The following is a 60436-nucleotide window of genomic DNA, read 5'->3' on the forward strand; positions in this document are numbered from 1 at the left end:
TCAAAATAAACATAATAGTTATATATGATAAATATCACACTAGATAGCCATATTCATAAAAGTAAATTACCATATTTATTACATTAAAAGTCAATATTATAGTGTCATATGATGAATCCCCCGAAATGACAAATTTAACAATTAATAATGAAAGATAAAATATAAAATTCAATTAATTAATACATACACTTACCTAATAAATTAGCAGATAATCAATCAAAACACGTATAAGATTACAAAACTAATAGTTTGGATGGAAAATTAAATTTTATGTATAATTCTTTTGGCAAGTATGGAAGATCTAGGTTTGAAATTTTGAATGAGCGGAAAAAGAGTTTATGTTAAACTTTAAACTGATAACTGCTTAATAAGGTGGATTTTTATCTTTATCTTTTTATTTGTTTTATTTTTTAAATTATGGGAGTATGAACTATTCTACATCTGAGGTTAGGTATAAGAATTGGTTATTCTCATGCTTACTCAAAGTAACATGATACTTTTATGGTACATCTTCCCACTTCTCTGGTTCTAGTTCTGTCATTTCTGGCAAAAACAACAATATAAAAGACTATTAGCTATTATAGTCCAACTACAAAGATCAGGTAATTTAATTATATATAAACAGTAGGAAAAAGTAACCATCATATTTCAATAAAAAATAATGAATCATTAGATACTACTGTTTGCATACTACATTGCCCAATCATGGTAATAATAAAATTTTATTTGTGTTTCACACTTATAGTACGGACTACTGTAATCAAAATCAAACAATCAAACCAATTTCACAAAAAAATGTCAAAACCCAGAGCACCAAAATTTCCCAAATCAACAATATCAAAGCTATTAAACCAAACCCTAGTTAACAAATAAACAAATAAATGAATGAAATAAGAGAAGGGAATGAGATTTACATTAGAGTGTGTCGATGGCGGTGAGGTGATTACTGGAGACAACGACAACTGGAGAAAACATAAAATAAATAGATGAAGGAAAAGGGAAAAAAAAGGAGATAACTAAGAGAAAAAAAGATGATGTTTTTGCTAATAAGTCTTCATCATGGCTTCTTTATTGTTTAATCTATCTTAAGGTTAACACGATTATATTCAATGAAGATTATAAAATAAAATTATTAACATTGTGATTAAAAAATTCAATAAAATACTCATTTTATAACATAATAATCAAATAAAATACCACGCATTCATTGTATATTTTTGGGAGATCAATACTAGTCATTCATTAAGTCACGTGTATTATTTATACCCGAAACACCATTTAATTAAATCAGTTTTTCTAAGACACATGTTAAGAAAACCAAAATGGAAAGATTTAAATAATATTTTTATGGGAAATTGGAATATACAATTACTTTTCCTATTTTTTAAAACAAAAATATTTAATTCTTTCCATTCTGTTTTTCTTAACATGTGCCTAATGGGCATACGTTAGAAAAATCGTTGATCATAATAAAGGTTTTTTTTTTTGCCATATATATTATTTGATCATCGTTGTGTCCAATAGGCTTGTTTCTCTTAACTTGAATATAACATCCATTAAACTTGTTAACTTTAGTACTCATTTTATAAGTTTTATTTGAACGATACTTGTTGTAGTAGTTAGCGACTCGAAGCATGCGTAGTTTATCTTTTTTTTTTTTTTTATTATTATTTCCAATAATTTATCAGTCAAAATGTTCATCCCAAGCATGCAAGTTAGTGGATCTTGATTAGTCTCGATGCCCCTATACTTTCCGTTCTTGAAATTTCAGGAACTACTTCTTTATCATGAAGATTTGGAGAGACAAAATAAGCACTTGACATGAAAGGATGAACATTTAATCCTAGACAGGAAGTATGGTGGATATTGATAATTTTGCATTTTGCATCTCATGATTAGGATAATAATTTATATCGTTAGAACAATAGCTCATAATAACAATAAGAATTTATTATTTAGGAGAAAACTGAGAAGGAAAGTTTGAAATTGTGTAAAAAAATATGAGGATAAAAATGTTATTTATAGCTTATTTCAGCAAAATATGTCGCTTTTTTTACTACTCCGATATTCAGTAAATTGTCAGATCAAATTGAAATATAACCATCGGATTAATTTTACTAAAATTGAGTCTTATAAGAAAAAAAAAATTAACATAAAAACTATAATATTTTCAACAAAATGGTGTGATAAATGAAGAGGGCCCACATCTCATGCAGCTTATGTAGATGACTCGTCTAAGACCATTTGAATTCGTCTTCTTTCTGAAAAAGTTAATGGTAAAATAACAAGAGTGATAGTGCTTTTCTCTGCATTGGTCATCCATTTGGAAAAACGAAGAGAAGATGAAATCTTCACTGATGGATAATTTGATGGAAGATCGTTAATATTTACCTAAAAAGACTTGACACAAGTTGTGCATGAAGAAAAAAAAAATCAAATCCAATGGTTATGTTGAATTAAATTTGTTTCCACTTGAAATGCAAGATAATTAGCAAACACCTATAATTAGCAAACAACTACTTTTTTTTACAGATCACTTTTTTTCCAATGTCCATTTCTATAAATAGTGTTTAAATTTTCTTACAATTTCTCATTCTATTCTTCTTACTAATCTTTAGTATTTTTTTTAATTTACATATTACTTATTATTCTCTCATATGAATCCTTTTTATAGATCCCAATAATTCAAGGCCACCTTATGTTTCCCTATATCTAAAATTATGATTATTAATTATGATAATTAATTAACTATGATTATTAATTAACTTACACAATTACAAGTTTATGTGAGTTTTTTGTTAAATAAAAAAGGGTAATGATAAATACAACCCAATAAAACCAAAAGAGGAAATAAATTCTTGATATATGCATTAATTATATTGGTTAATGTGTAATTTAGTTATTAATTCTTAAATTAATACCCAAATTAGAAGGTATTTAATGCTTAAATACAACCCATTGAGTTGTATTTAGTATTACCCATAAAAAAAGGTGTGGGGTAGGATGAAGTAAGAAAGGGAAGAACTTGATGGTTAATTGATGTGGGGAAAAATGAATAAAATTTGGTCATGAATGGAAAGTTGAGGTGTATAAGCGATTAGGAGAGAGAGATGAAAAAGAGTAAAATGATGGGAAAAAAAATATGATGATGGATGCGGATGGTCTAAGCTTCACCTTCTTTCATTAGTGATGAGGTGTAGCACACTTGTTCATTAGACAAATGATTTTGATTTGTCAACTTTCTCTAGAAACCAATGGCTTCACCAAGCCAACATTTCAAGCCAAATTAACCTTTTATTTTCTCTTCAACGCTAAACTATTTGCTTTGAAACTCAAGCTACACTCATTTTTCTAGCGTTGAAGTTGCTCTAAGAGGATTAAGTGTCGGACTACATCATCCTTCCGAGAGAAAATACAACAAAGTTAAGCTGATAGCTGGTTGATTTTCTGATTAAAAGAAAGTTAGACTACTACATTATTATATTTGAGCTTTCATGTACTAGAAATGACGTATATACACACACATTTGAATCTCTTACATTAAAATTCAAAACCCACATAACTTATGGTTCATAGTCTAATATGTACTTGTATAAACATTTCATAGTTTATGAGTTTTCCATAAAAAAGAAATTGTTTAAAACCTACATTAAACGTTTGCATAAATTTATGTTATAATATAAGTTTTTGGATGTCAAATTTACCGCAAATACAAAAAAATTGGGAGCAAACACTTAAAAGTAGGTATGAGCATAACACAAGTCAAATAGACGATGGAAACCAGCTAGGTGTAGTTAATACCATACATCTTCAGTGCCTTGATTAATTGTTGCTTTGGAATTAAAATTGAATTGGGGCTTTACTTTCTCTTTTATTCATTATACGTCGTTCTAGGAAAAATACAACTATTAAGAAAATGAATTAAGTGTGATAATGACATTAATTAAGCATTTAAATAGAGCTTTGAAATTCGAAAAATGCTTGAAATTTTAAAACTCATAATGAATTCTTTTGTTGTAAGGGATGTAATTTATAACCCATATTTAATTTACAATTATATTGAGAGAGAGAGAGAGAGAGAGAGCCCATATGAAATGTAAAACAATATATACAAAGAAAAAAATTTAATCACCTAAAACGACATATAAAGAATGATGGAGGGATTAATATATACTTATTCGTGTTGAAGTAATTCATTAACAACCATTGTTACTGAGAAATTTAGATTAATTGGACGGTTTAGATGTTGAAAGTGTTCACCGAAATAATAAAGATGGCCCAACAAAGTGAGTGGTCTTATGATATAAGACCGTCTCATATAACAATTTGTCTATATATTTTGCTGTCAAAAATATGTTTAGAGTCTTTGGACAGTTAGACAATACAGGTTGGGCTTTAAAGTGAGTGGTCTTATGATATAGGACCGTTTCATATAACAATTTGTCTTACACATTATAGAATGACATGATTTAAAGTGGCCCATTTTCTGATAATGCATTCGAGCGGAAAAAAAAATAAGGGGGCGTTTGTTTCGCACATGAGTATAAGTTTGGAATCAGGAATCATACCTTGCTGGTATGAGGTTGGAACTCTATTTCTCATACCTTGTGTTTGTTTCAATTCTAAGCGGTATGAGTTTGAAACTCGGTTAAAATTGAAATATGTAAAATAAAATATTTTAAATAATAATTTTTGATATTATAAAATCATGAAAATAATTTTTATCTAAAATAAGTATATAAAAAATTGATTTACAATATGCCATAATTTTTGTTTTCACATGTTTTACTCATTCTAATTTGATACCCATGGCCATGGCCCATGAGTATCAATCTCATACACACCCTTTCCTTGGGTATGAGAAACCTATATCTCATGGGTTTGAGCTTGAGTTATATAAAACCTCTACAAATCTCAAACAATCACTTGGTATTAGTTTGACTCATTTCAAACCCATACCTCATACTTTTTTTATTTGAACCAAACACTAACCTGGCAAAACGTGTCAACGGGCCAGGTTCTGGTTGGGTCAATTCGGGTCGGATCAGTTCGGATTTGGGTTAAGGCTTAAGGCTTAATGACCCATTTATGTAAGTAGGTCGACACGAATCCGACACGATATTTAACTGGGTCGGGGTTGACCACTTTAAATACGAACCCGACACAAATGACCTATTTACTAAATTAATCCTAATTTTTCTTGATCAACCATCACGTAAATATATTTACACTTTTCAAATATAGACCTGACCCGAAAATCTGACACGAAATTAACGGGTTTGGGTTGAAACTTGATCACCTATTTATATAAATAGATCGACACAAACACGATACAAAATTTAATTGGGCTGGATTTAGATTAAAGAATTTGTTACCCGTTTATATGTGACCCAAACCCAATCTCTTTGCCTAAACACCCCCAATCCGCCATTGAAGCTCTAAAGCTACAATTTACTGCGCGGAAAACCCGACGGTTTTCCCATCCGCCATTGAAGCACCCAATTTTTCCAATTTATATGTACGTCTTTGTTCTTTATTTCGTTTTTCGCTCTATTATTTTTTTTTTTTTTGCTGAATCGTTATTTTTCTTTATTATTTATACTAAATTAAATTAGTACCTTTGGAGGTCAATTTCTGAATTTCATCAAGAAATTGAAATCAGCGTAATTAGTTTATTAACGCTAAAAATTAGGGATCAGATTGTGAAATGTCCCAAATTTATTATCCCCAATTCAATTTCTCCCAATATGAGCACAGATACGTTGTGAAAATTCTATCTTGTTTCATCGGTCAAATAAATATTTTATATTACTAGAAAATATTGCGCAAAAGTGGTGATTAACCCCCTTAACTCTAGCCAATTGTGAAATTAAGCCCCATGAGTCGATATACTGTTGGGTGCAAATGTGCAATGCTGTGAAATATACTACTGTCACTCATTTTTCGGATTTGCGACCTTTTTAAATATGCGAGGAGAATTTTGAAAAATGTTGATTATTCACACTTCACAGAATGAAAGAGCAACACTGGCGTTTGCGTTTCTACTGTAAAATGTGTAGCATGATTGGGTAGTTTGTTGCTGATCAGACACCAGTATTTGCTCATTGTACTCGCACACATGGCACAAATCATATGTTTCACCGTGTATCAGTTGTTCAGATTTCGGAAATATTGCTGATTGAATGTAGTTTTTGGACTGCTGAATTTACGCAATGGCAACCACATATAATTCCTCTGAATTATGGGGGAGCTGTATTTTGTCGGGAGTGGTTGTTCTAGAAGTGTATGATAGCCGCTGTGTTACTTGTGGGAGTCCGACTGTTTGATTAAGCTCCTCTGAGAAAAGTCGTAAACTTTCTGTGTTGGGATTCTTGTTGTTGGGATTCTTGGGAGTGTTTCGCTGTCCTAATTCCTACACATGTCGATATGTGCATGAAGGGAAATGGAGAGTCAAGAGTAGTAACTTGACTGCTTCATTCTTGTTTGGCAGTATAGCAGATTAAATGTAATATCTCGAATGCTGATTTTTCCCATTGTACTCTGGGAGATGCTTAATTTCACTGTCATTGTTGTGGTGTTATAATCCCCTATCATTGCGTCTAAATATATGTCCTGTTTTGTTGTCTCTTTGTGTTGGGCTAGACAGCTCTTAGAAAAGTTGTCATTTTTTTTCTTAAAGTTAAATTCTCGGAATCCTAGTTTCATGCCAGTGTTGTGAGTGCGTCAATTTCTTACATGTGTGCATCAGGGATAACGAAGAGTTGGAATAACAAATTGTTTCATAATTTCTTCTTAAAGATCCGATTGATTCTATTTATGTTTTGATTCCTAAAGATGCAATAGTTATGAGCTATCTTCCTAAACTTACATTCACCATCTACTCTGCAGTTTTGTATTGTGGAACCTGCTTCCGAGTCCTGAGTATGACTCTGCACCCTCAGTCCACATTTGAAACATACTATGAGATTCTTAATGTTAAGGAGGAAGCGAATACTGAAGATATTCGCCAAAGTTACAGATCAGCCCTCCTTCAAACTCACCCTGATAAACTACATAGATCAACAAACTTGGCAAATTCTGGCAATGACTTGGAAGATAGATTTGTGAAGGTGCAAAAGGCTTGGGAAACCCTAGGTGATTCAAGGTTACGTGCACTTTATGATCATAAGATTCGAAGTTTGCGATGTGATATGTTAGTTGCGGACGATGTTGCCTTAGAGGACATGTTAGTTGAAGATACCGAGGAAGGTTTGGAGATCTATCATCAATGTCGATGTGGGGACTACTTCGTGATTAGTTGGTCTGAGTTGGAAGAAATGGGGTATGAGTTGTGTAAGCATGAGAACAGGATTTGTGTGCGGAACCCTAAAGCTGTACCGGGTTGTGTGATTCTTTCTTGTGGTTCATGCTCTCTTAAAATACGGTTGTTGGTTAACTTGGATAACAGAGCTGCAGATGATGGTAAGAATGTATAGGCATGTCTTCATAAGCTTATAATGTCATGAGGCATGAACTTCCCATTGCTTTTGGTGAGATATCTGGATCCATCTTACAATCAATCAACCGTTGCACTTGATTATGGGCCCAGCCGAGGGTTGATTTCACTCAGTTTGGTACTCAAGATTTTGGTAAATGCTTTTTCGTATCTCTGTAATACCGATCCTAAATTTCATCCTCTGTTATTGTTATTTATATACTACCAGTAGTTAGACCATTGCCTTGTTGGAATAACATATTTGGAGGGAAGGGAAGGAAACCGATGGATGGGGATGGAGAGAGACGAGAAGACGCTGGGAGGGAAAACGGCCAAATCAGTGGAGTATTGTGTTACTAGGATTACAGTTTGTATTTGAGCCTGTCAGCTGGCTTGTTGTAGGTCCAGAGCCAAAACAAATGTTCAAAACCACTGTGATCAAGGCATCCACTATCGTGTTCCCTCGGGAAATAACTTTCCCAGAATGTTTTTTCACTTGACTGTGCTACTCCAGTGACCCCTTTTTGAAGGTTTACCTCTAGTTCTCGAGGGTGATATGCGGATAAAGTCATATAGATGCGAACCAGTCAAAATTGAATTTGATTAGAATTACCCGAAGTCCAAATTGACCAACCTGACTTGAGATAGGTAATTTTACTAACTTGTTTTTAGTCAACTTTTAACCGATTAAGTAACTAACTATTTTGACCACTTACCCGAGAATAAGCCGACTCAAGGTGACCCGCATCAAAATGACGCGTGCGGTGTGCACCTCTAAATAAACTTAAAACCTAAAATGTCCTCCTGAGTTTATAACATTCTAAATGACCCGGTTTGACCTGACCTTATTTCGATCCTGAGTTGATTAAAATGATTCCTTTATCAAGGTATAAACCATAAAATGTTCTTCTGACAATAAAGCTGAAGATAAAGTGCCAAGTAGGGAAATATAGAAAGTGTGATAAAATATAGATAAAAGTGCCACGTAAGAAGATAAGAGGATCAAATAAGGAGTTGAGGGGAAAGAGAAGAAGAAAGAAATGGCAAGCATAGGCATATCAATACACCCAACAAATGGGATCTCCTTTCCAAATAATAAAGGACGCACTATCTTTCTATCTCATCACAAACCTCAACTCTCCTTCCATATCACCTGCTCTGGTATTTCTTCTCTTGTCACATTTATATTTCCTACTGCATAATTTGCTCATTTTATGCTATGGAATATGATGTTCGTTACTTAACTCTTTATGGGATAGTTTGTACAAAGTCTCGTGTAAGGCGGCCTTACCTAAAGGCCTTGTACAAGAATTCGTGTAAAACGGGCTTTGGTAACTGTTTTTCTAGACTGTGAATCCGTTTTACAGTGTGATATTGTAAAACTGCCCCATGGAAGATTAATTGTTTGATTAGTATATACGAGTAATATTTAGTTAAAATGGTTTTAACTCAGCATTATGGTAAAACCATGTGTTGATTGACTCAAATACCCGTAGAAAAACACTTCTAAATAGTAACTCCGATGGTTAAGACAATGTTAATTTGTGAGATGAATATTAGTATTTTTGATTTATGGTTTTGCATTGTTTAGGTGTAAAACTGTTTTATAGGAAGACTTTATCTTAGTAGTGGTGGAGCTAGGTGAGCTAGCATGGATTTCGTCCTCCTTAAGCAATGAAGAATACGATTTTTCCCGTTTTAGATTTTGGATTTTTCGTAGTTACTACTCCATTGTATTTACTAATTCATCTCCTACAATTTCCGCTCTATGTTTCACCCTTCTTAACGTCAAATCCTTGAGGGTATGTTTGGATTGAGGGATTTGGAGGGAAAAGAAAGTGAGGGAGACTAAGAGATTTGAAATCCCTTATTTGGATAGCAGATATGGGTGGATGGAAATGGAGAGGGAGAGATTTGGAGGGATCCATTTCCCCTCCTCCAATGCATATCAAAATCTCTCCACAATAGGCAAGATTTGAAAGGAAAATGTATCCAAACACCCACACTCCATTTCCCCTCCCTTACCCTTCCCTCCCTTTCTCTTCCGTCTTCCCCCTCCCCTCCCTTTCCCTCCATTTTTGCTATCCAAATACACCCTGACAGTATATTGGGTTACTGGACGGAATCCCCTAGTGGGTAGAGAATTGAGAATGGAGATTAATTTTTATTTTTGGAAAGATTAAATGATCATATGATAAACAAGTCATTTGTGATGCAGCTGGTGGAAATGGAGTAGACAGCGAGAAGTCATCACAGTTTAAAGAAGCTAGGAGTGTGGCATTAGGACTCCTGGCCACATGGGCCATCACTGCTGCCTCGCCCGTCATTGCTGCTGGTCAGGTTCGTCGACTCCCAATCCATATTAGGAGTATTCATTAATGTCCTTAATAGCTCGTCTTTGTTCTTAATTGTATTTCTTCAACTTGCAGAGATTGCCTCCGTTGTCAAGAGACCCAGACCGATGTGAGCGTGCATTTGTTGGTAACACTATAGGTCAAGCAAACGGTGTCTACGACAAGCCCTTAGACCTCCGTATGTGTGACTACTCAAATGACAAGTCTAATCTCAAGGGGAAGACTCTTTCAGCAGCTCTCATGGTGGATGCTAAGTTTGATGGTGCAGACATGACCGAAGTGGTCATGTCCAAGGCTTATGCTGCTGGAGCCAGTTTCCAGGGTAAGTTACCTGCAGTCCTTTCCCCTTGTCGTATATATTATCTTCAGTTAAAGCTACGGAGTACAAATGGTAGAACTTATTTGCTTGAGACTACACTACCATTGGAGCAAAAAGGGTACATAGAAGCAGTATCCGGTGAGAGTTTTGGATGATACTTAATGTCAGTCTGTCTTATATAAGGACTTGTGAAGCAAAAATAAGAGCATTTCGTGCAGTTTTCGATTGATTCTCCACAGAGATATGAAGAATCTAACACTCCTCGCGTACTCATTTTTGCTTGCCACATCTAATAGTTTAAGTTTCCCTTCTGGACATGTTTTGTATGGTGGAAAGTGGATGTTGGACTCCCCACCCATCATGAATGCGCTCACATAAAAGTCGATTCAAATGCAAACGGTGAATATCTGATGAGATTGAGGGAGTAGAAGGTATCCGAATCTTTGGTGCTTGGCAGCTTTAGCTTTCCATGATTCAGTAACCTTAATTTAGTAGAATTTGTAGATCATCTGACCTTGAATAGTCGACGTTTATACTATATATCACCAGGATCCATGATTCCATGCAATATTAGAAGATGAATAAAACAAGCAATTTGATTTATAATTTTTGCAGCGTAATTTTATATTCAGATTTGTGAATCTGAAACATGTTTGGTTCTTAGACTTTCGTTTTTGAGAAACGGATTTGTTTCGAGTTGGGGTCCTTTCACTGATCCAAAGTGTCAAATCTTATTGCAGGAACAGACTTCACGAATGCAGTGTTAGATCGAGTCAACTTCGAGAAGGCGAATCTAAAAGGAGCCATTTTCAAAAATACGGTTCTATCGGGCTCCACTTTCAATGATGCCGAGCTACAAGATGTCGTGTTTGAGGACACCATTATCGGTTACATTGACCTTCAGAAGCTTTGTACTAACAAAACCATCAATGAAGACTCAAGAGTTGAACTAGGATGCCGATGATTTCAAGCATGCCGCCTGCTCGCCTTGCATATTCTCTTTCAACCAATTTTGTAACACAATACTGTATTTTCAGAGGCTATGATATTTGTATATTTGCTCTGTAGTCATTGACAAGATCAAACTCGGTCAAACCCATGGAAGAGGCCTGTATGTGTTACTTCAGTTGTAAATGTTGCAGTGTTGTTGATACGACTATGTTTGTGGCCTAAGATCAAATGTTCAGGTGTTGTATTTAGGGGTGAGCAAATTTAGGTCCGGACTTGAAAAATGGACAGGACCGGATCATTTGGTCTGGACCAAACCCGGACCAAATTATTTGCTCCGGAAAGAGTCGTCTAATTATTTTAAATGCATTTTATTTAGCGGAATTAAAATGTAATTATCGTATACGAAATGCTGAAAAAACTAATTTTAGGTCCACTTCGTTCCAAGACCGGACCGGATCAAATATTTCGGGTTTGATCCGGTCCAGACCGAAAGTTTTAGGTCTAGTCTTCGACCCATTAAATTTTTATTTTCGGTCTTCGTTCCGGTTCGGTCCGGTCTTGAACTGTTTCTCAGCCCTGTATCATGTCACGTCATGTCGGAAGTGACGTTATGTCAACACCAGACGCCCAAGTATTCAAAGTATTCAAAGTGTCGGAAAAATATCCACGACGATTATCTTATTTATTAAAAGAACAACCACAGAGCTGATGTGTCAGCCTGTGGTTAAAAGTACATTATTTTTTTTTTTTTTAAGTAGGTGCCCCACCATGTCTCCCATGTTCTCTGCCATCTTTTTATAGAGATTAGAATCACTCTTTTATACTTCTATATCCACATAGAACGAAGTATACTTCTATATCCACATAGAACGAAGTTAACAATTAATTTCATATTACATGAGCTTCAATAATACTCCGCAACTTTAACATATGACTTAGACAAATGAAAAAAAATCCAGTCTACCTATAGGCTATGGTATTAAACTAAAACGAGAAAAAAAACAACATAAGAAAATAAATGTTATTCAGTAATTTGATAAAAAAACAGTTATTTTGCTTAAAAAAACAGAAAAAAAGGTTATTTGCTTATATCAGCCAATTACTTATTTTTAAATAAAAATATCAGGAAAATCTTAAAAAAAAAAAAATTAAAATACTAGAAAAAAAATTAAGAGTGAAAAAAACATTGAAATCGAAATACTTTAATTATGGTCGAAATACTTCACTAAAATACAATACTCCGTATTAGCTAATTATTTATTGTTGAAATGGAATAAATACTTAGAAAAAAATTGCAATAAAAAAGTGTAAAAAATCTCTGATTTTCTAGATCTGGATAGTTAATTATATACTAACACGCAACAAAAATTAATTATGAAAAATAATTAAAATAATGAAAAATTAATACTCATTAATACAAAAAATCCGAAAAATAAAACAAAGAAAATGAAGTGAAAAACATACTTAAAAATCAAAATTGATTAAAAATAATAATATTTGGTTGGAAAAAAAACAGTGGCATCAATACTAATGGAAACATTAGATCTACAAAGTTGAAAAGTAATGACATAAATAATTTAAAAAAGATTGGAAATATACATGATTATTCGACCGAATTTTCAAACTGATTGCATTAGAGACAAGCATTATAGAATGAAATGGGGGAGAGGTAAGATTTAGAGCGGTAATCGGAGGAATATGGGGCGGAGGAGTTGTGATTTGTGAAGGGATGTGACTTGTGAGGGAGGTGGGACTCATGGGAGTAGGCAAGGCTAATATTATTTACACAAATTCTTGTTTGTGATTTAAGACATATCCGTCACTTCTTGAAATGATTTTGGATACCATTTTACCTCAAAAAGCACTCCACTTTTTCTCTCTCTGCAACACTATTCATGTGGTCCCCTTTCTCCACTAACCCATTTTGTTACTATTTTAACTCACAAAATATCCGCCACAAATGGTAACCCGTCACAAGGGAGACCAATTGTATTATTTAGGGCTAAATTCATATGATAAGCTAAAAGGTGTTATTGATAAGGTCTTAGGGGACGGGTTTAGGGTTTATATCAAATTATCAACTAGGCTGTTAATAAGCTTGGGCCCATCGTTTAGTTAGAAAAAGTTTGGGGTTAGTAAGTTTAGCGATTGTTTTGGTTCATTTGAGATATACGAAATTGTTACACACCATTAGACCTGTTAAACGGGTCGGACGGGACGGGTTCTGGATCGGGTCATACGGGTTGAGTTGAATATGGATATGGTCAGATACAGGCTACGGGTCGGGTTAGAGTCAGAATACGGGTCAAGAAATAATTTATAACATTTTTTTAAATGATTTTTTAAAATTTAAAATATTTTTTAAAAATGAGGACCGAGGACCGGACCTAAAAAATTCGGTCCAGGTTTGGTCCAGACCAAATGTCCGGTCCGATCCATTTTTCCGGCCCGGACCTAAACTTGCTCACCCCTAATATTAATTGATTAGTGGGTCATTTATTTGGTTCTATTGTATTTTTAATTCATTTGGGTCCGAACATGTAGCTAATAACAATCGGTCTGAATCAATATCTAATTCAACTCCGGAAGATTCGACAGTAATCGTGTTCCATTGTCCGATATCAACAATGGTAATTTTCTTATTTACCTTAATTGTATATTACTTTTTGTATTTACTGGTACAATTTAAATAATATGATAATATGTTGTGGAAACTGGAAGGATAGGGTTTATTCTTGATGAACAATTTATGTATGGGGTATGAAGAGAGTTATAGGATGTTACGGGCCTAATAATTTGGGTTCGTAATTCTTTAATCTTTCAGATATACTGATTACGCATATGAGTTACGAAGTAGTTTGTTTAATGCATATTATAAGTATAAAGACCGACCCATAATAATATACGAGTAACATTTAATTTTATATATGGTAGGTCTTGACGGGTATATCCGTCTTAATGAATAGAACGGGTTAAATAACACTCATTTTTTATAGGAGACAATTTTTTACAAATTTCAATGCATATTATTTTGTCTTATGTGTGATACTTGACCCGTATTAAGTTTAAGACGGATATATCGGTCTTAAATGAGCGAATATCATGGGCCACAGGTTAGAAGTCCAAGTCACATGATACAGGTAACAGGTCACGGGTCTACGCAACAGGTTCATTAGAGTTTTGAGTTAGGTCCCAATATATAAACCTTTTACAAAAAAAAAAAAAAAATCAACTTTATATAATAAAATATTATTCTATTTACGGTTTTCTTATAAATATATGAGTGGTATCCAACTTTAATTATACGAGTTTTTGTACATTTGATACAGGTTTTAAAAAATAGCATATCAGACACGTATCAGCAAAGAAGTCATATCAAAACGATTTTTAATAATAACAAAATTTGAAATAGCAAACCCGTGCAATTTGCACGGGTTTAAAACTAGTGTTATTTCCATTCACAAGCCTGCTAATTGAGTAAAAGCTTACTTCAAATGTCGAGAAGATAATTTGGGCATTTGGTTCCTACTTCCTAAGTCCTAACTGAGACAGAATACTGATGTATGGAGTGATAAATCATTAATAGATAAATAAATTTGAATGGAGTAATCTATATAACAAAGCGCATCTAGTGTAGTGGTATCATAGTACCCTCCCACGGTACTGACCGGGGTTCGATTCCCCGGATGCGCAATTTTTTATGCTCTTTCTTCTTATTCTTATTTTCTAAGAATAGTTATGTCATACCCCCTTCGTATTTTTGGTAAATCTTGATTTATTTATGTAGTTTCCAAAAACTAACCTACTTATATTATTTATTTATTTATTTATTTATATATAGGTTATTATTGATTTATTTAACCTTCCTTACTAAATAAATCCCAAACCAAATTCTTTCCGTCAACTTAAAACAAGCAGTTAGCAATGACTCTATTTTTCGCGCGTATGATGGATAAGAGACAGAAGAAGAACAGGAGGAATGGCAGAACCTCTTTGATTCCCCACCCGCTTTCGCCTCATAATGATTCGATCATTTGTGTCCGGGTTAATTATTTACGTATTGATTCCAAACCAACTTTTCTGAGATTCTTTCTAAAAGAATCAACTCTAACAACCCTCGAGCAAACAATCGCCGATGATGATCGTGATGACCGTGTCGGCTATGTACGCCATCAACACAACTCTCCTACCGATTGCTTTTCCGAATCCTCCTTAGATCAGCTACTCAATGGCCCGTTTTCGTCCAACTCGACCAAATATGATTCATGTTTATATTCTGCTCGTGGCCAATTTATCTATTGTCTTGTAAACGATAACAATTATGTTAACAACGATCCTGAAAAACAAGATGCTTGTTATAATCTTTCTCGCTGCGATTTCAGTTGTTTGATGCCTGAGTGGGAGATCTGCCCTTCTCTATACTGCCATAGGTAATTTTTTTTGGAATCGAAGATTTTAATTTTTTTTTTGGGATATTCTCTCATATACCCTCAATTTTTTTGTTTTCCAAGCCCCCTTGTTTTTTACAAAAAAAATTTTGACCGACAATAATTCTTTGTTACGAGTTCAGAAAACGGTAATTTTTATTTTCAAACCAATTATCTCGTTAATGCCTTGAATTTGAGAAAAAAAATCACCGCTTTTTGAACTCGTAGCCGGTACTTATAGACTTATAGTTGGTTAAAGGTTTTTAAACGAATAAACTTTGACCGATCATAATTGCCGACTACGAGTAGACCTCTTCAAGACGGTCAATTTGAAAAAAAAAAAGGTTTATCCGAAGTTTTTTTGCAAGTAAAGGGTGTAAAATGAAAAAGTTGAGGGGTACCGAGAGAATATTTTTTTTTGTTTTTTCAAACTGGAGATCTGGTAAAGATGATCGATTTGAAAAACAAAATTGTCGCTTTTGTAACTAGATTTTTTTTTTTCAATTGTTCAGAAGTCTAAAGTCATGATTGTAAATCTTGTAGGTTTAGCTGCGGGGCAACAATGCTAACAGTAGATGACAAGCTATTTGTGTTCGACCAATGTGTAGTTATCGAAAAACAGAAGGACGAGGACGAATTTTCACAAAGTAAACCATTAGGGTTTTTGTTCGACTATACAAGTAATTCTTGGAGTGAAGTACCATTCTTTCCACTTGATCAAGGATCTAACTCTTTCGACTTAATTGTCGCGCCTATGGGAAAAAGGTTATTAGTCGCAAGCAAATGTCTCCGGAAACAATTTTACTATGATATCGAAAACTCTAATTGGATACCTTTCGAGGTGCAGGGCTTTATCGACCATATTTGGGATATACGGGGAGAAACAGTTCAACAATTAGACGACAACACTATTGTTTGGATTGACAAGCGTGGTAAAATTTGCGGGTATGATTCGAAAAATTTAAGATTGCTTCGGGGGTGTTCTACTGTAGGTTTCGGCAATGAATGTGACTTTAAGAATATTAATTTCTGTTATTTGGTTCATTTGAGGAAAGAACTATTCTGTCTTGTTTGGAGTGACCGATGTGATACGCTGCTGCACCTCACCGTTTTATACTTTCGCTTTCACTCCGATAATTTTATTGATCCCTTATCGCGTGATTCGTCTCATTTTCTGATCTCTCATGTCAAGGCTTGTTTCCGCTATCATCTCAATTCACCTTTTCGTTTAGAAGATGCTTTTGTATTGTAAATTTTCCGTTTTGTATTCTGACAGAGTTATAAATGTTTGAAATTTGAGGTTACGCCAATTGCATTTTGAGACCGTATCGGTCGCAGTAAGTGGATTATCCATCTGATGTACTACATCAGATTAGTATATCAGATGTTATAGTTTTTGAGCATTAAGATAAAGTTTTTTATTTTTATTATAAAGTTTTTGAGTTAATTTAGTTATTAAACATTAATCTCAAAAAGTTACATTATAACTAAAAAAAAATTACATATAAACTCGGAAAAACTTGATTTATGACCTTATAAAACTAAAATGTAATTTATAAATTCTAAGAACTAAAAAAAAAATACACAAAAACTCAAAAAGTCAATAAATATGAGGTAGTACATCTGATGTATCCTTTTTCTCTATCGGTTGTCATTGTAATAAAACATATATGATAATGATTTCAGGAACTTATCGTTTATACGATCTTCGTCTCATAGCCTACGACCTTTTTTTGGTACTGAATTCAGGAAGAAAGCAGCAAAATATATTAGATTGAAATAATTCTTATACAGTGTCTCAAAAATTTCCGGTCATACTGTAAAAGGGATCATAAAAAAAAAAAAGAAAAGAGAATTGTTAATTAAGAGCCTAAAACTAACACAGTCTGGATTATTAAGTCATCATCTAGAGTTCATCGTGTCCGTCTTCAGAGTCATCTGCATCATCGCTACCAGAAGACGGTCCACCAGATCTCTGATAGACGGCAGTTATGATTGGGTTGCAGACAGCCTCGACTTCCTTGAGTTTCTCATCGTAATCTTCCTTCTCGGCACTCTGGTTGTCATCCAACCATTCAAGTGCCTCCTTGACTGCGGTCTCGATCTTCTCCTTCTCATCGGAGTCTAGTTTGTCAGCTAACTTGTCCTTGTCACTCACTTGGTTCTTCATGTTATAGATGTAAGTCTCGAGGTTGTTCCTAGAATCGATTCTCTCCTTGACCTTTTTGTCTTCATCGGCAAATTCCTCAGCTTCACGGACCATTCTATCGATCTCTTCTTGGCTAAGACGACCTTTGTCGTTGGTGATGGTGATCTTTTCTGATTTTCCTGAGGCTTTGTCTTCTGCCTTGACGTTAAGGATACCGTTTGCATCAACCTCAAAGGTGACTTCGATCTGAGGGGTTCCCCTGTTTGCAAAAAAAAAAAAAAAAAAAAAAATATTATTAGGCGACTACAAACAGATGTTCAGCGTTCAGCGCAACTGAGATCAAACATCCCGGAATATGAACTAACCTTGGAGCTGGTGCGATTCCTGAAAGCTCAAATGACCCGAGAAGTCTACAATCCTTGGTTAGACTCCTTTCGCCTTCAAAGACCTATCGCGTAATAACATTCCAAAAGTTAGTCTCGTGAGAGGCCGTATCTAATTACAGAAGTTTTGTACATTTAAAAATAAATTAGATTTTACTCTCTTTTGAAATCAACTTTTTTAAAATTACTCTCTTTTGATTTTTTTTTAAATTACTCCCTTCTTAAGTTGCATTTTTTTGCTAAAATTATGCCCTCAAATTGCATTTTTACTAAAATTACTCTTTTAAGTTGCATTTTTTTTTCTTAAAATTGCTTCAAAACTCACAATTTAAGTGACTTATTTCCTCTATTTTTGAATTCTCCGTGCATTTGTCTACATAGTTATGTTTTAAAGTATAGATTGACTAAGCCAGAAACGGAATAAGTTGAAAAACAGACGAAATAAGTCACTTAAATTGGTGTTTGGAGCAATTTTAGCAAAAAAAAAAAAAAACCGTAACTCAAGGGAATAATTTTAGCAAAAAAATTTAAAAGGGAGTAATTTTAAAAAAGTTGATTTTAAAAGGGATTAAAATCTAATTTACCCTTTAAAAAATGCCAAGGAACACAAATACCTGAATGCCGACACCGGTCTGCTGGTCCTGGTATGTAGAGAACACCTGAGACTTCTTTGTCGGAATCACAGTGTTCCTCGGAATCAACTTGGTCATGACTCCACCAACGGTTTCAATTCCCAGGGTAAGTGGAGCGACATCCAAAAGAAGAATTGCTGTAAGACAATCGAAACCCTGATTAGTGATGCTCGAAAAAAATCACATATTTGCTGCAAATGCTTAAAAACCTAAAAACAAGAAACGAGGAACTTACAATCGGTTTTTTCATCACCGTCTCCACTCAAAATGCTACCCTGAACAGCTGCGCCAAAAGCGACAGCCTCATCAGGATTAACTCCCTTGTTAGGCTTCTTCCCATTGAAGTACTCCTTCAAGAGTTGTTGTACCTTAGGAATCCGAGTACTCCCACCAACAAGAACAATCTGGTCAATCTGGTTCTTTTGCAAGCCAGCATCATCCATCGCCTTCTTGACCGGTCCCATGGTCTTCCTAAACAAGTCGTTGTTCAACTCCTCAAAACGAGCCCTGGTCAGTGGCTCAGAAAAGTCAACACCGTCAAAAAGAGACTCAATTTCCACTCGTACTTGGTGTTGACTACTTAATGCCCTCTTGGCTCGCTCACATTCTCTCCTCAATTTTCCGAGAGCCCTGTTGTCCTTGCTGATGTCCGTGTTGTGCTTCTTCTTAATCAATTTGATGAAGTATTCCATTAGCCTCTGGTCAAAATCCTCGCCTAAACATACAAACCAAAATCGTTAATTATGTACTCCCTCCGTCCTGGTCAGTTGTTGTTCTTTGTGGGCCAATTATTAAATGATAAGTGGACCAAATTGACGATCAAGTTCATTCTTAAAATAGAAAGGACAACAATTGACTGAGACACCCAAAAATGGAAAAGGACAATTCAACGCTGATACATAATATAAACGGTACTGATTAATTACCTCCCAAGTGAGTGTCACCATTGGTAGCGAGAACCTCAAAAACACCATTGTCGATAGTTAAGATACTAACATCGAAAGTACCACCACCAAGATCAAACACAAGGATGTTTTTCTCACCATCCTTTTTGTCCAAACCGTAAGCAATGGCTGCCGCAGTTGGCTCATTAATGATCCTAGCAACATTCAAACCCGCGATAACCCCTGCATCCTTAGTCGCTTGCCTCTGCGCATCATTAAAATACGCTGCACATTCATTACAGATTTACAGACCACTGTTAGCATCAATTTCGTACTGACATAATTCAAACCAGGAACAGTAAATCGTTACAGTAATTTTACCAGGAACAGTAACAACAGCATCAGTAATTTTCTTCCCAAGGAAAACTTCAGCAGTCTCCTTCATCCGAGTAAGGATCATAGCGCTGATCTCCTCGGGACTGAAAACCTTAGATTCACCATCCTGAATCTTGACTTGGATATACGGCTTTCCGTCCTTGTTTACAATCTTATAAGGTACAAGCTTCATGTCTTTCTGAACTTCCTTATCTTCGAATTTCCTTCCTATGAGACGCTTGACATCGAAGATGGTCCTTTCCGCGTTAGCAGCTGCCTGGTTTTTGGCAGCCTCACCAATTAACCTTTCGTTGTCAGTGAACCCGACCCATGATGGGGTAATACGATTACCCTGATCGTTCGCTATGATTTCAACTTTCCCGTCTTTGTACACACCTACACATGAGTAGGTCGTACCAAGATCGATTCCTATGACTGTTCCTAGTTTCGGAGCTTCATCTTTCGCTATTGTAAAATCGAACAGACTTCCTGAGAAACAGTATGCACATAACCTATGTTAATTTATGCAAAAATAAAACCAGCATCTACATTAGGGGGTGAAAATTTTCAACGGGGGATCTGAACCTGGGTCAACTATACCCCATCCAAGGGCGGAGCCAAGATTTCCAATTAGGGGGTCAAAAATTTCAGCGGGGGTGAAAGAGTAATTTCACAAGATAAATTGAAAAAAGTTCGAAAATTTAATAAAAAGTTTGGATTTTTTTCATTTTCAGAGGGGACGAGCGTCCATGCTAGCCCCTCTCGCTTCAGCGCTGCCTCCATCTTAACCACTAGGCTAAGATGTATTCGGTTGCAAATTTAAATAATGAAACATAGTAATATGGAACGATTGGTCATATAACTTAAAAAAAAAAATACTATACCATAATACTGTATAATCAATATCGCAATTTAAATTTAATCATATCTAGGAAAACAAAAGAAATCTCACCACATAAAATAAGTCCGAAAATAAGAGATGAAGCGCGCAACCACCATGTTCCGGCCATTATCGGAGTGACTCGTCTCGGTGACGGTTCTTTCTTCTATGTACTTAGTTTTACGTACGTTAATTTTATGTTTCTTGTGTTGTGATTTTTGTCAAGCGTTTGAATGCGGTGTTTATATATACACTTCGTATATGGGAGAGATTTTAGGAGAGAAGTTAGTCAAAGTGATGACGTGTCATAAGTTTTTATGACGTGGACCAATAAGATTACGAGGATGATGTTATGAGCCAATTAGAGTTGAGGGATTGTTTTGTTTGTGTAATATGTCGTGAGTTGAGAGGTTGTGGACCAATAGGATTAACAAAACTATTTTGTTATTGGGATTTGGATTCTTAAACAAACTAGCAAGGTATTACCCGTCCTTCCTTTTGTATACGCCTAACTAGAGGCACAAATAATATTTGAGGGACTTGCTAAATCCCGCGCATCAATTTACTCAATTACGCGCATTTTTTTATTGGGTTGCTCATTCATGTACGGGTTTTACTCAATCATGAACGTACATGACTATAATACCCCTTATATTTTAATGAATTCATTTTAATACCCTTATTTCACACATTCTCATCTTCATTTATTCTATTTTTACTCTAACTACCACCATCCAACCACCACCCGTCTGCCACCATCCACCACCCTCATCGCCGCCTCCCTTAAGCCACCGGTCATCCGTCGAACTCATAGTCTCATAGATCCGCCTCCCAATGATTATAGTAAAAATTACTAAAATAAAGAAAATAGTAAAAATTACGAAAATAGCAAAAAAAAAAAAAAAAAATACAAAACATCTATAAAAAAAGGAAAATAGAAATTGAAAAGATGAAACCAGAGGAGGAGTAACGTAGTTTAACAGTTAACATGTTCTACACTACGTCGCGACGGCAACCCTACTATGTCACCACGATCAGGCCGGCTGCAACCCCGGCGCCACTACCGGCCGACTGCACACCACCCATCAATACAACGACGGCCGTTGGTTCCGTAAACGCCGGCGATGATTTAAACAAACCTTAATTTAGAATTAGTGTAGATCTATTTCTTAATTTGATATAATACAAATAATAAAATTAAGAATTAGAATTATTTACTTGATGGCTACGAGAAGTGGCATCCATAATTGTATAATTTGACGAATTTGATTAATTTTGTGTATTTGATTAGTTTTATGAGGGAGAGAATTAGAGAGACTAGAGAGAATTAGGCAAGAGCATACTATGGAAAAATAATGAAAAAAGTACATGAATGAGTAAAACTCGTACATGAATGAACAACTACGTTTTCATTATATTCCTAGTATATACCTCACATTTCTCAGCTACTGAGAGAAACAAGAGAGAGAATAAAAAACCACAAAATGAGAAACCTCATTTGAAGCACCTCTACCGATCGCCTTCCTGCACCTGCACTCTCCTCGACCACCCCCAGCGCCGCCTAGACCTGGCAAAAACAACCCGACCCGATTGACCCGGCCCGAAAAGGCTGACCTGAACTACATCATCCGAATGTGACCCGAAAACCCGAATTGATCCGACCCGACCGGAACATGACCCGAGCTTTCTGGACCCGAACTGGCCTGACCCAAAAATGACCCGATCCGAAACCACCAAACCCGAAAATAAACCGACAAAATATATCTTTCTTTTATCATATTTTAACACAATGACATTGAAACCCTCTTGTACACAGTAATCACAGAGCACTGGCAAAAACTCCCCCTTAGACATGAACATTAGCCATGGCTTTAACACAATCTGACCCCATCTAGCTGGTGTATACATCCTTCCATTCTTATATTTTTTTCAAACTCTCAGTGAGCCCAACGTAAAATGGATGAACAACCTCATTATCATCCAACTCCTCAATCTCTTGTTCTTCAACTATTGCACTGTCATCACAGTCACTACTATCCTCAACATCACTGCAATAATAGTCCTCACCAGTCTCATCAATGTCATATTCCACCTCCATAGAAGAATGAAGCACTCTATTCCTTCTATGCCTGTCTTCAACACCATCAATCTCAGTAGGGGGCCCCTGCTTATCCTTTGAAACATATACCCCTTTTCTCTTGGCAGAGGTTTTAGGTATCTTTTTATTTGATGTTTGCTGACTCCTTCTTGGGGCCCGACTTAGAAACATCTTTGTGATGGTTGTGAATGGAATCTATCATAAGTGGGACATTGTGATGATTGAGTTGTTTGTGTTACAGGTTTGGGAGAGTTGGGATTAGGTTGTGGAGGAGAGTTGGGATTAGGTTGTGGAAGAGAATTGGGTGTAGGCCGTGTAGGATATTTATGTGTAGATTGTCGAGGAGATTTGGTAGTAGGTTGTGAATGTGGAGTAGATTGTTGATCAGTGGGTAATTGGGTTAGTGGCACTTCATTTGCAATTTCTTGGGAGGTCTAAATTCTTACATACTCAGTGTCATTAGTATCTACATCCATCACAGGCACTTCAATGCTCAAAGGCTCCACTTCTATTGCCTCCCTCTGCCTTCTAGCCCTTTCTTCTTCTTCCCTCTGTTTTTTTCCCTTCTACCTCTCTTTGTACCTTTTTCAATCCCTCAGCCAACCTAAACAAACTAATAGGATGTTTAGTGTGCTGCAACCAAACTTTAATAACATTTCTCCCTTCAAAATGAGCAAACATGCTCAACAAATCATTATCATTTCTTATATATATTTTCTGACCCCTACCATTTTTATAAAACAAGTCGTAAACTGATGGTATGAGTACATTCTGCTTCAAACTCACATCCCCAAGCTCACCAATTACATCCAGTAATTGCACTAAATCAACATCATATACCAGATAATCAAAGTACTTACCCGCATAGTTAAATTCTAACCATATTGCAGGATCCATCATATAATTACACACAATGATGAAAATTAATCAAAAATATAACTCAAACCCTAATTTCGTGAAAAAAAAATTGACAAATACTAACATGCAACACATATTACTGCTTCATATAGCTTAACTGAATCTAAATAAACAAATTTTAGGAAGTTAATTGAAAATTAAAGATAGTTGTTAAAGATATTACCTTTGTACTTTGAAAGGACGAAAATCCGCAGATGAAGCTTGAAAGAGGAGATTACTTTCGGATATTGGGGTAAAATTAGAGATTTTGTTTGGGGTTAGGGTTATGGAAAATTTTCTGGGAAAATTTGGGGAAAAATTAGGGATTTTGTTTGGGAAGATGAATAGGTTTTGTTTAGTATGTGTTTAGGTTAGAATAAAGACAAATAAGGGTGTGTGTTGGTTATGTTGTTGGCGCCAAATGAAATACATTCACGGCGTTATGACGGCAAGCATAGTAAGGGCATTAGGGGAAGGAAAAAGTCAAACTAATGGACACCATATATAGAAAGTTAAAAGGAGGGATACCATGTGTAATCCGCCAAAATTCGAGGGTACCATAAAAAAAACCGAATTTATAATGTCCTCTTCATTGCTACCAACACTAATCATCAATCAAAAAGTAAACACCGTAAATAAATTTGCGGCATTTAAGAAATGCTTAAAACTGCAAACACACAATAAAAAACTTACACCCATTTTGTACACAACAATGATGATTTCCTTATGTGCTACATACATTAACAAGATACAAACTGTAACACCCCCATACTCCAAGTGCCTTACCAGGACCACTCAGGTATGGAGACATCACCATCTCGGTTGCCCGAAGTATGATAATCAAATAGACAAAATAGAAACAACATTTATTATAATAGTTTAATGAAAGAATACAATCCTCGAAACCAAACTGAAAGTGCAATACATTATTCAAACTGTTTCTCAATCAAAATGTAAATAAAGACTAAACTACAAATGGAAGACTCTATCGTCATGTCGTGGCCATCCCCTACTATCCAGAACCATCTCTATACCTGCTCAATATCTGCTCACCATCCCCGAATGGATCCCCGCAGTTTTACAAAACAACACCGGGTCGGACTAATCACACAATCAATATAGACAACGGTAATAAGACAAAAGACAAACAATGCCACACACACACACACACACCAACCAACCGTCTCAATCACCGATGTCCACTTTGGACTGGACCCCACCGATGGGGACCGCAGCGTTCCCACCTAAGCCCCGCTCATCGTTTGAGCGATAACCTGTATCATTAATGTGCACATCCCTTCGTGGCGGGTTCCACGTATAGGCGAAACTAGGCGTGAGATCACTCCCGCAAGTGACCCCACTCAAACATGAGAACGCATCTCGAGAGCCATCAACAACCATAACCACATTCACAATCACAATCACAATCATATCAAATAACTAACTACAACACATCACCAATATCCCATTATGGGACTAATACGAGTAGAAATCCTACCGGAAAGCAAACACGCAGACGATCTAAACAATTTGTCTCAAAACGGCTCCTCTACGAACTCTCCTCCTATCATACATAACACATAAAGACTACCATTCAATTCCTACTCATAAAATCCCCAATTGCTAAATTAGGGTTTCAACTACCTTATCAAAACATTATAAAACTTTATGTTAAAAGCTTACCCTCGACGCAAGGAATCCAACAACACGAAAAACAACGAGAATCGACCGTCGAACTCCGGAATCGTTAAGGATGCGATTAGGAAGAAGAAGCTGCTTTTGCTTTCTCTCTTAAACAAGTTTTAGGTTTTGGTAAAAGTGTTTTAAAACAAAGACGAATTGGTTTAAATACCCTAATCGCATAATTAACAAATCCCGCGAAAACTCCCCGTAAAACCGGGGCGCTCGATCGAGTACCCAAGGTACTCGATCGAGTACTCCCTACTCGATCGAGTGCCCGAGCTACTCGATCGAGTGCCCAACAGTCGAAACTATTTTATTCTGCAACATACCCTTACTCGACAGAGTAAGGGCTACTCGATAGAGTACCCCCAAGACCATAAATACGGAGTATTACAGTCTTCCCTCCTTAAAAGGAACTTCGTCCCCGAAGTTCAAACCACAACAAAAACAAAGGTACTCCCTCAACATTCCCGACTCAACCATCAACAAAAACATGATACAAACCCAAGCCAAACATCCCGACACAACATATAAAAGGTGTATAGAACTCCTAAAAACTCTCGCGATCATCTCCTACCCCCCTAAAAGAAACAAGGTTACGTCCCCGTAACCATACATACCTGATCAAAAAGGAAAGGGTAGCGCTCTTTCATTATGTCCTCGGCCTCCCATGTAGCTTCCTCGGTCTCGTGGTTAGACCACAGGATCTTAAGCAAAACTGTCTCACCACTCCTAGTCTTTCTAACTTTTCGGTCTAGGATCTGCTTAGGTACCTCAAGATATGATAAAGACTCATCCAGCTCTAAGCTCTCTGCCTCTAACACATGTGACGGGTCACTCACATACTTCCGCAGCTGCGATACATGAAACACATTATGCACCCTCTCCAATGCAGCCGGTAAAGCCAACCGATAAGCCACTTCCCCAACTCGCTCTAAGATCTCATAAGGCCCTATAAACTTCTGACTTAACTTGCCTTTCTTCCCAAACCTCATAACTCCACGCATAGGGGACACTTTCAGAAGAACCTTGTCCCCAACCTGAAACTCGATGTCCCGACGATGTAGATCTGCATAACTCTTCTGTCGATCCTGGGCTGCTCTCATCCGTTCTCTGATCATCTTAATCTGTTCAACCATCTCATGCACCATCTCTGGTCCTAAAACCACTGCCTCAGCACTATCGTCCCAACAGATCGGACTCCTACATCTCCTCCCATACAACGCCTCAAACGGTGCCATACCTATACTGGTGTGATAACTGTTGTTGTAAGAAAACTCTATCAAGTCCAACCTCTGCTCCCAGCTACCACCAAAATCCATCACACAAGCTCTCAACATGTCCTCCAAAGTCTTGATTGTTCTCTCAGTCTGCCCATCTGTCGCAGGATGAAATGCTGTACTCATCTTCAAAGCTGTTCCCAACGATTCCTGCAACTCCTTCCAAAACCTCGATATAAACCTCGCATCTCTGTCAGACACTATGTCCTTAGGGACTCCATGTAACTTCAGCACGTTCTTTCGATAGGCCATAGCCAATTGTGCCTTAGTCCATGTATCTTTCATTGGAACAAAGTGAGCTGACTTGGTCAACCGATCCACTATTACCCAAATCATGTTGTTACCTTGCTGACTCTTTGGCAAACCCACAATAAAATCCATGGAAATGGATTCCCACTTCCACTCAGGCACTTCCAAAGACTGAACCTTACCTTGTGGTCTTCTCTGTTCCCCTTTAACCCTTTGGCATGTCAAACAACGGGACACAAACTCAGCTGTCTCTTTCTTCATCCCAGGCCACCAAAACGTTTTCTTCAAATCCTTGTAAAGCTTGTCTCCACCTGGATGAACTGAATATGGTGTGCAATGCGCTTCTGTCATGATTGTCTTTTTCAATTCCTCGTCATTAGGGACACACCACCTACCATCAAACCTCAAGCTACCATCTGTATGAATGGAAAAGCGGGACACTGTCCCTTTCTCCACCCCAGCTCTCCACTCCACCATCTTAGGATCCAAAGCCTGTTTACCTCGAATATCATCATAAAACTCCATGTGCACTGTCATATCTCCCATAGCATCTCCTTTCTGCATCATATGAATCCCAAAGCTCGCTACCTCATCCCTCAGCCTCATCAAAGATAGAGCTGTACACAAGGAATGTACACTCTTCCTACTCAGAGCATCAAAACAACATTGGCCTTCCCTTCATGGTAGATGATTTCCATGTCGTAGTCGCCAATCAACTCCATCCACCTCCTCTGTCTCATGTTCAACTCCTTCTGCGTGAAGATGTACTTGAGACTCTTGTGATCCGAAAATACCTTAAAGGTTGCTCCATACAGGTAATGTCTCCAAATCTTGAGAGCAAACACCACCGCACCCAACTCCAGGTCATGAGTAGGGTAGTTCTCCTCATAAGGCTTCAACTGCCTAGAAGCATAGGCAATCACTTTACCATTCTGCATCAACACACATCCCAACCCATTCTTCGAAGCATCGGTATAAACCTCAAAATTCTCGCTTCCTTCAGGCAATGCTAAGACAGGAGCTGTGGTCAAACGCTCCTTTAATGTTTGGAACGCCGTCTCACAACCCTCATCCCAACGAAACCTGTTCTCTTTCCTCATCAACGCTGTCATCGGTCTAGCTATCTTAGAGAAATCTTTCACGAACCGCCTGTAGTATCCAGCTAAACCCAAGAAACTTCTAACCTCCGCAACATTCTTTGGTGCTTCCCATTTTGTCACTGCCTCAATCTTCGCCGGATCCACAGCTACTCCATCTTTAGAAATTACATGCCCTAGAAAAGCAACTTTCTCCAACCAAAACTCACACTTAGACAGCCTAGCATACAACTCATGATCTCTCAAAGTCTGCAACACGATCCTCAGATGCTCCTCATGCTCCTCCTTAGTCTTAGAGTAGACTAAGATATCATCTATAAACACCACTACGAACTGATCCAAGAACTGTCTGAAGATCCTATTCATCAAGTCCATAAACACTGCCGGCGCATTAGACAACCCAAATGGCATCACCACATACTCATAGTGGCCATACCTCGACGTGAAAGCTGTCTTCGGTATGTCCACATCTCTAATCTTTACCTGATGGTACCCCGACCTCAAATCGATCTTGGAAAAGACCGTTGCACCACTCAACTGATCAAACAGGTCATCTATCCTTGGCAAAGGATACTTGTTCTTTATCGTCACACGGTTCAACTCCCGATAATCTATGCACGACCTCATACTCCCATCTTTCTTCTTTACGAACAGGCGGTGCTCCCCAAGGCGATACACTCGGTCTAATGTACCCCTTTTCTATCAAATCATCCAACTGCTTCCTAAGCTCCTCCATCTCCTTAGGACCCATACGGTACGGTGCCTTAGAGATTGGCCCCGTCCCTGGCTTCAACTCAACGGTGAAATCTATCTCCCTCTTCGGTGGCAACCCCGGAATCTCCTCTGAAAAACATCTCGCAAACTCTCCCACCACTGGTATCTCGTCAATCAGCTAGGGCTCTCTATCCGGTCATCTCTCACATGGCACAAAATCGGAGGACATCCCTTCCTCGAATCGACTTCAAGGTGACAGCTGCAATCAACTTAACTTTTGGTTTGACTAGAAACCCACGATAAGACACACTTACACCCTTAGGACCTCTTAGGGACACTTTCTTTTGATGACAGTCTATCTTAGCCTTATACTTTCCTAACCAATCCATCCCAACTATCATCTCAAAACCATTAAAAGGAAACTCTAGCAAGTCTACAGGGAAATCGACTTGCCCAACTATTAAAGATACATCTCTAAACAACCTCCCACACGATACAGACTCACCCGAAGGTATGAATACTTGCTCTTTAACAGACTCATATACTCTCAAACCCAACTGCTTTACATGACTCGAAGACACAAACGATTGAGAAGCCCCCCAATCAAACAAAACAAACGTAGGAATACCATTAACAAGGAATGTACCGGTGATAACGTGCGCATCCTCCTCACCGCCTTCTTCTCCATCATGAACAACTTGCCATTTGGTCTTCCGCCCACCTCCCTGGACAAGACTAGGCGATGCGGTCGGCTTAGCACCCGACCCTTGGTTGTTGTTGTTGTTCATCGGTGTCTTCGATAAGAATTACCGCCGTTGCGGTTGCCTCCACTCGGTAGCTCGACTTCCCGGTTTGGCCATGATCCCGCCGGTCTTTTGCTCGCAAAGCTCTGCGCAGGTCTCTGGAAAGATCCCGGTGCACTCGTGCACTCATGTCTCTTGTGGCCTACGCCACCACAACTAAAGCAGGTCACTCCCCAGCTGTTGCTCACACTCCCACGACCTCTCCCAAAGGAAGCTCCAAAGACTAAACCCGGATCCGAGAGAAAACCCCTTAGGCTGATTGTGGTTGCCTTTCTTGTAATTAGATTGGCCACCACCCTCGCTCTCCGACTTCCTCTTCTCACCACCAGACCTCTCCCGAGCCATCTCCACTAGTCTCTCGGCTCTCCCGACCCTCTCATATGCCTCCTTCACATCAGTGAGGACTCCCACGGGTAACTTATCCATAATCTTCGTGGTTAGTCCACTCTCAAACCTCAAAGCCAAATTCTCGTCACTCAAACCCATGTCTTCGAAGATATCTAGATTTCTCATTGAACTGTCGTAGTACTCGGCCACGGACATCTCGGAAGTCATCTTAAACTTGTCGAACTCCTCCCTCATCTTACTCCTCACATGTTCCAGTACGAACTCCTTCCTCACAGCCCTACGAAACTCCTCCCAAGGTATAGCAGGTAATCCTTGGTTGGTATACAACTCCTTAGCACTCACCTTCACCGAATCCCACCACTTGCCACCGCCTCCCTCGGATAAAATGCGGCTGATCCACTCTCATCTCATCCGGACAATGGACTAAGTCCAATTATGTTTTCCATCTCCCTCAGCTAACTATCGAGAAGGTTAGGCTCCTCAACTCCCTTGTACTCTTTTGGGTTGAACTGCAACTGCAATATAAAGGCTGACTTTAGCATGGTCAACTTCCTTCTCCTTTTCCTTATTCTTGTCCTCGTTCACTTTCTTCGGGTCTCGGTAAGAGCATCCTGGTGCTCTAACATCTTAACGATGTCATCCATAGTCATAAGCTCTGCTCTAGCGTACAAGGCATTTTTCTTGGGCGGCATCTTGAAACTATACGTATACAAGAAAGGGTAAACATGAACATGCGTACTAAACTTCAAAACACGAAAACTCGCTGCCCAGAACCTACTCGATCGAGTATCCAAACCCACTCGATCGAGTGACGGGTTACTCGATCGAGTGCCCCATGTACTCGATCGAGTACCCAAACTCCGAAACCAAACGGACCTTCTGATCTCTAACCCACTCGATCGAGTATATAGGCTACTCGATCGAGTGACCCCCTACTCGATCGAGTACCCTAGTTACTCGATCGAGTGCCCCAAAACTCGATTCTGGACTCAATTTACTTAAAAACCTATCCGATCGAGTCAGTCTTACTCGATCAAGTACCACTCATACGTAAAGGCTACCCGCATATTACGTCACATACTAGCATTGCTAACTTTATAAAAAAAATCGCATGATATCATAATCAATATGCTACGCATCTATTCTACTTATCAATAAAATCAAATCATCATGTTATTAGAGCCACATCATAAATCATTCAACATGTTATCATCTCATTAACATGTTTCAACATATAATCATTTTCTTTCACATGCTCAACCTCCTATTTTCAACACCAAACAATCAACATACTTCATCACCTTGTTGCACAAGATACTAAGCACACACATGACTCAACACACATTTCCCCCATGTGACCGGTTCAAAGTTTGTAGGGCGACCCCAGCGACTTTAGGACGTCTCCCAAGCCTTTGCACTAGCTCCTACAACTTTTACCCCGGGTTCATTTTAATTGACTCCCTATGTTCATTAAGTTCATTGGTTACGGGTTTCGGATCGTCGCTCGATACCATTTGTAACACCCCCATACTCCAAGTGCCTTACCAGGACCACTCAGGTATGGAGACATCACCATCTCGGTTGCCCGAAGTATGATAATCAAATAGACAAAATAGAAACAACATTTATTATAATAGTTTAATGAAAGAATACAATCCTCGAAACCAAATCGAAAGTGCAATACATTATTCAAACTGCATTTCTCAATCAAATGTAAATAAAGACTAAACTACGACGGAAGACTCTATCGTCATGTCGTGGCCATCCCCGACTATCCGAACCATCTCTATACCTGCTCAATATCTCGCTCACCATCCCCGAATGGATCCCCGCAGTTTTACAAAACAACACCAGGAATCGATACTAATCACACAATCAATATAGACAACGATAATAAGACAAACAGAAAATTTGAACCGCCACACACACACACACACACCAACCAACCGTCTCGATCATCGATCCCTTTGGACCCGACCACCGCGATGGGGGACCGCAGGCGTTCCCACCTAAGCCCCGCTCATCGTACGAGCGATAACCCCGTATCATTAATGTGCACATCCCTTCGTGGCGGGTTCCACGTAAGGCGAAACTAGGCGTGAGATCACTCCAAGTGACCCCACCACTCGGTAGAAACGCATCTCGAGAGCCATCAACAACCATAACCACATTCACAATCACAATCACAATCATATCAAATAACTAACTACAACACATCACCAATATCCCATTATGGGACTAATACGAGTAGGAAATCCTACCTGCGGAAAGCAAACACGCAGACGATCTAAACAATTGTCTCAAAACGGCTCCTCTACGAACTCTCCTCCTATCATACATAACACATAAAGACTACCATTCAATTCCTACTCATAAAATCCCCAATTGCTAAATTAGGGTTTCAACTACCTTATCAAAACATTATAAAACTTTATGTTAAAAGCTTACCCTCGACGCAAGGAATCCAACAACACGAAAAACAACGAGAATCGACCGTCGAACTCAGGAATCGTTAAGGATGCGATTAGGAAGAAGAACTGCTGCTTTCTCTCTTAAACAAGTTTTAGGTTTTGGTAAAAGTGTTTTAAAACAAAGACGAATTGGTTTAAATACCCTAATCGCATAATTAACAAATCCCGCGAAAACTCCCCCGTAAAACCGGGCGCTCGATCGAGTACCCAAGGTACTCGATCGAGTACCCCCCTACTCGATCGAGTGCCCGAGCTACTCGATCGAGTGCCCAACAGGTCAGAAACTATTTTATTCTGCAACATACCCTTACTCGACAGAGTAAGGGCTACTCGATAGAGTACCCCCAAGACCATAAATACGGAGTATTACACAAACATACATACATGTTTATTAGTCAACAAAATATAGTTATCCCTTTACATCTATTATACGTAGAACAATCTCTGCTTTATGATAAGGATCTGTTGTGGAGAAACATAGTTAGCATTATTCAAATACACCTGACGGCGAACCCCACAAAATTTAGTTATCCCTTTTCATTAGTGTTGTTTAGGTATCGGAAGAGAAAAAGGAACATACATTGAATGTACTACCTCCAACTTTTTTGTTTTTGAGCATATATGTATATTTTTTGAACTTATTACCTTAAACTTTTTTGTTTTTGTTTTTGAACATATTTTAATTTTTTTTCCATCAAAACTCAAATTTCACTAAATTTATATGCAATGTTTTTGAGTTTTATTGTAATTTTTTAGAGCTTGATGTTTAATTGAATAAACCCAGAAACTTTATAAATAAACCTCATAATTTTTAATAAAAAAACTCAAAATTTTTGTTATAACGCTCAAAAACTATAGAATTACTGGTAATACATCAGAAGTATAATAGATTTTTGTTATAATGCTAAAAAATTATAGAATCCTCTATTTACTAAATGAATAGGTAAAACTCTTATTTTTCCCGCCTAAATAATATTTCCTAAAATAAAGTGTAGTATTTTTAGCATATATTATCTCACAATCTTTTAATGACACAATCTTTTAATAAATTTAATATTTAAAACATTATATATTATTTCACATTATATATAAATTTATCTCCATTATTATATGATAAAAAAAATTGTATACTTTTTTTTTAAAAATAATTGTACATAAAAATTCATTGACTTTTAATGATAAGAAGTTGCACAAAAAATGTTAATAGTAAAAATATTTTAAAAATAACATCATTAATTTCTCGGTAAAAAGAAAAATTTCTTTAAAATATTTATTTCATGACTTTTTACAATTTTAAATTTTATTGTTCAAATTAAAATAAAGTGATGAGAAACATAAAAAATATGTGAATTATCAATTTAAAATCCATAAGTAATACGGAGTACATTAAAAAGTTAAATTTTATAAATACCGTGCATATATTGCACGGGACCTAAATTAGTTAATAGTAATACATTAGATGTATAATCTAGCTACTGGTATGAGAAGACAATCCGCACGCTAGAATTGATCAAGTGCCTCAGGCCCACTGGCCCTACCTGGTTCGGCCAACTTTTTTAAAAAGGTCTAGAAACCCTAATTTTGTCAATATAGTTTTTGGGGTTATTTTTCCCCCTAATTCTTTGCAATTTCAGGTTGTTATAATTTCAATTGAATAACAGAATTAAAATCACAAAATGAATTTGTCGAGGATTCGAAGTACCGAGAAGGGAGGACCGCCTGAATCATTCCGGTTCATTTACCGAACCTCTGACGATTCTAATATTCTTAAGTTCCACTTACTTACTATACCCTCAAAAGAAGTTGAATTCTTCGAACAAGTCGATATCAATTTATACACTCGCCGTGATCACAGTAAATGCGACTCTACCAAATTCCGCGACATCACTTCAATCTATCCTCCTGATTTTTTGTTGCATTCTCCCTTAAACCCATTCTCCAGTGTCTGTCCTGTTGGCAAAAACATTTACTTCATCTTGAGTGAGTTGGGTGAACCCCTTCAGTTTTGCTCTTACAGCTTGATCTGTTTCCTTGTCCCTGGACCAATTATTATGAGCAATTATTTTATCTATTTTTCAGTTAAGATAATACGATTCTACCGATCCTACTATTATTACTATTATTCGGGTTCGTATGTTTTTTTGGTCTAAACCATCCGGTAATCCGAACCACATTGGGCCGACTAATCCGGATTTCGGGGCGTGTCCAAAGATTACGGTATTTAAACCCCTCCCAATCGCAGTTGTGGGGGATCGATCCGCAGACCTCCCTACCAAGCGCAGCCCCATGTTACCACTGCGCCAACCAACGATTGGTTATTTGGGTTCGTATGTGTATGTGCTATTTTATTTGACCGGGTTTATAAATTGAGATGTTTTCTTTATGTGATATATTGCTTACCGTTGCTATTATACATACATACTACTAATCGTACATATCTTTTCTTATTATGTATGTTTATTTCGGTGAGATGGGATGACACAATTGTTTAATAGGTAGGTTAAAATTTGTGTTTAATAGGAGAATTGTGGGCTAATGGATGTAAGTTGACGCAGTATATTAATTTTGGCGTATATACGGGTTGAGTTGATTAGTACTCCGTATTGTATTTGGAGCATGCATGTGTAGTTGTGTACAAGAGGAATTTGAATGAAACTAGTTTTAAACCCGTGAAATTCACGGGTCTGTTTTAAAATTTTAAAATTAAAATATTTGAATGATATTTAAGATAATAGTTTAGTTTACTCCGTGAGTATTTATGTAGTTAATAAAACTACTTCGTTATCATACATTGTGGCCCTTTCATAAATAAGATTTATATTATATATATATATACAATGTGTATTAAATTGATACTATAACAATGTTTAAAATAATTAATCAAATAAGAGGAATACCCAATTTTTCAGTAAAAAAATTTTATACCTTACGTTCTCACATATCATTAATCTGAATCCATCCACTTGTAAGTTGTAACCATAAAGAGTGAAACTATATTCAACTCTTATTCGTACCTATACTAAAATTCTAACTTAAACGTTTGATTTTAATTTGAAGCTTGATAATAGAATACAGAAAATATGAAAGTTGAGTTAAAAACTTAAAATTTATTTCATTTTCTATGAATCTATGAGATTACATATATGAAAAGATAAGAAGAGAAATATAATACTAATAAATTGTAAAGGGTAATGCTACACTAATATTGTAATGCTCGTAACTAATAGTCTAATACGAAGCAAGAACTACTCCAATAAGAAAAAAATAAAAGAACGGAATTTTGTAGCAAATAAAAAAACTTAAATTATTTATTTATAAGACAGACATATTCGTCTTAACTTTAAACGGGTCAAGTATCACACATAAGACAAAAACATAATACATTGAGATTAGCGAAATATTTGTCTCATCTATGCAAGTGAAGTGTTATTTAATCCGTTTTAATATTTAGACGGATATAAAAAACCTGTTGGCAAACAAAAGCTATCACTCACTAAACACAAATTGATAAATAAAGATAGCAAAACGAAAATAGAGCTCTTCACAGGAAGTCAGGAATCACAGTCGTCCTCCAACCACCTCTAGTAATGGACAATAAACTCACACCTCCATACCACTTCTTCTATTCTCTTAGCATTTTTATTTTCAAAATTTCTATTAGATTAGCCGAATGATCGTTGCTCGATTGAGCGCTCCTAGTAAGCAATGGTACCTTGATTTTGAACTTGCTCTCCGCTATAGTTTGATAAAATTTGTGTTTGGGTTTTGTGCATCGTGAACAACTAAGGGTGATTGGGGTTATTTATATGGTTTCTACAAGGCAATATTTGAAAACAAATTGGACGAAAATCTCTCCTCTATCTCTATCTCTAATCTCTAAAATATGGAAAATAATAACCAAAAATCACGTTTCTATAATTACATCAAATATTTAAGATTTTGTACCCATTTAATTGCTTATAGTTACCTTAAATTTAGGATTTCTCCATGATTTTGCAACTTCCTTGACCAATATGGAAAACAATATCCCATATCCTATATTATATGCTGTCGTTTTGTTAGTTTTTGTTATTTTTTTTTTATTTTAAAAACAAAATTCTAGTGTCTCTAATTTACCGCCATGTCAGATTGTGGAAAAAAACTGAGATGCCATGTCAACTCTATTGGCAATTGCATTAGAGAAGTATATGATACTTGCAATTTGCTGCTATAAGCTCACGTGGTTATCGGTTATTGTGAGTGAAAGAATAAGTTTGACATTTGGTTAGTGGTTATAACAATTGAGCTTTACTTTGACCTTGACTAGTGGATGAGTAGCTTAAAGTCTTATTTTAAGTGTTGAAGAGTTTCTTTAATGGAATATTTGACGATATTAATATTGAAATTAAGATGAATATTGGGTATTGGTATTGAGATATTGGGGCCGTTGTGCCGAGTTGTGTATTACGGTTCAGTGTGACCATGGTTAATGAGTTTTTATTTGAGTTTGTAATCGATATTGAGATGGAAATATTGTTTCACGGTTTTATCCCGCCAGTTCACTCAACCCTTGTCATTGGCTTAGGATCGACGATGAAAATACGATACTTGGTTACCTTGGAATCTATATCTATCTATATCTATATCTATATCTATATATCTATCTATCTATCTATCTATCTATCTATCTATCTATCTATATTAATAAAGGAAGCTTTTTTCGAGCGATTACAAAGAGCCCAACTTTCGTGAAATACTTTCGAGCAATATTAAAATCTAAGAGTTTACTCTTTGTCTAATTACGGTCAGACCCAATTTCTATATCTAAACAGCTGGTCTACATTCCTTGCTAATAGTGTTTGAGTTGGAATGGTGTACTTTACCCTCTATATAAAAGAAAATTTATCACTTTTCAGCGTATGTATTGTATTTGTTTCTCCTATTGTTTTTGTCACTTTGTTAGTTCCTGTTTATGTATGTTATGCATTCATGGTGATTGTAACTTTTTGGTAGCTTTTTTTTTTTTTTTGTATAATTTATCCCTGTTGTAATTATTAGATTTAAATTGTTTGTTTTAGTATCCTATATACTCCGTATAAGATAATTGTTTGTTCAATAATACTATCACAAATATAACTTTTTCTTTTGTTTTCTTATGCAGATGAATTTTTTATGAGGTTATTGCATGCGGATGGAGAGGGCGTTTTGCAAGCGTTGAGTCAGATTGTACTAATAATGTAAGTTGTAATGCATGTATTGTATTGTGTTATTTCAAACTAGATTTGCTAATATATTCATAGTGTTTTGTAATATGTTTCTCTAACCTCCTGATTTGGTATGATATAAAAGTAACCAACATGTTACACTAGGTATACAAATCTTTGTTAAATATTTGTCGGAAAATTATGCTATGAGTTCATGATTATCATGAATTCAACTGACATAGATATGAGCATGAAGTATGTATTTAACATAGATGAATTCTGCGTAGTATGCCGTACATGATTTAACATAGATGAATTATGCGTAGTATGTATTTGCTACTATATTGATCATATATATTAAGCCTTGGCTATAATTACATCTTAAACTGATACGGAAATGGCTAGGTCCGTAGCAACTATGAAGTCCGGACTTGCGAGCTTGATACACTATGTTTGTTTGGTCCAATGTTTAGGCTAAATAGCTTGGACCGTTTTAAACAAATGGTTCCAAGTGACAATTTTATAAGTTTGCATTGTTATTTATGTTATTTTATTTAGTTAATAGCTTTATTTATTTTGTTGAGTTTAATGGTAGTAATTAGCTAGTTAATTTTAGGATTACAAGAGACTTTTCATGTGTCTCTCTTAGGCTATATAAAATCAGTTTCATGGAATAAGAAATACTATCAAGTTGTTTTTTTCACAAATATTTCTCAAATTACTTTGCAAATTGTCGTGTACAATTTCAAGTTCAAACTACTGCTTGGACGCGTTTTCTAGCATAGTTTTTTGAGTTTCGAGTCAATAGGTCTTGGCTTGGTCTCGTAATTTGTCGAGCTATAGGTCTATCTTGTCAAATATATCCTTTGTTCTTTACTTCCGCAAATTCGCATCATATGGTATCAGAGCTTCGGCTCTTGATTTCCCTAAATCTAGATGGTCCTAGGCGTATCAAAGCCAAGTTGTTAGTTGAATTTCCGATTGCGATTGGAGTTCAAAGGTTAAACTTGAACAGGTAGTTCGAGGGTTAATCAGTTTTCTATTTCGGGGGCAAGTTTCTAGTGATTTTACTTCAAGCGGAAAAAAAAATTACTGTTCACGGGTGTGGTACTGTTCATCCGGAAAAAAAAAATTGGTCCCAAACGGTCTTAAGGCGTGTCAAAGTCAAGATGTTGGTTGATTTTCCGATTGCGATTGGAATTCAAAGGTTAAACTCGAGCAAGGTAGTTCGAGGGTTGATCGGCTTTTGATAACCCATATCATAGGTTCAAGAATCGGGACGATTCTTTTTGAAGAAAGGGCGGATGATACGAGTACGGATACGAGTCGATGGAAGGACGAATTCATTGAAAGTCGGAGATCAGTTTAATGCATTCCCAATGATTATTTGGGGATGTTGAATCTCGGGATGATTAAATGTATCTCGAGCTTTCGTTGAATTCGTTGGACTGATTCATGTGATGATCACACTCGTTTAATCGGTCAACATGGTTCAATAACATGATTAATTTAGGAATAAATAGGGGCTTAATTGAGCAATTAAATTAACTTTATTAGCTATCTTAATTGGTTCATTATGGCTATCATTATGTGTCATAATAACTATTCTTAATAGCTAGTCTTTTAGCTTTCCCTTTACTATTTTGTAAGGCTATATATAGTCATCCTAATCTCTTGTAGAAAAACACAAGATTTTGAATAAAAAAAAAATGTTTCACAAGTTTGTAATTCATGATCGATGCGTTCGATCCAAAAATTGTTAGAGTTTGACGCGATCAAGCTTTAGCCCGAGTAATATTCAATAGGTCTTGAGTATTCTCACCCATTACTCGTGTTATAGGTCTAGCACCGAGTAAATATCCCATTGACTTGAATTCTACACATGAATTCAAGGCAAATATTCTTTTTATTTTATTTTTCTATTAATCCGCTTCCGCGTTTTCGCATCATATGGTATCAGAGCTTCGGCTCTCGGATTTCCAAATCCCAGACGGTCCTGTTGGGTACAATTCCGTTTGGAACGATTCATTCTTGGAGATTAACCTTCCACCAATTTTTGATAAATACAATGACGATGGTGGTATTGTCTTGTCCAAGCTACAACCAGGCCAAGAAGAGTGTCAAGGAGGGTGGCTTTTCCCTAGCATCGATCTCGACCATTCACACCCTACATCGAGTGAGGCCACGACACAACTAGGCCACGGCAAGGAGCCTAGCCAGCGTCCCATAATTGGCGAGTTACAGCAATCCCTGGTGGCTCCAAAAGTCGAGGAAGGCAAGGGGAAATTCTCCTATCAATTACAACGCAAGGAGAAGAGTAGCCTCAAATTCGTCCTCAAACGGGTTATAAATAACGACCCATTTGACGAATTAGGGCCAGTTGTGAACGGAGTGCAACCTAGTCGACCCACGCATCATGAGGTCGAAATGAACCCACCATAGGTTGGGTTAAACCTTTACGCTCGGAGGAACAAGGGCAAGGCTGCCAAAGCGTCGTTGGTAAGCAAAAAAGAGTCGGTCAGAAGCAATGTCATCATCATGAGGGACACATCCGACACCGCAACATCGAAGTTTGTAGGGGTTGATGTGGGGTGGCGTTATGAGCTACATACTCGCCCTAACAAGCGATTCAGGCAAGTAGCCCGCAAAAAGAAAAGGCAACGGAATTGAGGGCAATTCCTTCTCAAGAAGGAGGAGATGATGCGAGTGGCGAAACGAAAAATTAACAACCACGCATCATGAAGAATCAAGACGGGTTTAGAATTAATTAAGTAGCTTAGTATTTCTTATTCTAGTTAATAAAGGTCTAATGGGGTTCGAATATGGGACATGTGAACTCAAATATGGACTATTTCGTAACAGTCTCCTTAAGTGTCGATGATCGAGTTCGTCTTCAAGCTTCGAAGGTTGTGTCGATGTCATGCGTCGATGGTACACAAGAAAGCATGGGTCGAAGCTATGGCGTCGAAGAATCCTAAAGCATCCTAATTAGATATTATTATTATTAGCATTTAGTGTAGTCTTCATTAGAGTTTATTATAGGTAATTAGTATTATATTAATTAGGCATTAAAACTCTTAATTAGTAATTAAAGGGGGGGTGATACCGTCGTAGTGTACCAAAGATAAATTTATATTTCCAAACTGCTACTATAGATAGCGGCAGTCAGGGTCAAACCACAGAGAGGCGATGTAATTTATAGTTGTCTAGTTTTAGCCTAAGGTGACAGTTTTGAGGGGGGATTTGTTTTGAGTAATTCTATAACTAATGAGCAATAAAACTAAAGAAATGGAGAAAATCAAATATTAAAAGAGTGCTAAGATGGTCGGTTCACTATAGTTTCGGCGGTAATATCCTAGGTAAGTCTGAAATAATCACGTGAGACGGGAAAATAAGAAGTCCTCTCGGTCCATTCTTAACAGGTAGCATCTTTCGATCTAGCTACGGGTCCCTAATATCACTAATGCTAACTTTCGTCCTGAAAAGTGATTTAAAAGTCTAAATTAACTTATCTCTCAATCTTATTAATTTAGTCGTCTCAATTAGGTAGTTTATTTCCCTCCCCTATCTTTCGATCTTACTGGGTCAGTCAATTCCTAAGCATTCAACTAGTCGCGTGCACTCGATTCGTCAAATATAGAAATTAAATTAATTAAAACGAAGCAAATCTCACGAGGCCAGTCGATCGACCAGGTAACCCAGTCGATCGACCATGGCGCGATTTCAGGTATACTATTCTAATGCCGCCTACACTACAGATTCCCTACATCCTAGAACGAAAGGTTTAGCTACTCATGACTATTACGAAAACAACAGTAAGATTAACAGGTAAAACTATTGAATGCATGATTGAAATAACTAAATAAGCAAACAACATGAAACGATAATTTCGGCTTCGGGAATTCTAAACTAGCAATTCTAATCTAAGGATGGATAAAAACAAACTGAAATTTATGAACAACAGAATACCGTAAAGAATTACAGAGAGAAGATCAAAAGCACGAAAGAAAGTAAATTGTATTGAATGATTAAACTTGAATGCCAAACCATAATTATTTCCCTAAAATGATGATAAAAGACTTGATAAAAACTTCATTCCCAGATGCTGAAAACTAAAGTTACGTTATATAGGAATATAACGTAACACTTATTCCTAAACCTAAGAATACATTGGGCTTTCTAATTCTCGATCTTTTAACTTGCGTCAGAATAACGGCTTGGTCGATCGACCACTGTGACCGGTCGATCGACCGGACTGCACTATACAGGAGCTACTGGAAGTCGTGCTCTAGTCGATCGACCAGAGGCATCAGTCGATCGACCACTATAGCTGGTAGTCCGCTTCTAATTCTTCATAAAGTTGTCTTTCAGGCCTCGAAATGCGCACCAAGTTCGTTTCTTGAGTAAATACTTCACGTCAAATGCAATGCTAGGTACTTAGGGACGGATTCGGCTCGATTTCTGCTGGATTCTTCACATTTCTGCAATATAATACAAAAACACGAAAGTAGACGGAAATAGGAAAATAGTAGCATAAACTACATATATGAGCTCTGAAATGCGTGTAAAATGGGGCTTAAAACATCATATTTAGGACACGCATCAAACTTCCCCAAACCAAACCCTTGTTTGTCCCCAAGCAAGAACTAGACTCGATCCTAAAACCTAATGGAACGAGTTCAATCTCAGAGCGAAATGCAAACTTGTAAAGCCTAAACCAATTTAATGCAACAATTAACAATCAATCAGCAATATGAATCATGCAAACGAGTTATGTAGCCGTTAAAAACTGCTGAATCGTCAACTGTAGAGACTTATCAATTCGGACTCTCACGGGTCGCTCAAATCACACATAAGCACAGGTGAGTATATGTAAAAATAGAAAGAAGTAATATTGTAAAGACTCTCACCTAACTACGACCTATAAGAACATGCCTGCAATCTAATATGAAAACGATCTCTACAACCGTACATATGCATTCCAACCAAATAAATGACCATGACACATGCCGAGGTAAATTTGGATATGTGAGGTAATGGATAAGAAGAGGCAAAACATTTATGGGAATGTGGAGGTATAGGTGATCAAGCTAGTACCTAAACAAAACCATATGACAACATCCACTTCCTTACTCAAAATTTTTCAATAAAACCAGTGCAAATTATCAAGCACTAAACTCACAATCTCCAATAGATGTAACTCCCCAAATGATATAAATACAACATGGGAGTGTAAATCACCAACTCATAACTATTGTGGCATGTGATTTTCGAATTTTTTTTTTCTGCTGCAGTACTCAGTCGATCGACCACTGGGTTCAGTCGATCGACTGACCTCTTTTTCCGAACTCTTTTTTCTTTTTTTTTTTCTTTTCTCTTTCTTTCCAAACTTTTCTTTCAATTCTTTTTCCTCCTTCATTCTTTCATCTTACATCATCTCAATAAGAGCATATGCAACCAAAAATAATAAGAACATTCCCAAAGACTAATACTACTAGCTTGACAAGGCAGGCTGAATATAGGATGTAGTAAAAGGGACAAAAGGCTATTTTTGGCAGTGTGGAGCTTATGGGCAAAATGAATAAAGGAAACCTCTTCCACATGTGTCAACAAACCACAAACCGAATGCATACAGGTATTAAGCAGATTAAGTTCATATTTATGCAAATTAATGTAACATGTCTCATAAGGAGTACTACTCACATCCTAGATCTGGTCATAGATGTCACCAGTTATAAGCTCTAAAACTCAGAATATAGTGTAGTTTGCCAAAAATCTAAGTCAAGTCTCAAGTTCAGCTAGAAATTTAACGAAAACTCGTAGACTATGCATATATGATTCTACTAATAACATGTCAATTAAGCACGGCTTAGGCATAAAACAGCTGAAAATGCAATGTCATCATTGAAATACTACCGTTCCGACTCAACCTATATGCTAAAATAAACGTGCGATTTTTGGATTTTTTGGATTTTTTGAAATTTTTCAATTTTTTTTTGGATTTTTGATATATATATATATATATATGAAATGAAATAAACAATGCAACACTGAAATGCAACAAACGTGAAACGGAAATGCAATAAAACATATGAATGCAATGCAAAACCCTTCCCCAAAACAAATCACACAATGTCCCCATTGTGCAAAATCATGTAATGAAATAAAAGGGAAAACGGGAATTTGCGTTATTATAACTAAATAAGACATGAAATAAGGACTCGGAAAACTCACAAGACTTTAAGCGCAAAAGGAAACCTCTCCAAACCAGCGTGAGCTAGGAGGTTTCAGTAGCCAGCAGTGCTACCATAGGTACCTGAAAAGACAAACAAAATACCGCACGTAATCCGAGAAAACAAAATTGAAACGCAAAAGTATGTGCAAAATCAAGAAACGGAAAAAAACAGAAGTGAAACGGAAAATAAAGTGGAGAAAGGACTCCCTCAACTCCGCAAATCGACCAAACACAGCAGGGGAATGATCGAAACAGTGCAAGAATACTGGGTGGTCGATCGACCACATCATCCAGTCGATCGACCAGGATGAACAGGAACAGAAGCTCCTGGAATCGCAGCTCAGTCGATCAACCACACAGGCCAGTCGATCGACTGAAATACCTGCTGTAAGTTCTGATTCTCTTCGAATTAGCTCAATAAATTGAGCTAATTTGGTCTATAAACTTACAAATACACATAATAACGCGCCCAAAATTGCGCAAAACCCAAAGTAATAGACTAAAGTATTTAAAATCCTAAGCAAACTTATTAAAATGCGAAGTTTCGCGCACACAAAAGCGGTAAATAGAAAGTCTAACAAAAGCAATAAAATGGTCTTTAAAAGCATTTGATCAACTAATAGTTGATCAAGAATGGCCACGGAATGACCCACTTGCTCGGCTCCTGGCTACAAGAGGTAGCCTCTACAATGCTCATCTCCTCAGTGGCACTCCTAGCAATTCCGACATCCGCAGAACTCAACGGATCAATGTCTCTAGCATCTTCCCAATCAATGACCTCATCTGGCTCATCAAAATCCAAATCGGAATTCGTCACCTTGACTGGCTCCTCATCAGGCTCCTCATCTGTGCCATAGCTAAGACATCCTAAGCCGCCTCTTTGAACGATTGGCTCCTTCACAGCTGAAGCAACATGCGGCTCTTCCTTCCCCAAACCATTTCCTGCAATATCCAAAATAGAAGAATCTTCCTCCAATTTGCTCACAATCTGGGGCGGAGGTGTTACAGAAGAAATAGGCATAGAGGTAGGCATGTCAGAAAGCACAAAATAAGATTTCTTTTCAGAAATCACATTACAAGTGACTGGCCACATAGGATCTTTCTTCTTAGCTGTCTGGGCAAAGACAATGGAATGTTTCCCTACTTTAAAGGTCAATGTCCCTGAGCCAACATCTATAACTGTACCAGCAGTGTGCAGAAATGGTCTACCCAGAATGATAGGTATGTGAGCATCTTCGGGCATATCTAGCACAACGAAGTCAACAGGAAAGAAAACCTTTCCTATTTGCACAGGAATGTCCTCTAAGACTCCTATAGGCTGGACCGCAGAATGATCAGCCATATGTACTGTCATGTTGGTAACTGCAAACCTAGTCAATTTCAACTTCCTAACAAGACTCAAAGGCATGACACTAATACTGGCTCCTAGGTCACATAATGCCTTCTCAATAGAAAAGGTGCCAATATTACATGAGACTGAAAAACTACCTGGATCTTCTAACTTATGAGGTGCAGTATGGGTCAAATAGGAACATGACTCCTCAGTTAGTGCGACAGATTGCACAGTGTCAAGTGACTTCTTTTTAGACAAAAGTTGCTTCATGAATTTCATGTAAGCAGACACTTGATTAACTAATTCAAGGAAAGGAACTTGCACATTTAAACTACGAATAACATTTTCAAATTTTTTAAATGATACTTGTTCCTTTGTCGGCACTAATCTCTCTGGATAGGGGGCTGTAAGAAGCAACTTGGCCCTCTCCTCTAAGTCTCTCATACCGGCGTCAGTGGACTTAGGCTGAAAATCCACTACCTTCTCCTTGTTGAAGCTCGAACCTTCTTCAGACCATCTCAAGAATGAGCCTTTAATCGTCATTGGGTCATACTTTGGAACCGGAACAGACCCATCAGCATTTGGGTTTTGCCTCAATATTTTCGGAGTCGTCGTACCCCGAAATAAGCGGTCCCTTAAGTTATCTGGCATTGGAGGACGAAAAGGTTCATGATCAGCAGCGCTGTCAGTCGATCGACCATGTAGGTCAGTCGATCGACTGACTTCTACAGAACCAGAAGCTGTACTGTTGCGTGTTTTAGTCGATCGACCGGGTATGTCAGTCGATCGACTAACATACCTGTTGATCGTCTTTTTCTTGATATTGTTCGTTACTGCCTTCTTCTTACTTGGTTCCGCCTCATCTTTTCCAGTAGCTTCCTCGACCATAGCGGGCCCATCAAGGGTAGACCCACTCTTCAAAGTAATTGCATTAAGGGTCTCTTTTTTATCTGGCTGCGACGGTAAATGCCCCGGAGCTCGAGTTGCACTCTTGCTAGCCAATTGAGCAATTTGGCTCTCCAACATTTTCATCCCGGCCTCTCTAGCTTGAGACTCCTTCAGCAACAAATTTTTCAACTCAGTAAAATCGGAACTTTGGGATTGCTGCTGCTGCTGCGCAACATACGGAGGCTTTTGGTACGGTTGCTGCTGCTTATGAGGGGGCACATAATTCTGCTGTTGCTGCTGCTGTGGGGGTGGAGTCGGATTTTGGACATTTTGGCTACTCTACCTCAAGTTTGGATGGACATTCGGCTCAAAATAAGTGTTTGTCTGCCTATAATGTTGAAAAGCAGCACAAGACTCATAGGGACTAGGACAAAAATCTGCAACATGTCCTTCTCCTCCACATCTCTTGCAGACGAAAGGACCGTCTGACACAGCATTCACTTGATAAATCCCTCCTTTTGAAGCTCCTCCCAACTCGTACTTATCAAATCTCGCCGTAAGAGCCTCTAATGCAGCTACAGAAGGGGATTCAGCAGCTCTCCTTTGATTTCCCCTGGAATTTCCATGCTTAGCTTTATGGGTGGCCATATCATCAATGATTTTCCACCCCTTAGTTTCTCCAACATTCTACTGGAATCTGCCATTAGCTGTAGCATCCAGGATAGCCCTCTGATCGTCATAAAGCCCATTATAAAACTGATTGCATAGGCTCCATTGCTCGAACCCATGGTGCGGAATAGTTCGCACCAGTTTCTTGAAACGGACCCATGCCTCATGGAAATTCTCATTAGGACCCTATTTAAAGCTCGTGATTTGAGCTCTAATAGCATTGGTCTTCGAGGCAGAGAAATATTTCTTGTAGAATGCTAGGGCCAGCGAATTCCAGTCAGTAATCCCGTTAGCAGCTCGATCCAGATCTCGGTACCATTCCCTTGCGGCATCACGAAGCGAGAATATGAACATCGTCTCCTTCACCTGGTCCTGGGTCACACCTGCTGGTGGGGGTATGGAACAGCAGTAGTCAATGAATGTTTTCATATGTTTAGCTGCATCTTCATTTGCAGCTCCCCCAAATTGGTTTCTCTCAACCAAGTTAATATAAGACGGTTTTGGTTCGAATTTTCTGTCTGTCCCTGGTAATGCAAATCCCTTATAGAGATTCGCAGCTGTTGGCTCAGAGTGACTGGCTATACTTGCTTCTTCAGCCATGTCTGGAGATGTGACGGTCTCAGCTGAGGAAGTAGAAATAGGTGACGAAGGTGGATCCTCCTCAAACAGCTCGTTCTCGTAGTAACTGGACAGAGTACTCAGCTCTTCCTCTATCGGCAATACTCTAGATGATCGTCTCAATTCGCACAAAGTCCTTTCGATCTCAGGATCCAATGGTCTCGGTACACCACCCTGTGACCTGCACATAAGAGGAAACTACAAGTAGAATATGAGAATAGTTTAAGGAACAGATGTCCCTTAAACTAAGAGAAAGACTAAAAATAAAACAACTAAAAATTTAAACAATTGCCTCCTCGGCAATGGCGCCAAAATTTGATACCGTCGTAGAGTACCAAAGATAAATTTATATTTCCAAACTACTACTATAGATAGCGGCAGTCAGGGTCGAACCACAGAGAGGCGATGTAATTTATAGTTGTCTAGTTTTAGCCTAAGGTGACAGTTTTGAGAGGGGATTTGTTTTGAGTAATTCTATAACTAATGAGCAATAAAACTAAAGAAATGGAGAAAATCAAATATTAAAAGGGTGCTAAGATGGTCGGTTCACTATAGTTTCGGCGGCAATATCCTAGGTAAGTCTGAAATAATCACGTGAGACGGGAAAATAAGAAGTCCTCTCGGTCCATTCTTAACAGGTAGCATCTTTCGATCTAGCTACGGGTCCCTAATATCACTAATGTTAACTTTCGTCCTGAAAAGTGATTTAAAAGTCTAAATTAACTTATCTCTCGATCTTATTAATTTAGTCGTCTCAATTAGGTAGTCTATTTCCCTCCCCTATCTTTCGATCTTACTGGGTCAGTCAATTCCTAAGCATTCAACTAGTCGCGTGCACTCGATTCGTCAAATATAGAAATTAAATTAATTAAAACGAAGCAAATCTCACGAGGCCAGTCGATCGACCAGGTAACCCAGTCGATCGACCATGGCGCGATTTCAGGTATACTATTCTAATGCCGCCTACACTACAGATTCCCTACATCCTAGAACGAAAGGTTTAGCTACTCATGACTATTACGAAAACAACAAAGAAGATTAACAAAAAACTATTGAATGCATGATTGAAATAACTAAATAAGCAAATAACATGAAATGATAATTTCGGCTTCGGGAATTCTAAACTAGCAATTCTAATCTAAGGATGGATAAAAACAAACTGAAATTTATGAACAAAAGAATACCGTAAAGAATTACAGAGAGAAGATCAAAAGCACGAAAGAAAGTAAATTGTATTGAATGATTAAACTTGAATGCCAAACCATAATTATTTCCCTAAAATGATGATAAAAGACTTGATAAAAACTTCATTCCCAGATGCTGAAAACTAAAGTTACGTTATATAGGAATATAACGTAACACTTATTCCTAAACCTAAGAATACATTGGGCTTTCTAATTCTCGATCTTTTAACTTGCGTCAGAATAACGGCTTGGTCGATCGACCACTGTGACCGGTCGATCGACCGGACTGCACTATACAGGAGCTACTAGAAGTCGTGCTCTGGTCGATCGACCAGAGGCATCAGTCGATCGACCACTATAGCTGGTAGTCCGCTTCTAATTCTTCATAAAGTTGTCTTTCAGGCCTCGAAATGCGCACCAAGTTCGTTTCTTGAGTAAATACTTCACGTCAAATGCAATGCTAGGTACTTAGGGACGGATTCGGCTCGATTTCTGCTGGATTCTTCACATTTCTGCAATATAATACAAAAACACGAAAGTAGACGGAAATAGGAAAATAGTAGCATAAACTACATATATGAGCTCTGAAATGCGTGTAAAATGGGGCTTAAAACATCATATTTAGGACACGCATTAGGGGGAATTAAAAGTCATAATGACCGTAGGGTAAGCAGCCCAAAGGGGCATATACTAGCTTAAAATAGCTTTGCATTTCATTTTGGTAGGAAGGCATGATTTTGAACTAAAAACAAAACTACACTTTTTGTCTCTCAAGTGAACGTGGAAACGTTTGTTGTGAAACTCGGATTGTTGCGATAATCCAAAACTAGTGATTATCACTAACACTCTTTTGGTTATAATACTTCTATACATGTCTCAAGAATATTGTTATCTTAATTAGAAGTACGCAGGAATGCAGGATGCTGTGAGTAGATGTTTGACAATGAGTCAATGACACTTTGTCAGCATTAATTGAAAACCAAAGCATGACAAGGTCGTACTATTATTTGCATAAATTAAGTTTGTTTGGTTATAGAGAGGATTTATTTATCGCCTTTTGTTGCTTCTGCTTAATTTTACATACGTCTTTTGGTTTGACATGTAGAAAAAATAGTACTCCGTAGTAGATGTTTATCTTAACTTTAAGTTTACTTTTTTAACTGAATCTGATTATGGCCAATTTTTTTGCAAATTATGGTCAAACCCGTTGATTTGGGTCACGATTAATCGATATCAAATGACATTAAATTTTTAAAGTATTTCATTCATCAGATTAATTACCATCCAATATCCAAACAAACATTGACCATAATGCGTGGAGCTTTTTTTAACGTATATGGCACGTATTGCAGCGTAATATGACCTTTAGTGATATATATACTTTGTATTTAATGTGTTAAAGGACTCGAATTCCCGAAAGGATCATACCTGTATGATAAAGTGATAAGAAAACAGAGGAAGTTTATCACGTACAATATCGTGGAGAGAGAGAGAGAATACCGCGCAGCTGTTAACAATTAACTTCGATTCCCGACTCTTACGAATAAAAAAGGCAAATTTGAGAGGGGTCAACCCATTAAATTGTATTCAGTACCCTGAAGGAGATTGTTCTAGCTGTCGGTAGGAGTACTCCTAGTCAACACAAGAACAAAAACAAAAACAAAAATTTAAAAAAAAAATCATATTTTTAATCTATGATATGAGTACATACTCTCATCAATTAGTATAAGAATAAAATTCACAAATTTTAGAATAAGACGGGGTCTCACACGATAAAACGGTTTACATACAATAACTAAAACCCAAATAGTTGCATACTTGCATTCATAATGTCTTTCGACTTATACTCCTATTGTTATTACACCAGTCATTTGTTTAACACTTGGTTTGAAATCATTAATAATGAAATGAAATTTAAAATTTCATTTTAAAAAGAGATAATAGGACTAATCTCTATATGTCCACTAATTTCAAGGGATTATTGACAGATTTGTTCATTGGTCTCATGGAAACTTTGTCGCGAGAAATATGAACCATTATGGCTTAATGGTGTGGAGGACATAACCGTCTTGAGTTACAACTTTTATTACTTAACGCAATACGTATTCTTTAGCACAAATATATTTTCAAGAATATATTTTTTTGATCGAGTTAGCATTACTACTAAATGAAATACCACGAACCACCAAAACACGTTTGGTTAGGAGTCTCATAAGCAATCAAATTTATCTTTTAGAATTGTATATCGAATTGGACTCCGATGAATAATCTTTTCTATATTAATATAAATAAGTTATTCTCAAAGCTGAGTTAAAGAATACTCGCTCTGTTCCTGTGAATAGTTTATATTTCCTTTATTTTGTTAGAGAGAAATAAAAGTAAATGTAAACTATTAACTGGGAAGGAGATAGTTTATATTTCCTTTATTTTGTCAGAGAGAAATAAAAGTAAATGTAAACTATTCACTGGGAAGGAGGATCGAGGGAGTACCATTTTATATAATTAAAAATATTACAAAAGACTCTACCAAATGGCCCGTGCATCGCACGAGCATTAAATCTAGTATATATATAAAAGAGAGTTTTTTCGAGCGATTCTAGAGCATCCACATCATCAAAAATTAATTTAGGAAAGTTTCATAAATAATATTTTCCACATAAAAACTAAAGTGGAGAATCTTTTAATTATTATAATATCTATATTTCCTATTTAATATTCATGAGAAGTTTCTAATTTTTATATAAAAACTTTGACATTTCATTTGGCAAAAAAATGTTGTTATAAAAATTATGAAGATAATATAATTAGATTCGTGGTAAAAAAAATGCTTTCATTAGAGTATAGATTTCATATAATTTGCACATACGGGTATTAAAGATGGTGTACTTCTTTTAATATATTATATGTCCCACATTGAAAAACAATGTTAGTGTGGTGATTATAATACGTATAAATTATATAATTGTCCCACATCGAAAGATTAACATAAGGTGGGTGATCCTATGATTATAAATAGGAGTCATCACCAACCAAAAACCTTTTGAGTCTCTTAAGTATTATTTTGGAGAGCTCTTAAGAGTGTATATCATTATCTTCACAGTATGATATATACATCTTTTTTCTACATTATGTATTATGTATTATATTCAAGTGATGTTTATAATCTTTATATAAAAACTTATACATCTCATTTGCCAAAAAAAGTATTATAAAAAAAACGTACGAATATTAATAAATAGTACTCCCTCCATTCAAGATCAAATACAATATTTTCATTTACACACTTGCCAAGACACAAATTACAACGTAAATATCTTTAAGTTTACATTATAAAAAATTTAAAATTTGATATTCTCATTGTACTTTATAGGTGAATCAAATAAGATCTCACATGACCATGTTTTGTCTTACATATTGCAAGGAATTGTAAAGATTCTATTCGTTCATGAATAGTGTAAAAAAAAAGGATGTTGTATTTGGTCTTGAATCGAGAGAGTATAGTACGTATTTGCTTATTATTATTAACCCGGGTTAGATGTCGAATTATGTGCGAAGAAGATGGTGTATTTCTAAGTATGTTATTTGTCCCACATTGAAAAATATGTTGGTGTGGTGAATATACTACGTATAAATAATAGAATTGTCCCACATCGAAAGTTTAGCATAAGGTGGGTGATCATATGATTATAAATAGAAGGCATCCTTAGAACCTAAATACCAACCCAAAACCTTCTGAGTCTCTTAAGCATTGTTTTGGAGAGCTCTTAAGAGTTTATAAAATATATTATGTCCAAGTTATGTTTATAATTTTTATATAAAAACTTATACATCTCATTTAGCAAAAAAGTAATATAATTTTTTTTTTTTGAAAAATTATATAATTAGATTCGTGGTAAATAAATGCTAGCATTAGAATATAGTATCATATTATTTGCACATATTTTAATTACGATAAGAAGATAAAAAAATGTACTATACGAATATTAATAAATAGTATAGTATTTGCTTATTATTATTATTAAACTGGGTTAGATGTCAAATTAGGTGCGAAAAAGATGGTGTATTTCTAAGTATATTGTTTGTCCCACATTGAAAAATAATGTAGGTGTGGTAAATATACTACATATAAATAGTTGAATTGTCTCACATTGTAAGAGTATCTTGAGATGAGGGAGGTATCACATGATTATAAATATGAGTCATATTTGAAACTTAGGGGTATCAACCCAAAATCTTTTGAATCGCTTAAAAATTATCTTAAAGAGTTCTTATAAGAGTTTGTATTAACGGCAAACCTTAGTTAAAACAATACCATACAAATATTAGTCACGTAGATATTTATACAAGCGATTATATATTACTATATTAGTGATATTATAATGTTTATTTAAAGACAATCAATAGTATAATAACTTTATTTAAGACAAAATAATAATTAAAAAATAAAATGGGTGCTAAATATACATAAATTTGTTTGTGTCATATAATGATAATCTCTATACTAAAATAGAAAATTTATGAATTATAATACAATCAAGTGTTGTATAAAAACATCTTAGCTTGAATCCACAAACAAATCAATAATGAGCTTTTTTACTTTGATAAATAGTAGAATTAAATCTTTTTAACTTTCAAATATAGGTAATTATTATGCCTCATTACATTTGAGTAACTAATATACATCATAGTTTTTAACCATTAATCAAAATCGCATCATAAAAAGAAATATTTTGCATTTGTTTATATATTTTATTGCTCCCTCAATTACATCTTAATAGTCGTGTTAGGAAAAAAAATGTAATTTAAATCATATCATTTGTATTTAATTATGACAAAAAATGGAAAAAAAACGTACGAATATAAATAGATAGTATAATATTTTCTCATTATTAAATCGGGTTGGATATTGAAATAGGTGCAAAAAAGATGGTATACTTTTTCGTGTGTTATTTGTCCCACATTGAAAAATAATGTAGGTGTGGTAAATATACTACATATAAATGATATAATTAGTTGAATTGTCCCACATCAGAAAATTATCATAAGGGTGGGTGATCTAAAAAATTAATTTAGAAAAATATCATAAATAATATTTTTTGATGTACAAAATAAAGTGGAGAATCTTTTAATTATTATAATATTTATTTCCTATATTATATTCAAGTGATGTTTCTAATTTTTATATAAAAAAATCTACATTTCATTTGGCAAAAAAATATCGTTAAGAAAATTATGAAAATAACATAATTTGATTCGTGGTAAAAATGATATCATTAGCGTATAGATTCCATATAATTTGTACATATATAAAATTGTGTACTTCTTAGTATGTTATATGTTCAACGTTGAAAAATAATGTAGGATTATATAAAAATAATAGAATTGTCACACATCGAAAGATTAACATAAGATGTAGTGGTCTTATGATTATAAATAGAGCTGGCAAATAATGACAATACACGAAAATACGACACGAACCCGACACGAAATTAACGGGTTTGGGTTGAGGCTTAATGACCCATTTATGTAAGTGGGTCGACACGAACACAACACGATAATTAATTGGGTTGGGTTTGGGTTTGGGTTGAGCTCTCTAAACACGAACCCGACACGAATGACCTGTTTACTAAATTAATCCTAATTTTTCTTGATTCTCCATCACATAAATAAACTTAAACTTTCCAAATATGGGCATGACACGAAAACATGACACGAACCCGACACGAAATTAACGGGTTAGGGTTGAGGCTTGATGACCCATTTATGTAAGTGGGTCGACACGAACACGACACGAGATTTAATTGGGTCGGGTTTGGGTTGGAAGGTTTATGACCCGTTTACATATGACACGAACACGAACCCGACACGATCCGATCTGTTTGCCAGGTCTAATTATAAATATGAGGCATCCTTGGAACTTAGCTATCAACCTAACATCTTTTGCGTCTCTTAAATAAGATGTTTTGACTTTTGATCATATCTAAATAAATGATTAGACATAAGATGTAAATATTAAGACCTTATAACCAATTTTTTTTACTAAGTTAATTACCCCGTTGCAACGCACGGGCATCCAAACTAGTATATTTATAAAAGATGCTTTTTTCGAGCGATTCTAAGCTGTCCACATCATCAAAAATCAATTTAGGAAAGTATCATAAATATTAATTTTTTATGTAAATAATAAAGTGGAGAATCTTTTAATTATTATAATAATACGCGAAAGTGGTAATTAGGCCCCTTAACTCTATTCAATTGTGAAATTAGGCCCCATAAGTTTCAATTAGAGCAATCAAACCCCTTAAGTTTCACCAAAAGTGAAATTCAACCCCATTTTTAAAAATTTCACCAAATTCTTATATTAAAATCACTTTAAATACAATTTATCAATTATAAAATATTTCTTTTTATGATTTTAAAACTCTTATATTTATATTAAATATTGAGAATTATTTTTTTGAATTTTATTGTATATAGACAATTTATGATATATGTATGAATACTATACAAGTTATAAACAATTTACTAAATATGTATGTAAAAGTATTTTTCAATGATTAATAAATTATGAACAATTTTGTAAAGTTATAATTAGTAATTTTTAGTATATAATAAATTGTTTAATACTAATATAAAATATTTTTAATTAATTTTTTTGTAAAATTTTTAAAAATGGGGTTGAATTTCACTTTTGGTGAAACTTACGGGGCTAATTGCTCCAATTGAAACTTATGGGGCCTAATTTCACAATTGAACAAAGTTAAGGGGCTTAATTACCACTTTCGCGTAATAATATATATATTTCCTAATTTATATTCAAGTCATGTTTCTATTTTGTACATGAAAACTTTTACATTTCATTTGACAACAAAGTATTGTTAAAAAACTATGAAAATAATATAATTAGATTCGTGGTAAAAAAATGCTATCATTAGAGTATAAATTTCATATGATTTGCACATATTAAAGATGGTGTAATTCTTACATAAGTGTTATGTGTCCCACATTGAAAAATAATGTATGTTTGGTGAATATACTGCATATAAATTATAGAATTGTCCCACATCGAAAGATTAACAAAGTGGGTTAATCCTATGATTATAAATAGTAGGCATCTTTGGAACTTGGGTATCAAACAAAAAAATTTAGAGTCTCTTGAGTATTTTTTAAAGGGCTCTTAAGATTTTATTATTAAGCTAAAATCTTAAGACCCTCAACCATTAGTTTAAGTTTTAATAATATGGTAACAACCCAAGAGTTTGAGAGAAAAAGTTGTCCCACATCGGGAAAGTAGGAGGCTTGTGATATGTTTATAAAGGATTCCACCCAGCAATTAGTAACAAGGCCTTGTGCTTTCGAGCTTAAGTGAGGACAAATATGGGTCCAAAGGTGCACATCCCCATCTTATTGGGATTGTGTTACGACGGTGGCGGGTCGGGTTGTTATAAATGGTATCAGAGCAACCATGCGACCGTGTGGTAAGCATGTGGTCGGGAGTACCCGGTTCACACATCTAGCGGGGGAGGATTCTGGGCTTGGCTGCGGTCAGCCTCCGGGCACAACGAGGACGTTGTGTTATTTAAATGGGGGAGATTGTAACACCCCAAGAGTTTAAGAGAAAAAGTTGTCCCATATCGGGAAAGTAGGAGGCTTGTGATATGTTTATAAAGGATTTCACCCACCACTTAGTAATAAGGCCTTGTGCTTTTGGACTTAAGTGAGGACAAATATGGGCCCAAAGGTGCACACCCATCTTATTGAGGTTGTGTTACGACGGTAGCGGGTCGGGTTGTTATAAATATGTTCGAGTCCTCTTACATATTCTCATAGTAGAATCATGAGATGCGAACTTTGATTATAAGGAACCTTCTCTCACCCTTATTTTTTATTATTTATTTTATTGAAAATGAACATACTCCTAAAATCATTAACCCAATTTGTTTGATTATTGTCATGAGTCGGAATTGTTAATGAATATTCGCTTAAACAAATTATACCTATCAATGATATTGGCCCCAATTTTTCATGTATTTCGTATAACATTGTTTAACTACTTATATAGTCAACTTAACAACTTTTACTTACGGTGATAAACAATTAATTCTCGATTGAATGACACATACATACTCACGGTATAATCTATTAGGAAAACAAAAATCGAAGTACATATGTGTACTATTTCAGTATTCAAGTGATGTTCATAATTTTTACATAAAAAACTTTTACATTTTATTTGATTAAATTCGGGTAACAAAAATGCTATCATTAGATGATAGGATAGGTTTCATATCATTTGCATATATTTTAATTCTGATAAAAAATAGAAAAAAAAAAAACGTACGAATATTAATAGATAGTATAATATTTGCTCATTATCAAGTCGGGTTGGATATCGAACTAGGTGCGATAAAGACGAGGATTTCTTAGTATGTTATTTGTCCCACATTGAAAAAATAATGTAGATATACTTAATATACTATGTATATAATAGTAGGATTGTCCCAAATCGAAAGATTACCATAAGGTGAGGTATTATGTGATTATAAATAGGAGTCTTTCTTGAAACTTAGGTATCACCCAAAATCTTTTGAGTCTCTTAATTATTGTCTTAGAGAGCTATTATAAGAATTTGTATTATTATTTTCACAATAGTAAAATTTATTTATTTTACAATTATATAAATACGTATAATTATATCATCTCCTTTTCTACTAAAATTTAATGGTTTATAAATAAGTTATTTATTTTTTAATTTTCAAGCTGAATTTTAAATAATGAACATACATCATTAGTATATACTTATTATAAGAGAGACTTTAAATGTAATGTTAGGTTAAAAGTTAATTTTTCATGTTTTAACATTGTTTTAGGTGGGATAAAAACACGATTAAATGGTCAATATTAATGAAATCTCTTAATTATTAAAATGGTATAGTTAACCAAATTTTTTATTTGAAAATAGAGAAATACCCGTACAAATAAAAAAAAATACTCTTTATTTATATGATGACATGATTTCAAATTATCACTAAACCAATTCAACGTTAAGTATCAACAAAGTGTTTCCTATGAAAGAGATATTATAATCATATATAAGCAAATGATTAGACATATGATGTCAACATTAAAATTTTATAACGAATTTTTCATTATAACTAAGCTAATAGCGATATTAGAGCGTCCACATCATCAAAAATAGGTTTAGGAAAGTTTCATGAATAATATTTTTAATATAAAAAAATATAGTGGAGAATCTTTTAATTACTATAATATGTTTATTTCCTAAATTACATTCAAGTGATGTTTATAATTTTTATATAAAAATTTTACATTTCATTTGGCAAAAAAATATCGCTAAAAAAAATATGAAAATAATATAGTTAGATTCGTGGTAAAAAATGGTATCATTAGAGTATAAATTTCTTATGATTTACACATATTAAGATGATGTACTTCTTAGTGTGTTACGTGTCCCACATTGAAAAATAATGTATGTGGTGAATATACTACATATAAATAGTAGAATTTTCCCACAACGAAAGATAACATACGGTAGGTGATCTTATGACTATAAATAAGAGGCATCCTTGGAACTTGGGTATCAAACTAATCCGTGGAGTCTCTTACGTATTTTTAAAGGGCTCTTAAGAGTTTATTATTAAGATCTGAAATCTCAAGACCACCAACCATTAGTTTAAGTTTTGATAATATGCTCGAGTTCTTCGATTTCAAGGAACATTCTCTCACCATTATTTTTTATTTTTTATTTTATTTAAAATGAACATACTCCTAAAAAGATTAGACCAATTTGTTTGATTATTGTCATAAGTCGAAATTGTTAATGAATATTCGGCTAAACAAATTATACCTATCAATGAATATACTACATATAAATAGTAAAAAAATGTCCCACATCGAAAGATTGGTATAGGGTGGGTGATCCTATGATTATAAATAGGAGACATCATTGGAACTTTGGGTATCAAATCAAAATCTTTGGAGTCTCTTAAGTATTGTCTTAGAGAGCTCTTAAAAGTTTGTATCATTATCTCCACAATATGATATAAAAAAGAAAGTGGAGATGTTTTAATTATTATAATATATATAGAATCTTAGTATTATAAATAAAGTGATGTTTATAATTTTTATATAAAAACTTTTACATTTCACTTGATAAAAAAAGTATCGTACAAAAATTGTATAATTGAATTCATGTTAAAAAAAAATGCTATTATTAGAGTGTCATATTTCATATCATTTGCACATATTTTAATTATGACAAAAAATAAAATAAAAAACAACTTACAAAAATTCATAGATAGTATAGTATTTCCTCATTGTTAATTCGGGTTGGAAATAACTAGGTGCGAAAAGATAGTATATTTCTTAGTATGGTATTTGTCCCACATTTAAAATAATATAAGTGTGGTGAATATATCGCGTATAAATAGTAGAGTTGTATACGAAATAGTCTTATACTATGAAATATTTGTATACATCGAATGATTAACATAAGATGAAGTGATCCTATAAATATAAACAAGAGTTATCCTTGGAACTAAGGTATCAACCTATAGATGAGTTTAGCTTCTACAGTGAAATGATATCAATAAGATGAACATATATTCGTAGGGGTATACATTACATATGCTTTGTGAAGGAATGGTCTTATACTATGAAATATTTTTATTACGCAATCTGTTGATAACAGTAAATGAATAAATTTCTTAACATTAACCTTCTCGAATAAATTTTTTAAAATATTGGCCTTCTCGCAATATAAGACCGTTTTACTCTACAATTTATGTGCATATATGTATATAATACGTAAATAAATCGTCCACATTTAAAGGGTAGGTAGATGGTTCAAACAATATATCATTTGTTTAATGTTTTTAGTTGACATAAGTTGGCTCTTTAATTTTGCGCATGTTTTTATATTAATCATAAGGGCTATCAAAACGTCCTGATTCCCTTACACTTACGGTGATTAGTACTCAATAAGTTTTTCTTGAATTCGAGATAACAAAGCTTTAGAAGCTACGTAATGCTTAGAATCAAGTTCGTATCAAGAGGCCATAAGGGATTCACATATTTCATTTTCTTTACAATTATGTGACACCCGGATTTGAACTTCTAAACACCTATTTGATAATGTTTTATAGCTTTGTTTTAAAATTATCAAGGTCATTAACCCGTACGAAGCACGGGCTTTCAAACTAGTATTATATTATGAGTAAGACGGAGTAGTGAGTTGAGATTTGTTTACCTATGGTGGCGAGAGATTAGTATTATATTAAAAGAATAGTATGGAATTAGTATAAGGTTCAGATTAGTTTATGGGGAGTGTTTTTATTATTCACTCTGTTTATTTTTATTTTTACGTGTCTGTGTTTCCACGCCATGACCAAAATTAAGCTGCTTATATTGATGTATTATCTGTTACTCAGCTCCCTGGTTGACGTGTTTTCTCCCTTCGGGGCTACTCGTCATGGGGTAGTCCTTTTTGTCTTTTGGTTTTGCTTTCAGGTCTTCCGCTGCTGTTCATAAAAGATTTTATTTCAAGTGAAGATTTTATTTAAAGCTTTGTAAAAGTTTTTGTTTACATTTGTATTATTTTATATTTAAAAAGGATTTGTAATAAGAGACTTTGTATATTGATTATAATACGTCTCTATTTCGGTTCAGTATTGTATATAGTTATATGTTTTTAATTATCCGAAAATGAGGGGTGTTACAGGTTCAATCAACATAAAACCTTCGTTTTTCACTATCCGACATTAGAAATGGTACGTTAATTACTCATATCGATTTATACGTATTCACACAAATGGTATATAATTTGTGTTAATTTTTAT

At 35.7% G+C, this 60436-nt stretch overlaps 2 protein-coding genes, 1 long non-coding RNA gene and 1 other non-coding gene across 5 annotated transcripts; 3 read left to right on the top strand and 1 right to left on the bottom strand.

Annotated features, from left to right (window-relative positions):
- The first annotated feature begins 5272 nt into the window (after nt 1-5272).
- On the top strand, nt 5273-7714 carry LOC141606406 (uncharacterized). The gene is made up of 2 exons (XR_012526708.1): nt 5273-5518; nt 6889-7714. It is a non-coding gene; the product is annotated as an uncharacterized LOC141606406 (long non-coding RNA).
- Nucleotides 5557-21277, bottom strand: LOC141606404 (luminal-binding protein-like). Of its 2 annotated transcripts, XR_012526707.1 has the most exons (8): nt 20901-21277; nt 19955-20437; nt 19616-19858; nt 18925-19404; nt 18672-18826; nt 18040-18122; nt 17287-17933; nt 5557-5587 (listed from the first exon to the last, which is right to left on the bottom strand). XR_012526707.1 is itself a non-coding variant. In XM_074425521.1 (7 exons), exons 1-7 carry the CDS (start codon nt 20956-20958, stop codon nt 17432-17434), a joined length of 2004 nt encoding a protein of 667 aa, XP_074281622.1. In that variant the 5' UTR covers nt 20959-21277; the 3' UTR covers nt 17270-17431. The 2 variants fall into 2 exon arrangements, 1 of the variants encoding a protein (XP_074281622.1); XM_074425521.1 differs by lacking the exon at nt 5557-5587 and having other exon boundaries at nt 17270-17933.
- On the top strand, nt 8392-11320 carry LOC141606405 (thylakoid lumenal 17.4 kDa protein, chloroplastic). The gene is made up of 4 exons (XM_074425522.1): nt 8392-8635; nt 9693-9814; nt 9904-10150; nt 10888-11320. Exons 1-4 carry the CDS (start codon nt 8515-8517, stop codon nt 11109-11111), a joined length of 714 nt encoding a protein of 237 aa, XP_074281623.1. The 5' UTR covers nt 8392-8514; the 3' UTR covers nt 11112-11320.
- On the top strand, nt 14721-14791 carry TRNAG-CCC (transfer RNA glycine (anticodon CCC)). The gene has a single exon. It is a non-coding gene; the product is annotated as a tRNA-Gly (tRNA).
- Nucleotides 21278-60436: the final 39159 nt, after the last annotated feature.

Source organism: Silene latifolia, chromosome 10, assembly GCF_048544455.1.
Source record: "Silene latifolia isolate original U9 population chromosome 10, ASM4854445v1, whole genome shotgun sequence".
Classification (NCBI taxonomy): domain Eukaryota; kingdom Viridiplantae; phylum Streptophyta; class Magnoliopsida; order Caryophyllales; family Caryophyllaceae; genus Silene; species Silene latifolia.

Coding starts and splice junctions, on each gene's coding strand:
- LOC141606405 (XM_074425522.1), top strand. CDS start 8,515: ATGGCAAGCATAGGCATATCAATACACCCAACAAATGGGATCTCCTTT. Junction 9,815..9,903: donor CCGTCATTGCTGCTGGTCAG/GTTCGTCGACTC, acceptor TTCAACTTGCAG/AGATTGCCTCCGTTGTCAAG. Junction 10,151..10,887: donor TGCTGGAGCCAGTTTCCAGG/GTAAGTTACCTG, acceptor ATCTTATTGCAG/GAACAGACTTCACGAATGCA.
- LOC141606404 (XM_074425521.1), bottom strand. CDS start 20,958: ATGGCCGGAACATGGTGGTTGCGCGCTTCATCTCTTATTTTCGGACTT. Junction 19,859..19,954: donor TGCTGTTGTTACTGTTCCTG/GTAAAATTACTG, acceptor ATGAATGTGCAG/CGTATTTTAATGATGCGCAG. Junction 17,934..18,039: donor GGAATCGCACCAGCTCCAAG/GTTAGTTCATAT, acceptor TTTTGCAAACAG/GGGAACCCCTCAGATCGAAG.